This window comes from Phoenix dactylifera, unplaced genomic scaffold (genome assembly GCF_009389715.1).
Source record: "Phoenix dactylifera cultivar Barhee BC4 unplaced genomic scaffold, palm_55x_up_171113_PBpolish2nd_filt_p 001069F, whole genome shotgun sequence".
NCBI lineage: Eukaryota > Viridiplantae > Streptophyta > Magnoliopsida > Arecales > Arecaceae > Phoenix > Phoenix dactylifera.
Window position 1 is genome coordinate 1 of NW_024068417.1, and position 70,000 is coordinate 70,000.

At 41.4% G+C, this 70,000-nt stretch overlaps 3 protein-coding genes across 5 annotated transcripts; all 3 read left to right on the forward strand.

Moving 5' to 3' along the window:
- Positions 1-17,663: 17,663 nt before the first annotated feature.
- LOC120107896 (nodal modulator 1-like) lies at positions 17,664-48,072 on the forward strand. 3 transcript variants are annotated; one of them, XR_005509499.1, is made up of 28 exons: positions 17,664-17,948; positions 18,118-18,183; positions 19,740-19,826; positions 21,507-21,563; positions 21,679-21,743; positions 21,857-22,026; positions 22,837-22,898; positions 22,976-23,059; positions 23,551-23,710; positions 25,855-25,970; positions 29,333-29,461; positions 31,894-31,965; positions 32,090-32,185; positions 32,278-32,355; positions 34,524-34,652; positions 34,843-35,019; positions 35,260-35,463; positions 35,576-35,689; positions 35,810-36,060; positions 38,451-38,496; positions 38,584-38,832; positions 40,502-40,732; positions 42,483-42,574; positions 44,815-45,043; positions 46,082-46,438; positions 47,117-47,190; positions 47,269-47,469; positions 47,691-48,072. XR_005509499.1 is itself a non-coding variant. In XM_039121409.1 (27 exons), exons 1-27 carry the CDS (start codon positions 17,853-17,855, stop codon positions 47,375-47,377), a joined length of 3,600 nt encoding a protein of 1,199 aa, XP_038977337.1. In that variant the 5' UTR covers positions 17,664-17,852; the 3' UTR covers positions 47,378-47,555. The 3 variants fall into 3 exon arrangements, 1 of the variants encoding a protein (XP_038977337.1); XR_005509500.1 differs by having other exon boundaries at positions 35,576-35,686; XM_039121409.1 differs by lacking the exon at positions 47,691-48,072 and having other exon boundaries at positions 47,269-47,555.
- An 849-nt stretch (positions 48,073-48,921) lies between these two features.
- Positions 48,922-50,827, forward strand: LOC103700997 (dirigent protein 11-like). Its single transcript, XM_008782923.4, has one exon. The coding sequence runs from the start codon at positions 49,320-49,322 to the stop codon at positions 49,857-49,859; it is 540 nt and encodes a 179-aa protein (XP_008781145.2). The 5' UTR covers positions 48,922-49,319; the 3' UTR covers positions 49,860-50,827.
- Positions 50,828-55,418: 4,591 nt separating this feature from the next.
- LOC120107900 (ATP-citrate synthase beta chain protein 1-like) lies at positions 55,419-68,467 on the forward strand. Its single transcript, XM_039121416.1, has 17 exons — positions 55,419-55,586; positions 58,798-58,922; positions 59,044-59,146; positions 59,891-59,956; positions 60,053-60,176; positions 60,447-60,581; positions 62,320-62,380; positions 62,465-62,541; positions 63,202-63,357; positions 63,481-63,609; positions 63,764-63,896; positions 63,987-64,114; positions 64,425-64,530; positions 64,658-64,734; positions 64,822-64,892; positions 67,264-67,548; positions 68,047-68,467. The coding sequence occupies exons 2-17, from the start codon at positions 58,823-58,825 to the stop codon at positions 68,120-68,122; spliced, it is 1,827 nt and encodes a 608-aa protein (XP_038977344.1). The 5' UTR covers positions 55,419-55,586; positions 58,798-58,822; the 3' UTR covers positions 68,123-68,467.
- The last annotated feature ends 1,533 nt before the right edge of the window (positions 68,468-70,000 follow it).

The following is a 70,000-nucleotide window of genomic DNA, read 5'->3' on the forward strand; positions in this document are numbered from 1 at the left end:
TGGTATAAAATATACCGTATCAATTCCATAATGATATTTAATACAGAAGGCATACTAATATTCGATCTATCGAAAAAATTTTATACCATACCTACCGACATAATACTAATATATCATCGGTATGAAGTCCGATACCGAGAAGACGAATCTTGCATGGCCAAGCCCAACCAGCAAGCTTCATCTTATTCGGGTTAGATATTAAAAAAAAGTTCCAACCCGATTCTAAGTTAGGTTAGGTCAGGATTGGGTGTGAGCCCAACTTGAGTCTCCGCCAAAAGCTCAAGCTTAACTCGACCAAACTTGGTAATTAAATAATTTAGTTATAGGTTATCTACTGTTGCTGGTGGTCCAAACCGAGAACGATTGGCACTGCCGGTGTGAACGGGGTTCCGTCTGAGTTGTCTTGGTTGGTGTTGGTTGCGCTCCACCTTCCGCCAAGAAACCTGCAAACAAGCCTTGCACCCACCACCAGGGTGGTGATGGCCCTCCGACGGTCAAGTCAGAGGAGATTGGAGGAGGAGGAGAGGTGATAATCGCAAGTAAGAGAGTGCTCTGGGAGATATTGCTCACCCCCCCCTTTCTCCCCCCAGCCGCATATATACCTGGCTGGGGGGTCTCTCAGGGGGGGGGTGAGCAATATCTCCCAGAGCACTCTCTTACTTGCGATTATCACCTCTCCTCCTCCTCCAATCTCCTCTGACTTGACCGTCGGAGGGCCATCACCACCCTGGTGGTGGTGCAAGGCTTGTTTGCAGGTTTCTTGGCGGAAGGTGGAGCGCAACCAACACCAACCAAGACAACTCAGACGGAACCCTGTTCACACCGCAGTGCCAATCGTTCTCGGTTTGGACCACCAGCAACAGTTGGCACTAGAGGAAGGGCCGAATCTTAGAACGATCGTAATGGCACGGCGAGGTGGTCGTGGAGCTTCCAATGCTTCCGGTCGCGGAGCCTCTCGCGCCTCCGGCCGAGAGGCTGCTGCGTCCCCAACGCACTCTCAGCAGCACTCCACCGCCCCTTCTCCCATTCAGACGGTCGAAGCTGCTCAGTTCGACCAGCTAGCCCAGCAGGTTCGCACCCTCGCGGAGGCAGTGCAGAATCTGCAGGGTGTGATCTCTCGGGTGCCGCAACGGGCTCAGGAGCCGCTGCCCCCCGAGCACTCGCCTCTTCCTCACAACCCGCGCTCCTTCCTCTCCCATGGAGAGGAGCGCCGGCGCGAGGAGGATTCTCGAGTGCGGTCCATTCTGCCAGGACCTTCTCATCGGAGCTGTGCGGGGTACGAGAGGCGGACCCGGGCGCGTTCTCAGACACCCCAGTCCTCGAGGGGCCCGCACTCCAGTCGGTCCCCCTCGCGCCGCTCCTTGTCCCCCACCCACCGGTCGCGCTCCCTGGACCGGCGGGTGGACGATCTCCACAGACAACTCCAGGTCCTGAAGGGCCACTCCAAAGATCCCTTCGCTGACTTGGAGATCTCCTCCCAGCCGGCGCTTGCCTCGAGGATCCTGCGGACCCCGAACCCGCCGGGGTTCAAAATGCCGGCGATCGAACCCTACGACGGGGCGGCGGACCCGCGGGACCACGTGGAGAGTTTCAGGACTCTTATGCTCCTCCATGGAGCATCGGATCCGCTCCTCTGCAAGGCCTTCCCGGCGACCCTCCGTGGCCCGGCAAGGGCATGGTTCGCCGGCCTGGAGGCTAACTCCATCCAGTCCTTCGACCAGTTCACCCGCTTCTTCATCAGCCATTTCGCCGTCAGTAGCAGGCGGCGACTGGTCTCCGACTCCCTCTTTGATGTCCGGCAAAACGAGGGAGAAAGCCTGCGGGATTATCTCACCCGCTTCAACAAGGCTACACTGGAGGTCCGGAACCTGAGCCAGGAAGTGGCTCTCTCAGCCCTGAAGCGTGGCTTCCGGAAGGGCAGACTCACCTTCTCCCTGGACAAACGCCTGCCGCGGAGCTTCCCGGAGCTGTTATCTCGGGCAAACCAGTATGCAGACGCCGAGGAGGCAGCCTCCCACCGGAACAAGGAGGCCGCCGAGGCCCCTCTAAAGCCCGGGAAGAAAAGGCGAAAAGAGGCACCCCAGAGGAGGAGCCCGACGCCTCAACGCCGGCGCAGAAGCCCGTCACCAGCAAGGAACCACGGCGCCACACGCCCTCGTTCTCCGCACCGACGCTTCAACCGGTACACCCCACTCCTGGCCCCCCGGGCCCAGATCCTCATGGAGGTCAAGGGGCGGGAGGACCTCCCGGTCCCGAGGCAGATGAAGAAGATCCCTGGGAGGAGGCCTTCTCGGGCGTACTGTGAGTACCACCGAGACCACGGCCACGATACCGAAGACTGCTTCCAGCTTCGGGACGAGATCGAGGCTCTCATTCGCCGAGGGCGTCTCGGTCGATATGTAAACGACCGACGTCCCCCGGCAGACCCGCGTCCGGCCGACCCGGCCCCTCAGGAGCCTCGGGAGCAGAATCGACCCGTTGCGGGAGTGATCCACACCATCACTGGGGGCTGCTCTCGGCCCGTGAGGAACGCAGGGGGCTCGGCGGAAGCATCAGGAGTGGCCGTCGCGAAGAGGCAGCGGGTCGGAAATGTAATCGCTTTTTGTGATGAAGATGTAAAGGGGGTTCAGACTCCCCACGATGACGCCATGGTGATCTCTCTCACTATGGCGAACTATGATGTAAGGCGTGTTCTTGTGGATAGTGGAAGCTCAGCTGATATTTTGTATTACGAGGCCTTCCAAAAGATGAGCTTGTCCCGACAATTGTTGCACAAAACATCCACCCCCCTCATAGGATTCACTGGAGACGCTATCTCGGCCGAAGGTGTCATTGAGCTGCCTGTGACTGCGGGCGTTGCACCCGCAGAAGCCACGGTGCGACTCGGGTTCTTGGTCGTCCGTGTCCCCTCGGCCTACAACGCTATCCTCGGACGACCCGGACTGAACGCCCTTCGCGCGGTGGTTTCTACCTACCATTTGCTCATGCGGTTCCCCACGGCGGCCGGGATTGGAGAGGTCCGAGGTGACCAACCAACCGCACGGCAGTGTTTCCTAGCAACTCTCAAAGGGAAGAAGCCCATGGAGGCCCTAAGCGTCGAGTCCCTTGACGCCAGAGACGAAGTGGCCTTGCGGCACGGGGAGCCGGCCGAGGGCGTAATCGAAGTTCCCCTCGAAGAAGGCCGCCCGGACCGCACGGTCCGGGTCGGTGCCAACCTCGACTTGGAAGCTCGGCTCCGGTTAGTGGAATTCCTCCGAGCCAATGCTGATGTGTTTGCCTGGTCGGCGGCCGATGTACCTGGGATCGACCCGGAGGTCATTTCTCACGCCCTCAACGTCGACCCGACCCACCGACCAGTAAAGCAAAAGAAGAGACACTGTGCCCCGGATCGGATCCGGGTGGTCGACCAGGAGGTAGACAAACTCTTGGAGGCAGGTTTCATAAGGGAAGTGAGCTACCCCGAGTGGCTGGCAAACGTCGTACTTGTCCGGAAGGCGAGCGGGAAGTGGAGGATGTGCGTCGACTACACCGACCTGAACAAGGCGTGCCCCAAGGATAGCTTTCCGCTTCCGCGAATAGACCAACTGGTCGACGCGACTTCCGGATATCAGCTGCTGTCTTTCATGGACGCCTTCTCCGGCTACAACCAAATAATGATGGCTCCACAGGACGAGGAGAAAACGGCCTTCATAACAGACAGGGGGCTGTACTGTTACAAGGTAATGCCCTTCGGTCTGAAGAACGCTGGCGCTACTTACCAGCGCCTCGTCAATAAAATCTTCAAGGAGCAGATCGGCCGGAACATGGAGGTGTACGTGGACGATATGCTGGTAAAGAGCCGCCATGCGGATCAGCACATTGCGGATCTGGAGGAGACCTTCGCCACCTTGCGGAAGTTTCGTATGAAGCTAAACCCAGCGAAGTGCGCCTTTGGTGCTTCGGCCGGGAGGTTCCTCGGCTTCATTGTCAACCAGCGGGGGATCGAGGCCAACCCGGACAAAATCAAGGCCATCCAAGATATGTCCCCTCCGACCAAAGTGAAGGAGGTTCAGGAGCTCGCTGGGAGGGTCGCCGCGCTCGGACGATTTGTGGCAAAATCGGCCGAACGCTGCCAACCGTTCTTCAAGGTGTTGAAGCGCCCGAAAGACTTCCTCTGGACGGCTGAATGTCAAGTGGCGTTCGACCAGCTCAAGGAGTACATGGCGTCTCCTCCCCTGCTGTCCAAGCCGCAAGAGGGGGAGATGCTCTACCTTTACCTGGCGGTCTCCCCAACCGCAGTCAGCGCAGTACTGGTTCGGGAAGAGGCAAAACTTCAGAAGCCCGTGTACTACACCAGCCGAGTCCTCCGGGATGCCGAGACGCGGTACACGAAGGCTGAAAAGATCGCCTTCGCGCTGCTGACTGCGACCAGGAGGCTTCGCCCCTATTTCCAGGCTCATTCTGTCACCCTTTTGACCGATCAACCACTGCGGCAGATCCTCAGCAATCCTGAGAATGCGGGACGGCTGGTGAAGTGGGCAGTAGAACTTGGTGAGTTCGACATCCGCTACCAGCCCCGGCCCGCCATCAAGGCCCAGGTGCTCGCGGACTTTCTCGCTGAGTGCACTGTGCAGGAGGCGGAACCTAGGCCGCCGGAAACACCCAGCCTCGATCTCCCGATCTGGACGCTCCACATTGACGGGTCGTCGAACCCTGAAGGTGGAGGGGCTGGGCTGGTCCTTACCAATCCCGATGGAGTGATAGCCGAGTATGCCTTGAGGTTCGGATTTCCAGTGACCAACAATGAGGCGGAGTACGAGGCCCTAGTCACGGGACTCAAACTCGCCAAGGAGCTCGGCATCCGGCGTCTGAAGGTCTTCACCGACTCCCAGCTGGTGGTCGGGCAGGTTCGAGGGGAGTTCGAGGCACGGAGCCCGACCATGCAGAGCTACGTCCGGAAGGTGCAAGCACTCATTCCCGACCTCGGCAGTATTGACATTCAGCAGGTCCCAAGGAGCGAAAATGCTAGGGCCGACAGGTTGTCCCGCTTGGTGGGCGCTGAGGCACACAACTTGTCAAGGGCGATATACCTGGAGACCCTAGATGCCCCGAGCATCGGCGAGGCTGAAGCGGTAATGGCAATTGATCCGGAACCATCTTGGATGGACCCGCTTGTAGCTTACCTCGCCGAAGGGATCCTCCCCGAAGATGAAGATCAAGCTCGGCGACTTGTTATGAAGTCCGCCCACTACGTACTCTACGAAGGGAGGCTGTATCGGACCTCGTTCACCGCCCCCCTCTTAAGGTGCCTCCGCCCTTCGGAAGCGGCTTACGCCCTCAGCGAAGTCCACGAAGGCATCTGCGGATCGCACCTGGGGGCTAGGTCCCTGGCACATAAGATCATGAGGCAAGGCTACTATTGGCCGACCTTATTGGAAGACTCAAAGGATCACGTACGGAAATGCGACGCCTGCCAGCGCCACGCCAACATCCAGAGAGTCCCCTCTGTTCCCTTGGCGCCAATCACCGCCCCCTGGCCCTTTGCACAGTGGGGAATGGATATCCTCGGACCATTCCCCATCGCTTCGGCCCAGCGGAAATTTTTGATTGTCGCCATCGACTACTTCACCAAGTGGGTGGAGGCAGAGCCACTGGCCACCATCACGGAGGCGCAAGTCCGGAAGTTCGTAAAGAAGAACATCATTGTCCGATTTGGGGTACCTCGGGTCCTCATCTCGGATAACGGTCGACAGTTTGATAACAAGCATTTCCGAGACTTCTGCGAGGAGTTCGGGATCGAACATCGGTTCACGTCCGTGTCGCATCCCCAAACCAACGGCGAGGCCGAGGTCACAAATCGGACAATCCTCCAAGGTATCAAAGCGCGGATCGGACGGACGGGGCAAGCTTGGGTCGAGGAACTCGAGAATGTCCTTTGGGCGTATCGGACCACGCATCGGACTCCTACCGGGGAGACGCCTTTCAGCCTAACCTATGGCACGGAAGCCGTTGTCCCCGTAGAGCTCGGACTTCCCTCACCTCGGGTAGCCGCACACCGACCCGAGGCCAACTCGGAGCAACTCCGAGGGAACCTGGATCTCTTGGAAGAAGCAAGGGAAATGGCGCAGGTTCGGATGGCAATGTATCAGCGGAGGGTGGCCCGATATTACAACTCCAAAGTCCGACCGAAGCTTTTCAGAATTGGAGATCTGGTGCTGAGGCGAGCTAAGGCATCTCAACCTACGGAAGGTGGGAAGCTAGCGCCGAATTGGGAAGGCCCGTATAAAGTTCGTTGGGTAAACCGACCTGGCTCCTACCAGTTGGAAGCCCTAGATGGCCGAGAAATTCCAAGGGGCTGGAATTCCGCTAACCTGCGGATGTATTACCAGTAGAACAACAAGGCCAGAAAGACAATTTGAAAAGGTGCAACACTTTTCATTTCAATAATTTCTGGTTACAATGGCGTGCTCGTGTGATTACAAGGAATTCCCAGAGGGGAATTAGGGAGTAAAGAAAGCAAAGAAGAGGTGGAGAATCCGTGGAGCTGAGGACCGAGGATCCCAAACCCTCAACCCAAAGCAGCTGCAATCCCACCGGAAGTGGGTGCTTCTAACCGGAGGCGCCATCCAGCACCTCACCAAAAAGACGAGGAGCCGCCGCAGAAGAAGCTCCCGCTGCCCCCAGGGGAACGCCGCCTCCAAAGGATATTCCCATCCTCCCCAGTGGTAGGAAAGAGAAGGAATTCGAGGGGGAAGAGCATATGGAGGCGCGGTCCCGGACTGAGCGTCTGGTGCAGAGCTCAATCGGGAGGCTGAACTTCAAGGAGGGGAGATGTGATCCCGGATGAAACGCCTAGAGCGGAGTTCCGCCGGGAAGACCCTCCTTGTTGATCCCAGATGAAACGGCTAGTTGGCTGAAGTCGCAAGGGGAGCGCCTCCCCTTTCCTTCAACAGGAGTCTCTCAGTCATATGCCAAGGAGGAGGTCCGCGATCCATGGCAACCTGAACAGCTCCGGCTTGGCAAACTCCATCGTACCTGCACCTGTATTTATAGCCAAACTGCGGCCCCCTGGTCGTTCCGATGCGGGTGGCTCCAATAAATGCAGGCGCATTGAAACCGGAGCCGTTCCGGCTCCCGAGGCGTATCTCCCCGCGATTTCCTAAGCGTCATTCTCCTTAAACCGCATTCTTTGTGCAGGACAATCCGGGTGTCATGTACCCCTAGGTCCACATATCTCCGCTCGCGCCCAGGCCGTATCCTCCTCGAAGAACCCGCGTATCGCGGCCGCTCAACTAACACTCCTCGTAAGCAGCAGCTGGCGATCCGATTTTCCAGGTAACGCATTAATTAGCGTTTAATGCCCTTCTCGTGTTCCCCCAGGCAACGCTTAGAGAAAAGGAGAAACATGATCGCGGCTGGCCACGGAGAAACCCCGTCGGGCAGCGAGCGACAAGCGCACGACCAGCGAGCGAAATTTCCCGAGGCTCGGCCCTCGGATGCCTGGCTAGCCCGATGATCATCCCGGGAGCAGACTAGCCGGAAGCCCCGACCGGTCGCCTCGGCTTGCGCCAGCCTTGGCCGACCAACGAGTGGAATGTCCCGAGGCTCGGCCCTCGGATGCCAGGCTAACCCGATGATCATCCCGGGAGCAGACTAGCCTGAAGCCCCGACCGGTCGCCTCGGCTTGCGCCAGCCTTGGCCGACCAACGAGCGGAATGTCCGAGGCTCGGCCCTCGGATGCCAGGCTAACCCGATGATCATCCCGGGAGCAGACTAGCCTGAAGCCCCGACCGGTCGCCTCGGCTTGCGCCAGCCTTGGCCGACCAACGAGCGGAATGTCCCGAGGCTCGGCCCTCGGATGCCAGGCTAACCCGACGATCATCCCGGGAGCAGACTAGCCTGAAGCCCCGACCGGTCGCCTCGGCTCGCGCCAGCCTTGGCCGACCAACGAGTGGAATTTCCTGAGGCTTGACAACCCTCGGATGCCAGGCTAACCCGACGATCATCCCGGGAGCAGACTAGCCTAAAGCCCCGACCGGTCGCCTCGGCTCGCGCCAGCCTTGGCCGACCAACGAGTGGAATTTCCTGAGGCTTGACAACCCTCGGATGCCAGGCTAACCCGACGATCATCCCGGGAGCAGACTAGCCTGAAGCCCCGACCGGTCGCCTCGGCTTGCGCCAGCCTTGGCCGACCAACGAGCGGAATTTCCTGAGGCTTGACGGCCCTCGGATGCCTGGCTAGCCCGATGATCATCCCGGGAGCAGACTAGCCGGAAGCCCCGACCGGTCGCCTCGGCTTGCGCCAGCCTTGGCCGACCAACGAGTGGAAGGTCCCGAGGCTCGGCCCTCGGATGCCAGGCTAACCCGATGACCATCCCGGGAGCAGACTAGCCTGAAGCCCCGACCAGTTGCCTCGGCATGCGCCAGCCTTGGTCGACCAACGAGTGGAATTTCCTGAGGCCTAACCCTCGGATGCCCGGCTTAGCGCCGGAAGAATTTCCTGAGGCCTAACCCTCGGATGCCTGGCTTAGCGCCGGAAGAATTTCCTGAGGCCTAACCCTCGGATGCCTGGCTTAGCGCCGGAAGAATTTCCTGAGGCCTAACCCTCGGATGCCTGGCTTAGCGCCGGAAGAGTTTCCTGAGGCCTAACCCTCGGATGCCTGGCTTAGCGCCGGAAGAATTTCCTGAGGCCTAACCCTCGGATGCCTGGCTTAGCGCCGGAAGAATTTCCTGAGGCCTAACCCTCGGATGCCTGGCTTAGCGCCGGAAGAATTTCCTGAGGCCTAACCCTCGGATGCCTGGCTTAGCGCCGGAAGAATTTCCCGAGGCCTAACCCTCGGATGCCTGGCTTAGCGCCGGAAGAATTTCCTGAGGCCCAACCCTCGGATGCCTGGCTTAGCGCCGGAAGAGTTTCCTGAGGCCTAACCCTCGGATGCCTGGCCTAGCGCCGGAAGAATTTCGGGAGCCAGGAGTCAGCAAGACGCTACCGAGAGTTAAAAGAAAAAGAAGGACGAAGGCGAGATGAAGAAACATTCAACTTGCATTAATTTTCATTGTTTCAGGGCCGAGGCCCATACAATTTGGCAAAACGCCGGTATACAAAAAAAAAAGAAGACAACGAAAGGTACAAGAGGTCAGCTTGGAGGAACTCCCGGGTCGGGAACGTCGGGCTCGTCCGCAGGAGGTAGGGAAGCAGCAGGAGAACCAACAGGCAATGGCGCCGGAGAGGAGTCGAGAAGGGAGATCTCGCTCAGGTCAACTTCGGGGTACTTAGCCGACACCCTTGCCAGGCCCTCCTCGAAGCCTAAGACAAAGGCTTCGGCCCCCGCGTCCGACGCGTCACGGACAAACTCGTCGGACTGACGATAGGTCTGTACTGCCTCCGACATATCATGAGCGAACTCGGCGGACTGGCGATAAGCCTCTACCGCCTGACGCCCGATTTCCGCACTCCTCTCGGCCAGCGCCGCCTCTGCCCGCTCCATAATCTGGGCTTTCGCCTCCAAGACCTTCGCCACAATCCGGCCTTCCGCCTCGGTGGAGACCCTCAGCAGCTCAGCCCGAGCCTCCTTGTGCTTCGCTTCGGCAGCAATGCGAGCAGCCTCAGCCTCCGTCAGGCGCGAATGAAGCTCCTGATCGCTCGCACGGGACTTCTCTAAGGCCGACTCCAATTCGCCCAGCTTAGCTTCAAGAGACCGGGTTCGGTTGCGGGCGTTGTCGGCTGACCGCTGGGCCTTCTCCCACCTCTCCCGGTAGTCGGCAGCCTTCCGGGACTGCTTCTCGGCCCGCTCATCCGCCTTCTTGACCTCGCCCTCGAGACCCGAGGCAACCTTGAGCTGCTCCTGAGCCTCCAACAGTTGCTTCTCGAGGGCAGCAAAGCCGAGTGCCCGCTCTTCGGCCTCCCGGAGCCTCGCCTCGAAGTCCCCGGTCGTCCTGCCTGCCACAGCCTGGCCTCCCTTTTCCACTGCTTTCAGCCGGTCCTCGGCCTTCGCCAGAAGCCCCGCCTGTTCCTTGTAGCACTCCTCCAGACGGATCATATACTGGGCGAGCTAAGAAATAGGAAAAATAAGGGAGTCAGGCGGAGAACAACAGAGCCAATAAATGGTGAAAAGCGGCCAGAAGAACACTCACCGACATGAGACAGACACAGCTGGCAGCCCCAACGTCAGAGACCTCCAACTCTCGGACCCGCCGACGGTCCTTCTCCAGCAGTACTATTTCGATGAGATTTCGGGCGCCATCGGTAGTGAAGGCAGACCCCGATTTCTCCCCAGAGCCGGACGGTGGTTCTGCAGCCTTACCCCTATCCATTGCCTGGGGAAGAGTCCGGCCGATCGCGCTCGGGGCGGGGGTCACCCCAGGAATTGATAGGGTCCCGCTCGGTCGGGGCCTCGGCGCGTCCCTCCTCGAGTCATCAGGAGCCGACCGAGTCGAAGGCCGGGTCGGGGACCGATCACGTCCGACCCGTCCGTCTCGGGCAGGCTCGGATGATACCTCCGGAGTAGCGGCAATCTTACCACCGGAGGGCTGATACAGCGTCAGCTGCCGGTCCGTGCCCACGACGTCTCCCTGATCGGTGGGCCCGGACTCGTCGGTCGGCGTCGGAGGCACCTCCTTACGGGACTTCTTCGCCGGTGGGGCCCCGCTCGGAAGAGCTCGTTTCCTCCTCTGGGCTGCTTCCAGCAGGGACGCCCTACCAACAGCCTTTGTCTTCACCGACCGCATGACGTCGTCGATCTCTGCAAAAAGGACGGGATAGTCGGAGACGGAGAAACCAAAGGAAAGAACGGGACGAAAGAAGGAAAAAAGTCAAGAAAGAATCGGTGGCGGACTCACGGTCGGTGGGGACCGAGCTCAGACCGACATTCACCAAAGTATCCTCGGAAATAAGGCGGGCCACCGGGGGGAGCTGGCCCTCGGCAACCAACCCCTTCAAGGCGGCCAAGCCATCGGACTCCTCCCTTGACAGTCTCGATAGGCCGATCGGAGACTTCATCGGGGTCTCCCAGGTCGCCCTGATTTCCCAAGAGGGATCTGCATCAACAAAAAAGAAGCGCTCCTTCCATTTGTGAATGGAGGTAGGAGCCTCCTTGACAAGGCCGCATCCTCGCCGCGCTGCGAAGCACAACCACCCTTTGTCCTGGGGGTGGCCGCTCAGGCTGTAGAACTCCCAAAAAACATTCAGGGTGGCGGGGATCTCGTGCATACGGCAGAGAACCTGGAAGACCGTCAGGGCCCGCCACGAGTTCGGCACCAGTTGCGTCGGTGCCACTCTTAAACCCCGTAGCACCTGCATGACCAAGTCCGAAGGGGGAAAGCGGAACCCGGCCTGGAGAATGCCCTCATTGATGGCGATCTTCCCTGGAGGAGGATGGGACATCCTCTCCTCAGGCCCCGGGAGCGTGGCGTTGCAGGCCTCGGGAAGGTGGTACCGAGCCACGAGTCTGTCTAAGTCTGTGGCGACCAGCTCCGACTTAATTTGGTCTGCTCTCACTTCGCCCATTCCTAATGGCCAATAAACCTACGGTCAGGACGGGGACAGGAAGGGGGGAAAGACCGGAGCGACTGGAGTACACTAGTATAAGAGGGGAAAGTATGGAGAGCCCTAAGTAGAAGAATGGGGAAAACTCACCGGAAAAGAGGTAAGAACGGCTCCGAGAGCGCCAAAGGAGAAACAAGTGAACAGTCCGACGGCAGCAACAGCTGCGCAAAGGGGAAACTTGAAAATATCTGTAAAGAAGAAGACGGACGGGGAAAGGCCCCCGATTAAATAGGCGGAAAGGCAAGTGACGCCTCGATGACGCCAGAGGACGCCTGGCTGCCGAAGGGTCGCTCGCGCCCCAAAGGCGAATCGACACCATTAAGGAAGGATGTCCGCCGAAATCCTCAGACTGCCAGGTCAGCAATAACCGCCATACGCCATAAAAAGGGCGGGGAGCTCGAAGCGCGCGCGCCTCTCCGAGGAACGGCGGCAATCCCGAAACATCACTCCCTTCACCTGTTCCCCTTCTGGTTCCAGGCTCGGAAGTGGGGGGCTACTGTTACGGGGGAAATAAGCCGCCATGCCCCACGTGACCGGCACGCGCGCCCAGGAAGACTACGGCTGCCCTTTGATCCAGCAATCCGACCCCGAGTCGGACATCCTCGGCTCCGCAGCCCGACCCCGAGTCGGCTGCCCTTTGATCCAGCGCTCCGACCCCGAGTCGGACGTCCTCGGCTCCGCAGCCCGACCCCGAGTCGGCTGCCCTTTGATCCAGCAATCCGACCCCGAGTCGGATATCCTCGGCTTCGCAGCCCGACCCCGAGTCGGCTGCCCCTTGATCCAGCGCTCCGACCCCGAGTCGGAGATCTCTTGATAACGACAGGCTATTCCCCAGAGGCACGCCGCGGCCTCCTGCTCCACTACTCCCTGCAACGGCTGTATCCGATGCTGCTCCACGATCTCCTGCATCAGCCGTACAAAGCGGAGCCCCACTATGCCCTGACGTGGCCGTACCCGGTGCTGCTCCACGACGCCCTGTAACAGCCATGTCAGTGGCCACACCATCGTGCCCCACGATAACGAACCCCCCTGAGAGACCCCCCAGCCAGGTATATATGCGGCTGGGGGGAGAAAGGGGGGGTGAGCAATATCTCCCAGAGCACTCTCTTACTTGCGATTATCACCTCTCCTCCTCCTCCAATCTCCTCTGACTTGACCGTCGGAGGGCCATCACCACCCTGGTGGTGGTGCAAGGCTTGTTTGCAGGTTTCTTGGCGGAAGGTGGAGCGCAACCAACACCAACCAAGACAACTCAGACGGAACCCCGTTCACACCGCAGTGCCAATCGTTCTCGGTTTGGACCACCAGCAACAGGCCCCATATAGCATTAACTTTTTTTTTGCGCTAAAACGGATAATTCATTCAGTTCTAGTACGGACACATCCAACAAGTCAAAAAAAGTACATCACGGGCGCTCTAAGCAGCTCCCTCTCTCAAACCCATAAGGCACTATTAGAGTGATTGGCTACATATAAGACCATCAGCCTGCAATCCCATTAGCCTCTCCATAAGCATGAATGGCGTAAAATACCATACAACCATTAACTATGATCTGCATGTCTCGAAGCAAAGTATGGCATCTATACATATTGTTGATGTTTTTTTAATCTAGTCGGTCACTGTAGCTAAATTATTTTTAAGTATGATTGCTATGGCCTGCCGCCGAAGCATTCGCTCCTTTTTTCGCTCCTTCAATTGATCCTAGCCGATCCATTCTCAACGGCTCTACGGTCTACCCGCAGAGAAATCGACCTGTCATGTCGTACGCCCACCAAGCCGTGGGACCTCCACCTTTGCCCGTCCGTTCGCTCCACCCCCAGACCGAGGACCGGCGACTTCCACTGGACACAACTGGCCCCACCAATCCAACGGCCCCAAATCGAGATCACCGCCCCTCTATCCATCTCCATTTCGCCATTCTATCAGCCGAGCCATCGGCTCATCTCTGCTCGACTCGGCTTGGTTCTCTTTACTTCTTTTAGAAACCTTTGAACCGAATCTAGTACTTTGATTTTGCTATAAAGGACGCGGCCGCGACCTGACGGATTGACACCTGGATTTGACGGACGCTGGACGTCGTTGCCAGCGCCGGGGGGGTCAGAGGAGTACTTGGTGGCGGACGGAGTTGACGGACGACGGATTGATTGATATAAAGCCAGAAAGGGTGGGGAAGGAGGTGGTGTGGTGCTACCCCTGGTAGGTGTAACTCCGAGGGTGCACGCTCGCTGTCGAGAGGGGATTGGGGAGGAGGAGTTGTCACGTGGAACTTCCCTGAGAAAGTGATGGTTGAGTGATTGAAAGGACGCTGAGCAGTTGTAGGATTGGACAGTAGTTGGAAGCGTGGGGTGACATCGATGGAACGGGTTTGGTAACCACGGAATCTCGGGTTTTTTAACTATTTTGGTTACATAAAGTCTTGATTGGATAACCTGGAGAGAATTAAAACCAAAGAAAAAATATGACAGACCAAGCAAAAGCACAGCCTAAAACAGGTAATTCTAGTCCTCGTTGAAGCGCACCATTCAAGTGTAGGATGAAGAAGACCTTGATTTTATCCCAATAGGATGTTGTGGTGGGACAAATTTGATAAATTTTTTTTGTATGGATACTTTTCTAAATATCAAATTTTACATAAATATTTTTTTAAAATTGATATTTGTATATATATCCTCGTAAAATTCTGTTACTGTACAAATGCCCGTAATATAATGATAGTTCTAACAGTGTTAAAAAAATCATATTTATATTAATTAAAAATAAAATAAAAATTTAAAATTATGCTATTGTCCCTGTCTTTTTTTTTTTTGCTATTGGGATCGCGATCTATTTGCAAGCCTACCCATTAAAAATATTTTAGTCATTTTAATTTGAAATCGTTAATTTTTTAACGTCGTTAGATAGTATGGGTTCATATGCAAAAACAAAAATAAAAAAAGGATAAAATGGCAAAACAAGTGTTTTAAGAGGGTATATATGCAAATATCAATTTTGAAAGGGTATTCATGTAAAATCTGATATTTATAAGGGTATTCATGTAAAAAACTCATTAGATAAAAATGAAATGGCTGAGAATAGTGATGAAGATTTGAAGAGCAACTAATCAATAGCCTATGCAAATTAGATAAATTGCTTCAAAAGAATGATTAGTTATTGGAAACATAAAGCAGTCAAGCGGTAACCTAGGTTGCCTCTTTCATCGTCTACAGCATCACTAATGGATTTCAAATGAATATGGTGCCAAGGGCTATTACATATTTAGTTTTTAGGGATAGTATAATAATGCTCGGCTTAAAATGATAGAAGGATGAATCTATAAATACCTAAATACTATGAGGATCTTGGAACTTTGAGGCATTGAGGTATTGAAGGATAAAAGTAATCTTGGGTTTTAATTTCATAATGACCAATCAATGGATTAGAAAAACTTAAACTAATAAAGAAATAATAATATATATAGAGCTCGATTGTATCTTGTTTTTTCTTTTTCTTGATTTGCTTGAGTTGAAGTCCCACCTTATCCGAAAAAAATGTCTTACCACAAAAATTACCTGCGAGAATTTTATAGAACTAAAATGATCTTTCGGTATCCAAATACACCTTTCATTATGCATCTCGCTTGAATGGAGGTATGTCTTTGGTTTAAGGCAATGCATATGGCCAGACATTTGAACTTATGCCAAGGTCGGCCGAACCGGGGTCCACACTTGACCAGGATCAAATTATGAGGTGGACGATAATTTATGGGTTCGGATCCACGTTGGTGAAACCAACACATGGTCCATGCCCATGAGAACCCTTACCGATTGTATCCATTGGGAAACTCACCGGAAATAAGGTATTTTAAGTGGGCCAACGGTCGGCCCAGCATTGCGCCCCCGCGCCATAAGTGGAGCATGTCTTGGACTTGGAAAATGAGGGGAGAAAACATGCAAGAACAGCATGATTCTCCACGTGTTAGAAGAGTAGTGCATTTTGAGCTTGGGATTTAGTTCATGGTGTACACAAGGAATCATTTAAAAAATGGCACTTGGTTGGGGATCCATCCCAATCGATTTTAAATTATTTTCTTCTCATGAGAAAATCAAGTGGGAAAACAATAATTTCAACACTTGTTTGTGTGAAATCGAAGATTGCTTTTATCTGCATTCACTTAAACTCGTCTTTAAGCCACCACTAGTAGTTAGATATTTTGATGGTCGTAACTCAAATTGCGCCATTAACAAAAATAAAGTGAGGTATTTAGCACTCGATCTTCAAATGATGGTTGTATGAGAAACTATGGTTTACATATAAACTACTATGAATTATTTACACCGAGATTGTGTCATTTGTTCTCTTATTTATTTATATATACATGATGTGTATCTATAATTTAATTCCTCCTGAGAAAGTAGATTGGGGCATGTCCATTTAAACAACATATTGATGGAGTATAAGGATATTATTTAATTAAGAAAATGAAAATACTTTTAAATTCCCTTAACAGCGAATCCTAATCTAAGCATGGATTTAACTGAATTTTTTTCTTTATTTTTTTAAAAAAAGAATTATGAGGGTCTCGAGCAAGTCAAAGGTTTTGATAAAAAATCTAAAGAAGGAATATGCATTATTTCTATGCTTGATACGTATGTAATTTATTGATCCTTCACATAAAACTTGCACAAATTTTGGAGTTTTAGAAACTATTTTTATTCATCGACGATTTATTTAAAGTATACTATTCTCTTTTTACCAAGAAATATCAAAGTTGTTTTCAATATTAATATCATTATATTAGATATGCCGGACCATATTAGCCGAGAGCATCAGTAATGGTTCAAATGGTACAATCTCTCGCCACATTAAAATCCCTAGTTATATCAAGCCATAGTTATGCAAGTAGTGGCTAGGTTTGCCCATGGCTTGGGCTTCAATTTGGATGGTATCATGGTATGGTGCGAGTAGTTGACGGAGCATGGCCCTTTTTCATTACTCACATGTGTGCGCAAAAAAAATCAAAATATTTTGAAGTGTAAAGAGAGACTTTAACCCTTGATAGCCAAACCAACATCACCATTCTTATGCGGGACTACAACACATACTGCTTTTAACCTGAATTCAATTGCCAAAACTACTTATGAGGTAGAGTTGGATTAAGGTTTTATAAATCTAAGTTGGCATTGGATTCAAAAATTTCTACATGACCTCAAGTAGTGTTGGGTAAAGTTGACCTTTTAATCAATCCAAACTTGACCAATCCAACCTAATTTAACCCAATTGATTATACACACATGCATACATACACACACCAATAAACACATACACACATACACATATACACACATACATGCACATATATATATATATATATATATATATATATATATATATATATATATATATATATATATATATATATATTAATTATATTGCTTATATGTTTATATAATTATATCTTTAATATTGTCAATTTGCGTATGCCATTCGAAATTGTAAAAAGATGCTTCAATTCAATAATATTAATTCAGTAAAAATGTTTCAAACCTTCTTCCTGTCTTAAAAGTTCTATTCAACCGGATTTAATTTAATTGACATGACATATTCTAACTCAACCAAATTGACCCTATCTGACCCAACCAATCTAATGCAACTCAAATTTAGTACAAGGTGTGTTAGGTTGGATTGAAAAATTGAAGAGATTCCTACCCGGTTGAGTTGGTCAGGATTGAGAGAATTTTTTTTTTGGGTAAACCAGGATTGGGAGATCTAAAAGTTGGATTAGGTTAGGATTTGTCTTGGATCGTTCTCGACTGGCCCGATCGCCATGTCAAAAGAACCATTTCGGATTCTTCATTCAAATTTTCACCGACTCAACGAGGTAAATTTCCGTGCGAACAACTGATCCACGGTCCGTGTCACCACCCATCGGGCCAAACCCGCTTCATCCGTGCCGTTCGTAGCCTTTACGTGTTGCTCGAGCCGGCGGTTCGTGCAAGCGGACCGGATGGTCTCGGTCTGTTAAACATGGACGGCAGATGATGCGCTCTCATATAAATATTTATGCGCCCGTGTCCGATGACTCGAGTAACCATAGCTCAAGATCGCCGCAGATGCTTTAGCTCTCATATAAATATTTAATCTCCTCGTCTGGTCTTTAGCCGGGATCTCGGGCTCTATATAAGCGCACGGGGACCCGCCGTCGGAAAGCCTTGTTCTAAACGCCTGCGAGAGGGTTAGGGTTTTACGAGGGGAGGAATTCGTACACGTGAGAGAGAGAAGAACAGATCCTTCCTAACTCCCTCGACTTCTCAATCTCATGGAGATCTGATCGCCAACAGCCAGATCGATAGCAATGGCGATCTCGGATCTCTTTTTCTTCCTTCTGATCGCGCTTTTCGCCTCCTCAACAGCCGCGGATGGGATCCATGGCTGTGGTGGGTTCGTCGAGGTGAGATTCCACACTTATATCGCCCAAGAACCCTAGTTTTTGTGAATTAGACCCGCTATCACTATTTATTTACTTGGTTCCGTGTTCTTGAGCTGTTGAATTGCTTTCTTGTTTCGATGTGTGCTGTTGTTTCTTTTAGTTTTTTCTGAAATCCGAGTGGTTTTGTCAGGCGAGCTCGTCTTTGATCAAATCAAGAAAGGCTTCTGATACGAAATTGGATTACTCACATATCACGGTAAGTTCCCCCTCCACATGTGTAGGTTTTGTTTGAATAACTGACCGTTGAGTAGATGAATAGCAAAACTGCGAAAATTTTGATTGACCTCGTGGCGGTATAATGTTGTTGAATTGAAAAGAATAATCAACTTAGCAGAAACTTTTCTCCCCCGGAAGGTAGTGAATTCAGAAAACAAGAAGCAATTTATTGATTGAATTATCACTTTAAGTAGAAAATTGCCCTAATGTTCGTCTTTCAAATCAAGGAGTTAGAGTTTGATAAGGCTTGTACACCAGATTACAAGTTGTCATTTTGGAAAATTCTGATGGAGGTTAGAAATTGAGCATAAGAAAGAGGTTGGAGAATTTGCTAAAAGTTTGGAGAGATTTTTTTGGTATTGTAAAGTTAGAAATTTATAAAACTTAGGGGTTTAAGATTTCTCGGACGGTTGCAATGACTTCACCGATTAGCTTACAACTGATATTGAAATTCTCTTCAAGGTCAGGGAGGTAAATCCTTTGAGGAGAAGAGGCAGAGAGGAATTCTGGTGATGTATCCATTAGCTGTAACTGGTAATGGATGGTTGGATCACACACAATATTGGTTAGCATTGATACTGGTTAGAATTCCATGCTTTGTCAAGTCCGGCACGGGATCAAGTAGCTATAGACAGCAGCTTTCATAGCATGATGGTCTAACACAGAATACATATAGACGTGATGCAGCTTCATGTATTAGACTTGTTAGTTCAATGGTCACTCGCTAGGCATCAAAACTCATATATCTGTAAAATTTTGGATGCTTGACATATAAGGTGCCAAATGTCATGGTAGTGCAACAAGTGGAGCATGGTGGCGCTGTTATCAACCATAATCTTCAGGTCTTGTACCAGCTACTGGGGACCAGCCTTTTTGTCCTCATTCACCAAACATTCCTATATAGGGCTACCTTTAACATTACGATTTTTTTTTTTTTTTTGTAACTTACTTTCTTACAACTTCCATCCATGCTACCTCAAGTCTCCTCCCTTTATCTTCCTAAGTGGGTGGAACACTCATTTGCTCATTGTCATAGATATTGATATCTTTGTTGTCTCTTTTTGTTTGCATATGGGTTTGTTTGCAAAACGGGCATGTGCTTAGTTTATTTGAGACTGCTGGAAAGCTTCTATGCTTAGACATTTTGGATCCATGTACAAATTGTTGTGGTAGGATAGGAAACATGATGGTCTAAGGGGTATTTGCCAATTGCAACAGAGTACAAAAGCTGCATGCTTATGGCCATGTGAAAATTTTCAACTTCAAAGCAGCATGCATGCATGTGCTTGTGATGCGATGACCCTTAGAGCCTTAAAGTACAAAAGCTAAACCTGGTATCAATATTAGAATCTTGTCACCCAACTATTGTCGCAATTAACCTGTCTATCTACTGCTTGTGTTTGTATAACTTATTGTTATAGCTGACTTACTGTTAAGAAAATTCTTATTATCAGTACATATAATTCTTTCTTAAACCATTTTATGAGTTTCCTACTTCCTTTTTGTTTCTAAATGATGTGGCACATATTTATTCAGGTTGAGCTTTGCACAGTTGATGGGTTGGTCAAGGACAGGACACTGTGTGCTCCAAATGGTTACTACTTTATCCCAGTTTATGACAAGGTACTGTCTTCTTCTATGATAAAATAATCTCTCCTCTTACTAATGACTGTTTACATTTTCAAAAGATATGGTTGATTAATTTCTAAATGTATTTGTAAACGATTAATATAGATTTAGCACTGCTGGGGTACTGCTGCCCGCCTATATGTCAATGATGTTTTGATGTCTAAATTGCATGCTTCTGCCATTTTGGAATATGAGGAAGAAGAATACTTCACTCTTCTTTCGGTTTATTCACTGATCTGAAATGAAACTTAGCACTTGTTTTTTATTGATACCTGGGGCTAGGTTGGAGATGTACAAGATCATCTCAATACGACTGAAAGGGAAAAATTACCAGGTTTTTTGGAACTATCATCCAACTAGCACATGTAGAACTGTAGAACTGATAGAAGTTTCTTTGTAATGGTAGGATGTGTGGAATGGGATGATGCGAGGAAAAAATTCATCATGTCATGTCGCGATATGTATGAAGAAGAAGATAAGGACCCATGGTTGTTAGGAAAATGAAAAAAAAAGGAAGGCTTCATTTTAGTGAGTCACTGTAGGTTTCTGGTAACAACGAAGAGAAGGAGCCATATATTAATATATATGCTGATTCTGTTATATGCATGGAATAATGGAAATGGAAGTTGGGTTTTTCAAGAGATGGAATGTGTACAGCATCTCAAGCATGATGAGATGTGCCGACTAAGTATTGTACCATTAAATCTGATTCCAAAGAGTAATGTCAAGCATAGCCAAGTTATATAAGGAGGATATCTGGACTGGGGTCACCTTGCTTAGGACTTTTGATGGACTTGGTCTAGGCTTGGTAGTAGGAAGACCAAGTTTAATTAGTGTATTTAATGATTGAGTGGGAATGCTTTATGGCATCAATAGACTTTTAGATATTTTCAGACCATAATGTCATAATCAGTATTCAGTAACATGACTATTGATTGTGGTGGTGGAACGTGTGTTCCCCACTTTTCAAGAAAAATCTGTAGTTGGGTGGTAAAATATGTTCCTTATATTCTTGTCTTTTTTTTTTCCTCAAAAAAAGATTATTATATCTGACTAATGTTTATACTTTCTGTTGATTATGGAGAAATGGTGATTTATACATTATAACTATACATTTATTACTTCTGACATTCAAGTGATTTAGTTGGTGTCTCCATCTTTTTTATTCTGAACTTGCAAATTTAATAGAGTTTGATTTACACCTCATACTTTCAAGTAATCTGTTTTTGTCCTTCATCTTCTTAATGGATGTGATGCCTTACATGGATGTGTGGTTGGAGACTCCAACTAACTCTACAAGCTGCTTATCCAGTAAACCGATTTCAAGTGTTGTGGGATAGGCAATGGATAACATAGTTGCCCATCATCCTAAGAGAATGTTTAAACATGATATTTTTGAACTCAGAATTGATTGTAAAGGAGAAATAGAAAAGGACTTTGCTCCTTGAGTTTTTCAAAATAAACTCAACCCTTGTGTTGGATGGGAAGTGAATGAGATACTATGAGGGACAGCATGGTTGGCAGATCTAGTCATCTGCTGTTTCTTCACTCACCTTCTCATCCGTATGTGCCCATGCTGATAAGATAAATAAGTATTTTCACCTGTGTCATGATTATGGTCGATCATTTGAAGCCTCTGATTCTGATATTGGTTACTGCTATCTGATATCACAGGGTTCATTTATTGTCAGAGTGAAGGGGCCTGATGGGTGGTCATTTGAACCTGATACTGTGAGTTGATGGCTGGACCAGTATCCCAAGCACTTTTCATTAACATATACAGGAAATTGCCTTGTCTACTTGATTTCTTTTTTAAAAAAATTATGCGGTTTGGCAAACTTTTCAGGTTCCTGTTATTATTGACCAAAACGGCTGTAATGCAAATGCAGATATCAATTTTCGGTTTACAGGGTCTGTGACCTTTGGACATTTTTTTGTTATCCATTATTTGTTTAAACAGATGATTTTTGTTGGAGTTATAACTTCTGGATGTATCTTACTTACTGGGGATTTTATTTCTGTAGATTCATGATATCAGGAAGGGTTAAGGGTGCTGTTGGTGGTGAGAGCTGTTCCTTAAAGGATGGAGGACCTTCTGGTGTAGCAGTTGAGCTATTGTCACTGTCAGATGATGTCATTGCATCTGTTCTGACATCGGCAACAGGGGATTATTCTTTCACAAACATCATTCCAGGTTTGACTTGCTTTCTTTTCTTTCCCCTTGTTTACCTTAAAGTAATATCTATGCATTCCAGGGTTAGATTGAGATGCGAGTTTGCCTTCTTTTATTATCATTTGAGATATTTTAAAAAGTCATTTATTATTTTTAAAAAAATTGCTAAATTTATATTCTATCCTCACCTTCCGAACCATTCTGAAATTTTGATAATATCGGGTTTCTCATCGGATTATTGTAGTTTATTTTTAAGTCTTCCAGTAATTTGCAGAGACCTAAAATTTTGCTGGATCTTTAGCTTGAACCTTTGAATGTCAAGTGCAGTTTCAGTCTTTCTTAAATTGTGGAAACATACTCTCTCTCTCTCTCTCTCTCTCTCTCTCTCTCTCTCTCTCTCTCTCTTCCATGGTAGGCACTAAACTTGCCTGGGCCAAGAATTTAGCACCATACTTAAAGGGTTGATAACTTGATGTCGGTGTGGCCGCGGTTATAAGAACTTATGCAATCTGTTTGTGGAGTCTTCATTTAGATTTCTCCTTCACTGACCATGTCTATCGAAAAAAAGTTTGGGCGATGATTACAATACTGTATGTGTGAAGTTATTTGCTTTGAGACTTGATATTTCAATAAACGTTTTAATATGTCAAATGCACTAGCAATATTTTATTTATTTGTACATTGGAGGATTAAAGGCTAATGTTACTGGTGTGTCTTTTTATATCCTACTCTAACTTCTTGTTTCAATCTTGTAAAGATTGTTTTTCCCCTCTGCTATAATGAATGGTTTACGAGTCTTCCAAGTTATTTGTTCCTTTTTTTCTGATACAGGAAAATACAAGTTACATGCTTCGCACCCAAATTTAGAAATTGAAGTTAGAGGTTCACCAGAGGTTTGAAATCTATTATGCCTTTTTAGTCTTGGAAAAACATGAAGTGTTACTTTAGCTCTTGTTATTTATTGTGGTAGGTCAATTTGGGCTTCGGCAATATTGTGGTGGATGATATCTTCTTTGTATTGGGATACGATCTTGATGGATTTGTAGTTGCACAGGTACTGTAGCTACTGCACATTTATGAAGTTGCATTTGACAATTTCTTCTCATGGAGATTGATTGATGATTTTGATAATTAGACTTGTAGTTGATGCTAATGCATGGTTATTAAGATTATGAACACATAAGGTGAACATAATAAACAAAAGGTTTTATTAATATTTTTATAAAAGCATCTGGACTCCCATTTCCATGGTCAAGCTATTTGAATTTGCTTTAAAATTACTTTAAACTACAAAGGAGAGTATTCTTAATCTTTAAATACAATTACTGCAATTTGGTACAACAATTGTATTTTTGGAGAGTTGCAATCTTTTCTTTTTCATTAATGTTTAAATGCAATTTACAACAGCTTGATGTCAGGAATGATGATCATAACTTAAATGCTAATTCTGCTTATTCCTAGAACAAATCAATATGATGCTTGTTTATATACCTAATGGATTCACCTGTATTTTTAAACGCTGGAATCACTTCACTGTTGTGGCAGGGTAATCCAATTTTAGGAGTTCATTTATACTTATATTCAGATGATGTGTTAACGGTGCATTGTCCCCAAGGAGTTGGTACTGCCCCAAGGGAAAAAAATGCCCTTTGCCATGCCATTTCTGATGCGGATGGGAAGTTTACATTTAGATCGATACCTTGTGGTAACTTTTTTTTGCATTTCGAAGTGGTCATAATTTTGTTTCTTTATATTGTTATTATTGTTGTTGTTGTTATTTGTAGGGTTTGCTCGAATATATATTCTTATCTTTTTCTACATTGCAAATGGCTGTTCTAAAATTTCACCATTTGTTCTTTTTATTAATCAGTTGAGTACTGTTATACGCCTATGCTTAGCGGTATGCTATGATCAATATTATATCCTTTCTGATGCTTGGAATTCCCTGCCATGCTTCACAACTCAGTAAACCAGTGCGACTAATCTGTGTCTATGTGAAAATTATTGCATGAGCCCAATTTAGGTGCATTTTGGTTTAACCTTCTGTGCTAGCTCTCAGGGTTCAGTTTTTTTTTGGAATATTTTTTTTAGCTACATGTTGTAAGATTAGAAGTTATCTTATTTTCATATTTCTTAGATAGCCTTATTTTGCTAGTCACTAACTTGCGTTCCATATAATGCATGAAGGTATCTTGTGTTACGTTAGATTGGATACGTGTTTCATGTATTTAAGGAATGCATACAGTCCATAATTACATCTATATAAATATCATCTTAGAGGCTTTTGTTTGCTGATGCCTGCTTTACACTTTGTCTTTTGAAAGCTGTAGTTAAAATGTTATTGTCTTTTGATTAGGGCACTTTGAGAATTCACTATCTGCCAATGTTTCATAATATATTGTTAAGTTGAGAAATAGGGATAACTTAAAATTTAATATTGTCTGACCAAATGTCTTATTAAGATTTATATGATCAAATTTTATGCAACTTGGTCTTCTAAAACATTTTAATTTTTATCAAATTCTGTTTATCCAATTATTTTAGTGGATAATGATGATGAGGCATTATCCACTAAATTAATTGGGTATAAACAGAATATGATCAAAATTAAAATATTTTAGAAGATCGTGATGCATACAACGATGTGGGTTTTGAGTCCTAGGGCGACCACTTTGTATAAAAAATGCCAAGGATTAGGTCTATCCATAGTTGGCCCCTCCAAGGACCTCGGATTACTGGAAGCATAAATGGGCAATGGTGATAATGATGATGATAATGTAAGATATATGATAATGATGATGTGAAAAATATTGAGTTTATGATAGATTGCAAAAACTGCTACTTTTGTTCATTGAAAGTGGCTAGTTTGCCTGGTTAAGAGCTAACTCTTCAGTTCATTTGCCTCCTTAAGATCTGACACCTGTTCAATTTGCTTGCTCAATTTAAGAGCAAACGCTGATCCAGTTCAAACTTCCATTACAGGTGCAGGTGGGTTAGGTAGATCGAGATTTAAACCAGGCCCATTCAATTTAGAATGAGAGAACTGTGTTTTACCTAAACCAGCAAGTTGGGTTCCCCTTTGAAAGCACGATATCAAGCCTAGCACCAAAAGCCACCCAATCCAGCTAAAACCAACATGAAGTTGTTTAATTGTTTGGGTTTCTCGTAAATCAAATAAATTTTAAGCTGACCAAAATCTAACTAAAATCAAGATAGCATGTAGGCCGAGAATTTAGAGCTGACGATGTGTGCCTAATTCATTGGAGGCAAGGTCCAGCTCAAGCTTGACCTAAACTTGACTGCATCCACTTGTGCTATTATTTCCATGTGTCTTACCAAAAATTGCTAATGGAATGTCTTTGCTAAATGCAGAGCAAGTCAAAAGTTGCTCTTTTTTTTTTCCTCCTGTTCTTCGTGAAGCACTTCCTTGTAACAGCTTTACAGAAAGGCCTTCTACAGTAGCATATTAAACACAAAGCATGCTATACATGAACTTGTCCTGAAACTGCTACTGATTCTACACTGTCTTTATAGGGAGAAGTGGTTGTAGCTCTTAATCGGCAAGACAATCTTACTATGCTTCAATAATAGTTATAGATAACTTTGTGATTGTGATGTTGAGTCTAATGATCTGCTAGTTGGTGAATGTTTTTTCTGACCTATATTTTATTTTAAACTAAATTTTATAGTTATTTTTAATAATCAGAGTTCCTGAATTCAGATGTTTCTAAACTTGATCATGATCAAGAGTTTGTAATTGTTTTTTCTATTGGTGCCTTTTCTGTTATAGCAGAGAAAGCCTATTCACTGTGGCTGTCGTTTTCTATTTTCTCTCTGATTTGTCTATAGGGATATACGAGCTTCTACCTTACTACAAGGGGGAGAACACAACTTTTGATGTTTCACCACCTTCAATGAGTGTATCTATTGAGCATCATCACGTAACAATCCCCCAAAAATTTCAGGTATGGCTAATTCTCGGTGTAGGTGAGATCTATTTAGAGAATTTTGGATAAATGTTATATTCATGCTAAGACTCATTCTTCCTAGTACATAGTTGTTAGGATAAGAATAGCTTTCTGCCGTCTATGTTAGGCTTTTGAAAATTTTAATACTTGGCACTTTGATCCATTTGTTATTTTCTTCTGGTGTACCCGTAGCTTTTATTGAATAACAAGAATTGGAAGGAATGCATGTCCAAGAGATAACGTGCGGAAGTTTTGTGTTTATCAGATTTGTTTTTTTGTAGGAAAGCATCTTTATGGAATTCAGTTCTGACAAAGTGAGATTTGATTTTTTTTTCTAACAAAAGTTATGGCAAACATTTCTTTTTGAGTGGCTACAATCAATGGTGCACATACTCGAACATATTGACAAAGTCCCCATAAATCTTTCACCTAATTGTAACCATAACCATCCTTCATCGTACCAAATACTAGAAAATTACACATGTACTTACACTCAACTTGATTTCTTGGGCTACTTATTGCCCAACATTTTAAGCTATGCAACATTGTACGCATTATTGCTGTTCTATAAATTTTCCTTTAAAAATTAAGATGCTAAGATATGCATCAATTGCATATCTCAGAAACACCTCTCCACTTCATCCAACCAATTCTATTACATTTATCTTCATTATTTCTCCATTATTTGTATAATAGATCCTGGTTAACAAAAGTGATCGCTCTGTGGAATCTTTTGGCCATCAATCTTAATTGGAATCTCGTCTTTATTTCTATTTGCACTAAATTTCATTTCATATTACTCTCTTGTCTGCTAATCAGTAGGCCCTTATCCTCTAGAACGTCCATAAATCCAATTTAGCATTTAATGTTGTTTTGTTTCTCCTCATCAATTAGCACCATACTATCTGCCAATAACAGACATCTAGGTGTATCTTCCGAAATATTAGTGGCATGGTCATCCATAAGTGTGTAAAAACATTGGGGCTAATTGCAAATTATTGGCTCAATCTTATTGTGACTGAATGGCACATAAATCTGCATATAGATTAAAGCGGAATTGGATATGAAGGTAATATAACTCTCTTATACTTCCACCAGTGACCATCATAGTCCCCTTTCTCTTCATGTTGCTTACTCCATGAACATCTTGATAACTGCTAAAGCCAATTGGTCAGAACCTCTTGTTTTTTGGAGAAGAAAGCTAATGTAATCTTTAAGTGGAAGAAGTTGTTGCCAGAATATTGGCAGTTGTTAGGTTGATTATATCATGAACCAAGCAATGATGCAGATTCAGCTTGCATCCTCTGATAATGCAAGATCAGAATTGATGATGGGCGAAGACTGATCTCATAAAAAAAGGCCATTTACATGAATGTTTTGTATTCTATCTAGTGCTTTTTATTAGCCACAGAATTAACTAGTTTGAGCAAGGAGAGGGTGTTGAAGTTGGTCATAATAGCCTATTATGGCTGTTGGATAAATATAATTTCATGAGATAGATACTTTTAGTGTTGCAAGAAATGAACTGTTACCATTTTTATGTTCTTAAGTGCTTGGTTTCACCATGGATTTTATTCAAATAAAAGTCAAATCCAAGACAGCCTGGAAAAAAGTCTGTATAGTTGCATCCAGCCTTTGATGGGTAAACAGGAAGGGGTGGAACCCTAGAAACAACAGTCCATCAGAATTCGAAGAAACGAATGTAGTCAGACCATCTTCATGCTACTAGGTATCCTTGAGCAGGTACAAGGTCTGCTTGCTGTGCAATAGGGAGTCGCCCTACTGTATCAAGCTCTTCAACTGGCTAGAAAATAATCCAATTCCTTGGTCAAAGTGCAGTATCTTGGCAATCCTTAACAATCTGCCATTTTCTCAAGGGCTTGCTGATCACTTTCGAGCTTAACATACTAGGAAGCATCCTTTGGTTTCATCATGTGGCCATATTTGTGCGGATATTTTCCAAGAGTGGTAGTAGGAGCCTAGTAGTCTAGAAGTTCTGGTGTATTTCATGATATTTTGTGATCTTTCAGGAACTAGTGATCAATTGCTTGATTTTTCCACTTTGCTATGGTGCAATTGAACACCTAGGTAGGATTTGGTTTCATGACCAGGAGGAGGAAGGTGTCAACCACTTCCTCTTAAAATCAGATTAATTTCTTGCAATTAACCATTGCTTGGTCCTTGGGTGCTTTATAGTATAAGTGACTATTACTTAAAAAGTTAAAACACATATATCAAATAAAGAATGAAAACTTTTTTCTGTTCTAATCATGTGGGTCGTAACTTGTAATATGATAACTACAATAGTCCAATCTCATAATTCATCTGTTGGGTATTTAAAAACTTATAAATATACTAATAAATAATGAGTTTATAATTTTAAATTTCTCACCTAATTACTAGTGACTTGAAAGGGTCACATAAAGAGTTTGCTAATGGCCCAAATAGCCTTGCTACTGTGGTTGACATGCAGTTACACTTGCTACCCAGACATTACCACCATTCTAATGAAAATAAGAGTAAAATTTTCTGCGTCAGGATCTCATGGCGATTTACATTCCATCAGTCTGAACTCAAAAATTCTGATGAATCTTGAAGACATCCTTACTGAGTTTGTTTGAAAACAGCAGGTGCTGTTTGTATGAATATGTAGGTTAAACTAAAGGTGCACCATTTTGATTTATTATATTGATGATGTTTGGCATGTGGCTGAAATAGATAAAATCATTTTTTTTCGTACATTCACTCTGAAGATATATCTATTTCTCTGTATAATTTTGCGAAGGAAAAACCAAATAATCTATGAACATAAATATGGTGTCCTGGTTTGTTAAATTGTCCTGTTTTTGAGCTTCAGGAGTTCTGAACCTGTATAGCAAGAAGAATGGCAAGCATTCATTTGTTGGTTTAAGTCTAGCATTGTTGTTGAAGCAGTTAGAAATGTGCAAATTGAGTTATACTTCTGATAGTTTGATTTGTGCTCTAAACTTCTGAGGAATATCTAAAACATAGATAGATAATTTGATGTGCATCTAGAGCTTTGTGGAATTGAGTTTATCCAGATACAGACACTACTCTTCATTTGCTTCAATTTTGTTAAACAGTAAATGCATTTGCTATTGAAATACTTTTGTGGATATGATTGTGCCTATGTTGTTTAACTTGGAGCTACTACCAATGCGAGTTAAAATATCACAATATGGACTATACAGTTATTTTTAGACTATTGAATAGTTTGTAGCTGGTAAAATCTTTGATGATGTTTAAATTTCTGTTTTCTTTTGACTTACTTGACAAATGCCCTACTGTTTTATGTTTCCTTTACAGCAGTTAACATTGTTTCACATAATTTTGATAAGGTCACTGGATTTTCTGTTGGAGGCCATGTTGTTGATGGTTATGGTGCTGGAGTGGATAATGCGACAGTCATAGTGGACGGGAAGTTGAGGGCTATTACAGATAGTCAAGGATACTACATGCTTGATCAAGTATGCTTCTAGTCAAATTATTCCAATCCATTTGTGCTCTTTGTTTATACATGATTATTCCATATTATTTTTCTCTACTTTGAATCAAGGTTTGCATATCCGGTATTAGGAACTGTACCAGTATGTTACCGATTCGGTATGATATGGTCGATATGTTATGATTCCCATATAGGTGCAGGCTTCCAACACTTTTTTCTCACTCTTGACCATTGTACCGCCCAAAATCGAGCGATAGAGATTGGTACGAAGTAAGGTTCGCTATCTCAATACCGGATACTATACCATATCATGCCGGCACAATGTCGGTATGCCCGGTATGGGGTATGGTTGGTATACAAGGCTCGGTATGCCCCCCGTACCAAGTCTCAGTTCGGTACCAGTACGGTATGCCTAGTATAGGATGGTATGTGCCGGTATGGCGAACCTTGGTACTAGGCGGTACGAGGTGGTTCAACTCGGTTCATATCAGTGTGGATAGGTTTTGGCTTACATAGTGAATTGAATCTCGGTACGGTTGGTATGTTTGGTGCAACAGACTTTTTTTTGAATTGCTGGAATGCATATAAAAGTTTCTTGTTAACCCAAGCACTTTTGAACCTGCTGCTCTAACATATTGCAAATAAACAAGAATTCACCTTTAAGCAAATCTTCTCCTATTCATTTTTGTAATTTTTAGAACCATGTTTTGCTGTTTGTTTCTACCTTGAGGCTGCAATCTTCATCAATTCATGCCTTTAAATTCTTCTTCACTTGATATAGGATCTTCGAGATTTCTTCCCTTCTGTTCTAGAGCCCTATACTTGAGGTACTTTTGTGCCAAGGCCTTTTTTGTTATCTGACGTACGTATTTACGTCGTCCGTATAAGTTCTCTTTGATTCTGTCCTTATTCCTGCAGCCTCGAGAATTGATTTATTATACCCAATAACCTTCTTGTCCTTTTAGTTTTACCATCCACCTACCTTGAAAGTCTCATTCTATTTATGCCGGCCTTATAGGCTTACCCTTTATTTATGGCATAACAGTTGTTATAAGTTACATCTCTATTGTCCCAAGAAGATCACACACTGTGGTAAATTTCTTATGCAACTGATGGAAAAGGCCCAAAGAAATGAGGAAGAGGCCCCAAAAGGTTTATGTTTTGAACTGTATGAATTATTTTTGGAGAGAGCCGGTGATTTTGATAGTTTTTGTTCTTCTAAACTAACTTTAGGTGACTACAATTTTCTTCCCGTTCATATGCTTGACTCATATTGTCCAGGAAAAGGCTCCTTGCCACACATTATTTATATAAAATACAGTGTTTCGTGATCAAACAATGTTAATGCTGATTGTTTATCATGATAAAATTTTTAACGGACTAAATATTTAAAATTTGTTTAGACTGTTGTGCATTTCAGCTTTAGTGGGAGTTTGGGCAGTGTAAATTTACAGATGAAGTTTTCCTGAATGACTTTCTACCTTGAAATGGTTGTACAATAGGTTCAAAGTAGGCTAGTTGAAGCATCTCGACTGTAATGCAGCAACTGGATGCTATTTGGACTTATGGATAGATTTGACAAATTATTATGTGATGATGTTTTGGTAGCAATTTCATCATGTAGACTAGAATGTTGGGCATTGAGGATGCTACATTGCTAAAGGATAGAGTGTAGCGAAGGTGCTCATGCTAAGGAAAAAATGTATTGTAATATTGGAATGGTAGAGTTGGAAATGAGTACAAATCATAGGAAAGTTAGGAGTGGTACCAGTAGAAAGCAATGAAGTAAAATTTAAAAGCATTAACAACCCTGATGAGGAGAGGATCTAAAAATGGGGGTTGAAGGGTTGGGAGGAAATAGGGATGAACTATGATGCTTAGATGGATGCCGTGTGTAGTTTTCTTTAAAGAAATGCTCTACTTTAAAAGTTCTGGCTGGGAACAACTTCTGGTAAGACTGCCTTAACCAACCTTAGTTATTACTATTAATGATTATTTTATTTGTCTAATTATTAGTATATCTAGTTATCTCTTCATATTAGCTTGTCTTACAGAGGTATTGGTACTTCACTAAATTGGTAGAATCTGTTTCAAGCCCTAAATGGGCTTTTTCTGCTGGTATAGACTAAAGAATATAATATTACGATTTATTTGATTGATTTATCATATTCATCCAGGATGGAACAGCTCTTCTTACTTTAGCCTTTCTGGGTTTTGCCCACCAAAAGAACCCCTTCTGCTTTTCTTTTTAGTTGACTTCTAATGTATCACATTTTAGTTTTTCAGTAAGAAATGTGTTGATTCCTAATGAAATGATCGGAGGGACATTTGTTCCCATTCCTTTCTTTTTTTATAAATTTAAATCTAAATGGGACATTGGTGTTGAAAAGGATGCAAGTATGGTTTTATTTATTTATTTTAATGTTTTTGTTGAAGCAAGAGCCTTTTTTCCAGGTTACATCAAAGCATTACTCCATAGGGGCAGAGAAGGCCCACTACAAGTTTAACACACTGGAGAATTTCTTGGTAAGTTAGTATTCTGATATATTTTTCATGCGAAACCATTTAATTTCTTTGGTTTATGTACCTTTACTCTTCTACTATTTTATTAATAACAATAAGCAATTAACATCGTTAATATTGATATCAGGTTATGCCAAACATGGTTTCCATTGATGACATAAAAGCTGTCCGCTATGATATCTGTGGTGCTGTTCAAATGATCACTGCAAATTCAAAGGCTATGGTATTCTATTATTGGATAAATTTTTGGGCAATGTAGATGATTGTACAATTTTTAGTTTCCTTAACCACTACATAATTGATTGCTATGACTAGGTGACACTGACACATGGGCCTGATAATGGCAAGCCTCAAAAGAAACTCATAGACGAGAATGGAAATTTCTGTTTTGAGGTATGTTTGACTTTTTAGTGGTACTAATTTTCTTTTTCTTTCCTTGGTGCTTCTCTGTTTCTCAAATGGCTTGGTTTCATGGTGATTCTCCTTGTTGCTACATGCTTAATAAGAACATGATGTGTCTATACTTAGTAAGAACATGATGCATCTATACTTAGTATGATCATGATGCGTCTAAACTTGGTGTGAACATGATGCGTCTAAACTTAGTATGAACATGATGCGTCTAAACTTAGTATGAACATGATGCGTCTATACTTAGTATGAACATGATGCGTCTATCCTTAGTATGAACATGATGCGTCTATACTTAATATGAACATGATGTATCCGACTTGCATTGTTCATTATCCATTGAGCAAATTAAAATATCCAGGCATTGTACACAACTATGTGTATTGTCATGTTGTTTGAGAGGTATCATTAGTTTTTTGTAAAATATGAAAACAATTCGTCTTATTTGGATGCTAAATCCTTTTTGAGAATGTAATTATAAATTTAGGGCTGTCTTAGAATTAATATATATAGCATGTAGCTTATGCTCATCCATTTTTGGTAATTTTTATTGGTCTCAGAGTTTGGGTTATTTATTACTTGGTTATTTGTCATGATCAAGGTCTGCTAAATCGGAACCAACGACCATACTGGCCGGCGTCCGATTCGGTATGGTAGGGGTCCACCGTAATATTCTGGGGCGAACCACAAAAGAGAAGAGGGAGGGGGTGAGGAAGGAGAGAGGAATATAGAGAGAGAGATGGAGGGAGAGGGAGAAGGAGAGAGAGGGAAACCCTAATCAGGATGGCTGAACCCTTCGAGAGGGAGGGGTAGAGAGGGAGGGAGGGAAGGAGGAGAAGGGAGTGGGAGAGAGTGAGGGGAGGAGATGGGGGAACTTACCTCTTGGAAGTGATGGGGCGGTTGGCAAGGGAGAGACGAGTGAAGGAATGGGTGAGTGAAGAGCGAAAAAGTTGGGAGCATTTTGAAGATGAATAGAGGGATGAGGGAGGGTTTTTAATTAAACTGGGCCTGAACTGACCCGAGAGGCTGAATAGTCTCGGGCCAGCTTCGGTATGGTCATTCCTTGACTCGCTAGACTGCAAAGCTTGACCTCCCTACTCACTGGCTTGACTGCATTGACTTACTGGATTGCCTCTTTTTTTACAGAAAGCTTCAGCAAAAACCCTCCTGTTCGGATCTGTTCGGCAATCCATAGTCATGTTATAGTTGTAGATTTGGATCCTAGATGATGAGTCAGCATAATGCTTGCTTCTTTTATTCTATAAGCATCTATTTTCAGCATCAACTCAAACTTGGTTCAAATTTCTATGATGTAGGCCTTAACTAGATTGAGCTAGATATGATCATGACTTTCTGTGGCCCAACCTCCCCTTGCAAAGAAAAACCACACACACACATGCATGCGTGCGTACATGCTAATCAAAACTTCTCCCTTATCCTAAATCCTCTGTTCCTCTCCTCCACTGCTCCTTTTCCAACTTCTTCCTTCTCTCATCCTCCTGGCTTTACCATCTATAGGTCCCAACAAAACCCTGTATTGCCTTGTCCCTTGCATCTCGCAACTTAATGTCTTGCATGATTGCAGATCTTTTCTAACCACTCCTGACTTAAGTAAATTAGAAAATTAGCTTGCTCCCTGGGATGGTCTCATTTTCTTTGAAAATTCCATTTTACTGTATAAAGTTTTGCTTATATGCTGACATAAATAATGAGATCATATGCATATATGTTGTATGTCGATAAAGCAATTATTAAGGGAGCTTATGATAAAATAATACAACGGAAATTATGTATAGCTGTTTGAATCTTCTTTCTATATGCTATTGGTTATGAACCATGCACCAAGTTTTGGGATTAGTTATCACACATTCTCTTTGCACTTGTCATTATTTTTATACATTGATGTCATTATTTTTATACATTATTCTGAGATCTGTACAGTGGTGGGTATGACTTCTTTTTTATTTGAGCTCCTGTTTTCTCTGTTTAAACTTTCTTGATTATTAGTGTTATTTGGTTTTACTATGTGCGTTCACTCTGTTGATCAATTCATTGGTGCTATTTTCCTTATTATTAACATTTATGTCAATATTATATTCATTCTGCTTTTCTCTGTGTTTAGGTATCTTTATTAATTATGTTGTTTATAGGTTCCAGCTGGTGATTACCGGTTATCTGCTTTTGGAGTAGATTCTGCTAGTTCTTCTGGCCTAATGTTTTCACCACCATATGTTGATGTCAAGGTTAACCGCCCATTGCTTAATGTAGAATTTGTTCAGGTAAATAAGTTAGAAGATAGAATTTTTTAACCTTGCTATATTCAAGGCTAGAACCTATGATGATTTAGCTTCATTTACTCATATAGCGATTTAGCTTCCTTTACTCGTGTAGCTACATGGCTCTCTTTGCAATGTAGGAGTTCATAAAGTAAGTTACCTTTCTGAAACTATTATGTTTTTTAATATCCAGGCACTAGTTGATATTCATGGTACCGTACTCTGCAAGGAGAACTGCAACCAGAATGTATCCATTTCTCTTGTAAGATTAGTGGATGCAGGCATGCAGGAAAGAAGGACAATTGCCTTAACTCACGAGAGTGGTGATTTTATGTTTCAAAAAGTCTTTCCTGGAAGATATCAACTTGAGGTACCACTTTTGTCATCTAAATTCATTTTTTAAATCTTTCGATGTCAGGCAATCATGAGTTAGCACTCCAAAAATCTGGAATAATAAAATCATGCAGCTTATCTATTAATTTTTTTGGATGAACTATCTATTATTTTTCATTGGTGTAAATATTGACTCTTGTGCTTAGCCTCATATATTCATCTTAGGCTGCTGTTTGTAATGCTTGATGATTGATCATGTTACCTAATCTTTGTTTAGGTCAAACATATTTCATCATCATCAATGCCTGAAGAGGATAATTGGTGCTGGGATCGAAGTGCTATTGATTTGGATGTGGGTACTGAGGATGTAACTGGAATTGTCTTTGTCCAGAAAGGTTACTGGATCAGCATAATTTCAACTCATGATACAGATGCGTACATCCAGCGATCTGATTCTTCTCGTGTTGATTTGTCGATAAGGGTAGCTTGTTTGCTATAAAAGTTCCATAATGGAAATATATATGATTTATTGCGAGTTTTCAAATATATAGAACCGATTTAGGCAGCTTAATGTCTTCATTCGTGATATGCAGAGAGGGTCACAAAAAATATGCGTAGAGTCTCCCGGGCAGCATGAACTTCATTTTGTTAACTCATGCATATTCTTTGGGAGCTCATCATTGACATTTGATACCTTGAATCCTGTGGTGATGTCCTCTTTTTAGTGCTTCTAGTCTTTTTTTTTGTGTTTCCAATTTGTGTTTAGATGCCCTTTTATTTTGGTGAGTTGTTTACTCATTTACTGCCTCAAACTCTCCCTCTGTCAGCGTATATATCTTACTGGAAAGAAGTACCTCCTTAAAGGTGAAATTCACATGGACCTGGCCTTGAATCCAGATGCAGTTGACTTATCTGAGCACATAGTTGTTGACATACTTAATAGAGATGGAGTTTTTCTTGATACCATCTCTACTAAATTTGCTTCTGATATAAATGACCAAAGGACCGTTGCTGTATATGAATACTCAATCTGGTCAGATCTTGGAGAGGAATTCATCTTTGTTTCTCGGGACTCAAGGTATATGGTATAATTATACCGTAATATTTTTGCAAGTACATCTTTTCTTGCCACACAAGTCTATTTTTTTTTAAAAAAATTCTTAACACTGGTATATGGGACAATTTGAATTAATAGAAAAATTGCATCTTTAATCAAATACATTAAAGCATTCGGAAGAAGTGCCTGGTCTCTATGTGCATTTGATTTTAGTGAGCTTGAGTGGGCCTGATAAGATCAAATAGCAAGATGATATCATGATCCTTAGGTATTATGAAACTTGTGCCATGCATGGTATATAGTTTATACACAATAGTCAGATATGATGGCTTAGGGCTTTTTGTTAGCCATATCTCTGGCACAAGATATAACACACTGTTTACAGCTGAATCCCCCAGGCATGAAACCATGTTGGTTCATTGATATTCTTGTCACCTATTTTACCTATTGCTCTACCACCACCTATGGCAATCACATCGTATGGCCTCCAGTTTTGTTTCCTGATATTTTTGTGCAACTTGTTCATTAACCTTATCCTTACAATCGAAATGCCTTTACTAGGAACATTCCTTGTTTCCATTATCTTTCTGGAAAAATTGTTAGGAAATCTAGTGCTATTTTTTCTCTAAATTATTTCACATTTCTAACTGAATGCTATAAAATCCTATTGCTTTACACGTTGCATCATTTCTGCAACTTTCACTTTGCTAATATTTACCTGCCTATGTTTCCCAGAACCACCTACCACTCATTTTCTCATTTAGAAAATTCAAGAAAGTATTCTTTATGCCTTTTTTTATGTGATTATAATTAACCAGATCAAGTTTATGTTACTCTTAACACGCCTTGTAGGTTTTTTCTTTTAGCACAGCTCATAATCAACTTTATAAATTGTGATTCACTGCTAATTTAGCCTTTCATTTCTTGTGTATCTTAAAGCAGTTTTTACAGTTTATCACCGAGATTTCGCACTATTAGTTGTCTTGCTAGCACTTGAAGCATGTTTATTTGCCATTGTTACATATGCTTCCTCAACATTCCACCTTGATGTTTCCTTTAAAGTTGCCATGTTCCTTTTAAATTCCATGCACGTAATTCTACCTTTCCAAGAAAAGTTATCATATGATGTGTCATCTTGTTTCATGTAGTGTATACACTTGACCTCCTTCATAGAAGTTTGCTTTGTAAGATTTCTCAGTATCCCATAACAAGTTCCAATAAAGGGCTTCTTTGGGTCATCACCTTCTTAATTGTACACAATTCATGGATTAATTGCTGGCCATGCTGTTCTCATATCCTTTAATAAGTAACATTTTCGACGATGTATGATGGCTTTCAGAATTGAGAGAGACTAGTTTATGGGAGAAAACATGGAATCTGTGGCTATATAAATGAGATTTTTCAATGTTAACATAGATCTGAGAGTGGACATGCTGACCTGTTTTCGTGGATCTGATGTGATATAAGGCCAATTTAGGCTAATTCTTGCCAATATGGTTGTGCATGGTTTACACCTATTGTATCATAACAGTAGTTACTCAGCATGATGATATGTTGACTGGCACCTGACTTCGAGCTTTTTAATGCATTAATTTCTGATTATATCTCTATTTTATTGTCGCCAATGCTCCAAGTTGGTACTTGATTTCCTTTTCCCCCTTTGAGCCTGACTTTCCATGAAGCTTCTCATTAGCGATGAACTTGGCTTTGCAAGCTATTTTTGCTTTCACAGATTCTTTTAGCCATTTCTTTGCCTTTACATTTCCTCCTTGGTCTTTTAAACTTTCTATGCTATTCCTGCTTTATTGTTTGTTGATTCTTCCATGCAACTCATGATCGCTAGACATATGTTGGAAATGTGAAGAATATTTCAACAATGATGCAACTGCAACTTGTCATTTTGAAAATCATGAGCGCAGATGCACATTGAAATTTGGGTCAAAAGGCTATGTTACTCTTGGCATTAAAATGAATCTTCAAGGTTGATGAGATGACATTTGGATGATAGAGCTTGAAACCAATATTGAAAATAACATTCCTGGATTGGGTTTAATTAGCACAATGCTCGTGAAATTCTCTATTTTGGATCTTTGTCCTGATCAGCTGTACGCAGCATGGTTTTGAGTATTAGACTGTATAGGTCCCTACCAGACTCACTGTACTGCAACAGTAGGGATCCAACACCCAGTACACCCCCCCCCTCCCCCCCCCTTCCCCCCCACACAATATATTAAGCATTGGAATCAAAAATTGTACTGTACTTACAGTGTGTTGGTCGGTTACCAGTATGGGTACCAAAACTGGTACATGAAACCTTGACATTATAATCCTTGTACTTCATTTGATGGCTACAACGTTCAGTTGTGGTGACCTTTGGTTGCTCTGACCTGAATCTTCTCTACTGTATGCAGAACTAGCATAGACAAGAAGATCCTTTTCTACCCAAGACAGCGCCCGGTAAGTGGTTTGCTATATCTTAATTCATCTCTACATTCTGGTATTAAATTTTGCATATTAGTCATATTTACCAGTTAAAATTAACAGGTGTCAGTTGCCATTGATGGATGCCAAGCTCCTATTCCTCCAGTTGTTGGTCAGGTTGGGCTATACCTTGTAGGATCGGTGTCTCCAGCTCTATCTGGTGTTAATGTACGAATTCTAGCAGCAGGTGAGAGCAGCTATGCTCCTTTACAGAAAGGGGATTTGGCTTTTGAAACAGAGACAGGACCGGATGGTTCTTTTACTGCTGGCCCCTTATACAATGATACAACTTACAACATTGAAGCCTCGAAGGTTAGCAACAAATCCATTTAAATCTCTAACCTGCCGTTGATTGATCAGTTATCAATGTTTATAAAACTGGGTGGGTTCTTGAGTCCTAATTAACCCAGGTTTGTATTGAACTTTTGACCTGAATATATGGCCAAGTATTTGGGTTAAGCCAGTTTTTGGTCAACCTTATCCGATTATAAGCTAACCTAACTCGGTTTGTGAATATAATAAACATATATTCTTGAAATATGGTATAAATTGTAGGGATTACTTTTAAAGCAAGTTATCCCCAAATTCCTTATTTCTTCTACTTTCGGTGATGGTCCCATCCCATTCCCCATCCTCTCTCTGAAACAGTCGACAATGGCGACCATTAACCCAGCTGAACACCCCCCCCCCCCCAACTTTTCCTTCTCCCTTTTCTTTTCTTTAACTCACTCCCTTCATATCACTCTCTTCATTTCATCTGTATCCCTTTGTAACCCTGCCCTGGTCGCTGTTGCTGCACATATGCCCTTGGAACCACCACATCGTAGTCGCTCCCTACCTCCACGACTGCTTCACGTCCACCGCCCCCAAGCTGCCACCCACCCCTTCCCCCCCTTAATCCAACCCTTACCCTTGTCATCCCACCTCCTCGTAGTTTTGTAGCCCATCTGCTGCCACTGCTCTCTTTCACTAGCTCACCTCCTCCCTGTGGCTCACCCTCTAACTTTCCATCCTATATACACGACCAATTAGTGTTTGGACAAAAATTTTTTCCGTCATCCCATTTCGAGGACTCACGGAAATACCTCGGATAGTACCACAATCCGTTCTACGTACAATAATGTGTTGAACTACTTCAACAAGTCTACGCGTGAGGTATCCGGCATCTGATGTTCATACAACAGTATCTACAACTCTTTTGCGGGCTCCGTTGAGTTGGCAACCCGAAAATAAAATAAATAGGATATATATGTAAATATGGTCAAAATAAAAAAATCAATTGATTTACACTGCACGACCCCGTCAAAACATTGAACTAGAACAAATCAGAAAGAAATATTTGTTTTTGTTGATAAATTAAAAACACCAAAACAAAATACCAACCATTGTCCACTGACCGAACCCTGAAATAAAGCTGAATATCTTTCTCCAGAAAGGAAAAATAAATGCTTAACCCAACTAAGCTGGGCCAGATCAGGCACCCAAATGTTGTCCGATATGGGTTCAGGGCATGGTTTTGCTGACTTGGTGGTTACTTGGATTGATTCTAGTCTACTATTTAAATATTTGTTGGATGGGGGAGCCCTAACCTGAGCTGATCTGAACTTGACTCATTCATAGGCCTACTTGTGCATCAGAAAAAGTAATATCTTCAGTAGCAGGATCCTTACATATTCTAGATTAGGGTATGGCCATATAAGGCAGCTCATCACCTTCTTTTTCAGAACTGTTGCATTTAACTCTTGACAAGAATTTAGTTGAATATTGGACTTAGTTGGAAGAGTATTTTTCTTACATCTGTGAATAACTGTTAATTACCTTATTTCTGGACTTCTCTATAGGTGATAGATTAACTTCTTTAAAAATTCTTTGTTCTGATGTTGCAGAAAAAATTGAAATATGTTTACACAAGATGTGTTCATGTCTCAGATGGTCTATATTGTCTACTTTCTGATATGTGTTTCCTTTGACCTTGATACAGCCTGGTTATCATGTTAGAAAAGTGGGAAGCAATTCTTTTACCTGTCAGAAACTTGGTCAGATTGTTGTTAATATTTATGATGGAGCAGGAGCTGGAGAGTTGCTTCCTTCAGTTCTGTTATCATTAAGTGGTGAGGATGGTTACAGGAACAACTCGGTTAGCGGTGCTGGTGGAACTTTTGTCTTTGATAACTTATTTCCTGGAAGTTTCTATCTGCGTCCACTGCTGAAGGTGCTTTAACAAATTCTTATTCATCAACTATCCATCATATGTCTGCTTATGTTTTAGGATTTTGCAATTGCTTTTGACCTCTGTATTTTACAGATTCTTTGCGGCATGTTGATTTTTATATTATATATCTTTTAGCTGGGTACCATTTTTTCTTTTTCATAGACCTGCACAAGAATCCTTTTATGTGTTGAACTTAAATTAAGACATTAGCTGATTCGATATAATATTTTCCTAAATATACGTCTTCTGAACAACATCATAAATTGGGATTCTCAGAAGTGTTCTGCATAAAAATCTTGATTCAAAAAAGTTTGAGATTTATCGTGCTTCTGCTATCCATGATAAATATCCGCATTCCTTTTGTAGAAAGGTGAGCCATCCTCAGGCACTTCTGGAGATTTCTCCTTTTCAGGATCTTATTCTCTCTTTCTTTCGTAGCTGCAAGTTTGATTAGGGCACTGCTAGAGGCTCATCCCCTTTGCATTAGCCATCCCTCAACCTGAGAATTGGCACACCTAGAATCTCTACCATTCTATGAAGGTCCTTTTTAGATTTTTTACACATGCCATCTCACATTGGATGCCGAGGTGAAGATGTGCTTTGTATTAGTTGCCAGCTTATTATTTCTTTGTTGCACACAAATACTAAAAGGAAGCTTGTGGAACTCCTAAATTTAATTTAATGCCAATTAAAACATAAGAATAAATTATCTGAAATAACATGAAGAAAAAAGATTAAAAAGGACTCTAGAGGGACCCTTATCACTCTGGGTGATGAGACCATTGGACCATTAAGGGATGCCTTTGGGAGCCCAAAAGAGGTTGCCTAACTTGACCCTGTTTACTCTAAAAATCACAAACAAAAGAAATCTCCCATGATGTGTTTGACTAGCAAGCAAACATACTTGCACTGCGTGGATTTCGTGGCAAGAAGGATTTTTGTGCCATATTTAATACTCCCAAGTACATGAGTCTGTTTGTTGAAACCCATGCTTTAAATCGGTTCTTTTAACCATACAAAAGGTCCTTCCTTTTGATCTTCTTTCCATAATTTAATTTTTAAAGCATCCTTACATGGTTTGAATTCTTGAAACATCTTCTTTGAAGGACTTGGTTGAGCGACCAAATTTCTATAGTCAGCTAAATTATTCCTTGGTTTCTTGTCTTTAAAATATTTTATAAATGGTGTGATATAGGCACTTATTCAGCATTTGTGAACAATTTGGAGGGACAGGATTCAGAATTCTGAAAAAAATGCAGATGCTTTGGCATTAAATTTTTTAACGCATATTACTAAGCAGATTTTTTAGGTTTTGTCGCTGATTAATTCATTCATTTTTCTCTGTGTCGCCCTTGCTTTGTAGTTAGATTTGTGGCAGTTCATTTAATAAGGATTCATTTTTGTGTAATGCTTAGTATTTATATGCCACCTCAATGTAAAAAAGTTGTTATTGTTGATGAAAATTTTTAACTGCCTAGGCATGATTGCAACCTCAATAAGGGTCATCTAAAGTTGCTAGTTGAAGCATAATACCTCCATGGTCACTCCAGTTTATATCATACATAATCATGTATAACTTCTGAATGATTTATCAACATTACATGTTTGCCAAGGACAAATTATGATCTTTAGTTCTTTAAATTCCAAATTTTGATTTGACTAAAGGTACACTACTTCTTTGAATAGTATTATTGTTTAGCGTATGCCTTAAATTCTTGATTGCTCAGTTGTATCCATTTCCCTTCCCTAGGAGTATGCCTTTTCTCCTGCTGCAGTGGCAATAGAATTGGATTCTGGAGAGTCTAAAGTGATCAAGTTTTATGCAACACGTGTTGCTTACAGGTTTGTGGATTTGATCTTGTATTATAGTTGCATTCTCAGAGTCTCATAATCTATGTTATTCATATTGTTGTTTCAGTTACATATATTTAGAATACCGAATTCTAAAATAGTTTGTCATAGATGTAACAATATTAAGAAAATGTGATAAAAATTATAGGTGGTCTGACGAGAATTATGCCCAGACTAGTCTGTCCTTGAACAAACCTTCAACCTATTTGTGTTCATCATTGATCACTAACAGCTACTTCTAAGAGCATATGCCTCGGGTTTTATTTAATGAGACATTAATTCTGGTGAATGTTTAATCGACATTATGATGTAAAATATTGGAGGATAAGAGCTATAACAACATTGATTCTTGTCAGACATGTTGAAAGTAAGATATGGAAAATCTCAAAAAAAATCTGTTCCTAGATAGTCGACTGATTTCGTGCTAAAAATTATTTAGGATGAGTCAAGGAGCTTTACTACTGAATTTTTTTTGCTTGGACAAGGAGAGAATCCTAGTTGACCAAAGCAACTTGTATTAGCTCAAAATTTAAGAGAAAGCCAGCTTGTCTTTCAATTAATTAATAAATCTAAGTATTCTGATTCATGTAGACAGTCTGGTTGACATGTGTCTCTCAGTTTGCTGTGAATGAGTTGTTGATTATGAGGTACGTCATGCAGAGAGCTTATTGTTGGCTTCAACTAAGAATTTTCTCTTGCTGTTCTTAGTAAATGTTAGGAGGTCATGCTAAATGATGCGCATGCAAGGTTCTAGATTGTTTGCTTCCAATGACATGTTATAGGGCAAGTCCCTCTTAATGGTGATACCTTTTTGCAAGTTGCCTTCCCTAGTGTATCCTTTAAATCTTGTGGTATTTTCACAAGTTGCCTCCCTTTCAGTCCCACTTTTTGATTTTCAAGTTTGAGCTCTTGCCTGTGTTGTTCGCCCTTGACGTCTAGAACATGATCAAGATCTCTTGGGAAGAAGCTTCAACAAGTTCCTCCAGCTGTTTGAGTTTGCCACATCCCTAGCCTCTTTCATTTCTTTTGTGTGGTCTAAGGTTCCTCTGCTCTCTTTCTTTGGCTTCTGATGTAGATTTAGGGCTGCAGGAGCTCCTTAGTTGACAATGAGATAAAATGGATATTTAGTAGGTAGATATGATGATTTCCCATAAATAAGCCAATCACCATTGATGTGGTTTTCTGGTTAGGCATGTTGAGTGGCCACTCTAGCTGTTTCCAAAATGATATGCACACATTCTTTCCTACATTACAGGATCTAGAATGAATCTCTAACATGTAGGATTTCCTGGATATTTATACATCCACTTCTTTTCAGTCTTATGCTGCAAATGTCGTATACATTTTACGCACTTAAAACAGTGAAACTAATATACAACTGCGAACCCTGATAATATTGCCATATATTCTAGGCTACAATTTATCACAGAAATCTGCTGCTTCTTCATTATGATACATATCAATAGCGTGTATAACAACAGCTGGTGAAATGAGTTATAGTATGTAAAGAGATGACTAGATTGTTTCCTAATAGCATTTGTTGGTGCAAAGTAGTCCTCAAAATTTTAGGACTTCTTGATTTTTTGTATTTGCTCATTTTGCTCTGTGAATGACAAGCCTTTTTTTTTAAAGGAACAAAAGAACTGGAAGGAAAAAGTTTCATATTGGGAAGGATATAAACTTGCATATGTTTTGGACTATTCCTATGAATGATATGTTGAGAGTAAGTAGTGAAACTAGGAATACCTGAAAATTTATTTGATCAAGCACTTCCTGTGTAGGTGATACTATCGAATGATCGGTATTTTTACTGATATACCATGTATTTTAGACAACAGCCAATTTGCACATAGAATTTATGCGGATGCTTTTCAACTATATTCCAGTTTCCAATGCTAAGGTTGCAGGTCCAATTCCTAGTCATTGGTCAACTTTTTCATTATACCGAGTCCAGTTTTTATAATCATGTGTAGATTAGAATATTAAGTTTAATTAATAACTACCTTGATTTGTAACTTTGATGTTGTTTCAAATCTTGTGTATGTTGTGCTTCTTTGTGATTGTTCTTCAATATGATATTAGAACTAGTTTAACTATATCTTTAAAAATTTTTAGATTGTTCTTTTAATGTGCCATGAAATAATCCATATCTTTATCATTTTTCTGAGGCAATGTCAAAAGCTTATTGCGAATGTGCAATTCTCTAATCTTAACCAGCTTTTTCCTTATAGTGCTATGGGCAGTGTATCATTACTTTCTGGTCAGCCGAAGGAAGGTGTTTATGTTGAAGCACGATCAGAATCCAAAGGCTACTATGAGGAAGCAACAACTGATAGTCTGGGAAATTTTCGCCTTAGGGGACTCCTCCCTGATACAACTTATTTAGTAAAAGTAGTGGCGAAGGATTACCTTGGAGTCACGGCAGTTGAACGAGCTTCTCCTGATTCTGTTGTTATAAAGGTAAGCTTTGTGGAAGTGACTGATCACTTTTTTTGCTGTTTGCATTTTTTTGCATCTGATGATAGGCTCAAGAGAGCGCGTAAATTTCTTGATCATCAAGGTCAAATAACAGTTTCATTGAAAATGTGTGACTCAAGAATGCACAGTGGGTAATGAATATACAAGTGAAACTAGTCCTAGTGATCCATCCTAGAAAGGAGTAATTGATCAGTAAGGGGCATACTTAATTTTTTGGCAGTAGTTTGGAGGAAAATAGAAGACCATCAGTGAATACTCATAGTGAGGTAGATGAAAGAAAGAAAATACTTACAATGAATATTCTGATATCGGTGGTTAATAAATAATTGCCAGTTTAAAGTTGAAGTTAATACGGAAATAAGGAATCCAGATGAAAGATTTATGGATGTTAGATGTTAGTTATACCATGGTGATGGCCACTTCAATGCAAAGTGTTCACTTTTATTTTTTTGTGAGCTTGCGCCATAGTAAGTAATGCTCAACATATTCACCTTTGCTTCTCAGTCTCATGTTACTGGATGCTGTATTGCTTTGCAAGAGATTAAGATAAGTTATTCTAGTCATTTTATTTATTTTTCTTTTTCCTTTTCTTTATAGAAAGGGCCTGTAGGGTCCTCCCCCCCCCAACAACAACACACACACCAAAAGATCTTTAACTCCCAAATCCTGCTGAGGGTGAGATTGGATCCCAGGTCATAGGTATAACTGCCAATAGCTTTACCAGCTTGGTAAGTTGGCATCTTCAATCCCTTGTTAGCCTTGTTTATCCATAGAACAGAAGTATCTGTCAATTAGGTGTTTTGGGAAATTCATGGATTCTTTTTTTCTTGTAGGCAAATGCTGAGTTATCATATCGTTAAGCTTTGTGCCTCTAAAAGTCAGTTACTGCTTTGTACAAACAGTTATTTGCATTATTGTAATTTATATTTTATTCATCTGGGGTTCATTGAACCTACTAACATAAAGTGTTATGCTTTTGAAAATAACAATTTTGTGCTATAATGCCCTTCTCATTGTCAGGTGGCATCTGAGGACATCAGAGGCTTGGATTTTGTGGTGTTTGAACAACCGGAGATAACCATTTTAAGTGGTCATGTGGAAGGAAGTGACCTTGAAGTATTACAGCCCCATCTCTCTGTGGAAGTCAGATTGGCTGCTGATCCATCAATAATTGAGACGGTCTTTCCTCTGCCACTCTCATACTTCTTCCAAATACGTGATTTGCCCAAGGGCAAGCACCTTGTGCAGCTTCGGTCAGGGCTTCCATCAAGCACTCACAAATTTGAATCTGATGTATTTGAAGTTGATTTGGAAAAGCAACCTCAAATTCATGTGGGTCCTCTCAGATTTAAAGTTGAGGAATATCATCACAAACAGGTAGTTCCCATCTGATTTATATGATTTCCCTGCAAAAGTTGCTTGCTGAAATATTTTATTTTTCATTTTTATTTCTATTTTGTTTGCCTTCAAGGTTTTAAAACCGGTACTGGAGGGCATGCCCATTTTTTTGAAAAAACCGATGCAGTATCGGGTAATGACACGGTACAAGAATGTATCCCATGCTGACATTGCCTACTGGTGCCTGTTTTCTAGTCGAATGGTGCGGTACTGTTTGTAGCATCCCATTTGGCAATGTTTAAAGCCTTGATGGACAATAAATTATTGATTTCTTTTTTACTTCCTTTGTTCTTGATAGATCTCTCCCATGGGTGCATGCCTGCATGCATGTGCTTTTGTGCGGATTTACTTTGAGCTTAGTCGTATATATTCATTATTCAATTGTAGCAGCTGTCATCTACTGAGTTGCACACCAGATCATTTGCCTACTTGATTTTTACCTTCTCACTTCAAAGAAAAAGAAGTTTCCATGCAATAATGCACGTGTCATGGTTCAAAACTAACAAATAAAAATATGAAAATTAGAATTTCTGCAATCACAAATGCAAACATACTGATGTTTCCATAGCACATGTTTTTGTGTCTATCTGGATGGAACCAAAAAAAGGGATGTTTTTTTTTGTCTTAGAGAAACTGAAACTTTCGTATATTGCACAGGAACTAACTCCAGCTCCGGTCTTTCCACTTATAGTTGGATTATCTGTCATTGCCCTCTTTATCAGTATGCCAAGGTGATTGAATTTTGAAGTTAATTTTTATTTTTCTATAAATTAATAAATTAAGACGTAATTCTTATCATTTTTCCACAGGTTGAAGGATTTATACCAGATGGCTGTAGGAACGACTCCAACAGGATCTGGTACGGTATCCAGTAAGAAGGAAGCCCGAAAGCCACTTTTGAGAAAGAGAGTGTATTAGTGGAAAGCAACGGCCAGATAATTTTGAGTTACAAGTGACTATTAGAAACTTAGTTGATCATTAGTTATTTTGACGTTTCATTGTTGATCAAGGTTGGTCTGAATTCAACTTGTAAATTTTTCTTTAAAAAAAATCAGGAAAATATACAATCTAATGATATAGTTCAGTTAAACATTTATTGTTTTCTGGTTTTGATGAAGGCAACGGTTTAGAAAATTCCCATGCAACCCATCATCTGCACAACAATGTTTGCAGTTAAGAGAATTATCATAGGTTTAAGATGCTCTAACCATCCGTTTCTCTTTGCCCGTAGGTGGGACCGGGTACGTGTGGCTCCGGCTTGGCCAAATCTAACATGAATCTGGCCTCAGGTCTATGATGCAGAGCCTAGTCTATCTGCAATTCATGGATTAGGCTTGAAAGTTGGACCACTTTCAGACGTGTAGCTGGTCCCTTAGGTGGAACTCAACGTGCAGATTTGATCTGTTCGGAGTTTCTTATATATGTATATAATTTCTTAGTTTGGAACCCATGATTGACTTGTGGGATTCAACTCACACGGTTCGTTTTAGCAGATATCACTGCAATCTGCTTTTTCATCTGTGCATTAGGAATAATTCATGGATTAGCAGCATTTTCCATTTGTAAGTTAAATTGACTTGTTCAAAATAAGCCGGTATTTACTTTGATTCTCACTTGAGTAGAGGATGCCAACTAGTATGGTTAATAATTATGGGGGTTTGGTCCGGTGAAATAGATTGAAGTCAGCCATTTTGGACCATTTTCTGCATCTTAAAGAAAAATAGTTCACCAGTAATTCAATCCTCAAGTTATGCCGTTTTCCATTGGCATTTATGATTAACAATGCGCCAGATTTTACTTTTCACGCATCTCAAAAAAGTAGACTACTTTTCGTGGCTTGACAGCATTGCTCATCAACCCAAAAAAACATAACCTAGCCGGAAATCATAAATGCTAAGATCTTCAAACGCAATACCCAAAAGCTCTTTATTTGTCTTTTTCTAAATCTCTTAAGACCGTCTTCGTTCGGGACTTCATTTTGTAGTTTATCGTAGCTGATGAAAGATCGTTGAGGCACAAGTGCCCAGAGTCTTGAGGTAGTTTTTGTTTTCTAATTTTTTTTGGATATATTAATTGTGAGTCGCCTGCCAAAGCAATAAGAAGAAAAAAATAAAATAAAAATTGTTGAGTGAATGTGCCCGCTACAGCTTTTTTTTTTTTTCCTTAGGAAAAGAAAAGAGGAGGAGGGTGAGGAGGATCTCACCCGTGTAGCAACCTACACTGGATCTTCTTTTCACTGAAGAATGTTTGATATGGGTAGATAAATTTTACTTATATCCTTTCCATCGGCGGGGCAGCTCTACTAATGCGGCAGTCTCTTCTACGTGTGAGTACGTCACACCAGCACCATCTAAATACCGGCAAACTAGATGGCAACTCCACCGGACAAATCAGATGGGGAGCATTCTGTCCTTGCATTTAATCGACGTCTGCGAATTTTGAACTTAGGCCACTTTGGTAGAATCTTAGCTCTGTTTCAACTGTGTTACCATCTCGATGGTTGCTACCCAGCTTTGTTTGTATAGAAATGCCACCAAGAGTAAAAGAAACGGCTCACCAGGGAATCAAAAGGAAACGCCAAAAAGGCATCCCAATAAACCACCTGATCTCGAATGGCCAACACGATTCTTTCGCGGTAGTCTGTCCATTCATAGTATAAAAGAATCAAAAGGAAACGCCAAAAAGGCATCCCAATAAACCACCTGATCTCCAATGGCCAACACGATTCTTTCACACTAGAGTCCGCGATATAAGTCTCCATTCATGATATAAAACTCCAGTGCACAACCATCGACAACCCAACAAGCGAACACACAAAACATCTCCATCTTCCTCTCCTCCCAAAACAATAGCAGAAACCATGCCCAACTCCTCAAACATGCCCATCCTCTTCTTCCTTCTACCCACTGCCACGCTCCTCTTTGTGGCCTATGCCTTTCACAGGCGAAAGCCCAAGCAAACCAACCTCGTCCTCTACGTCCACGACTACTTCAGCGGCGACGACGCCTCCGCCGTCACGGTCGCAGGCAAACTCGGTGCAGCCTCCAACATCCTGCAGTTCGGCACCGTTGCGGTGGTCGACGATGTGGTCACCGAGAGGCCTGAAGTGGACTCCAAGGTAATAGGCCGAGCTCAGGGCTTGTATATAAACTCGGCTTTGGATGGGATGGCATTGTACATGGTCTTCTCGGTGACGTTCACCGAGGGGCAGTTCAAGGGAAGCACGCTGGAGATCCAAGGAGCCGATCCGTTTAAGCTCAAGGAGCGCGAGTTTGGTGTTGTATCTGGGACTGGGTTCTTTCGGTTTGCCAAGGGATATGGTATCATGGAGACGCAGCACTTGGACGTGGCTACCTTGAGAGCAATAATCAAACTCAACTTGACCATCAGGCATGAATAGTGTTTCTGACGCTGTTTTAGTTTCTATATTATAATTCTCGATAATGCCATGCCTCCGATCCGAGTTAGTGAGCTCGCGTGTCAACCACCGTATACTTGTTAAAATTTAAATTCTCACAATTTCAACAATATTTACGATATTGCATCAATTTTAATAAACTCTAATCTACAATAATATTTGTTAAAATTTTCTAGTGGTTCTTCTATCACGAAATTCCGGAGCAAGCTAGTTTTTCGAATCTGTAATATATATAACTTATTATATATATATAATAAGTTAAACAACCCAATAAGCAACAAACTCTTTAATTAAATAAATCAAGTATATAAATAAATAATTTTTTTACAGAAAGTAGGCAGAGAAAATTCTATCAGCTTCAAACTAAATTCAGATATGCAGTATATTTTTACGAATTAAATTTTTCTTTAAATTTTCTTTACGAATTTCATTTCTTTCAATATATTCAATTTATTTTGTCAACAACTAGCTCCGGCCATGGCCACGCCGACGGCTTCGGCTACAAGTGCAGTGAAGTGGTCGGAAGAGGTAGAATAAAGCTGATAAATCCAAAACAAGAAAAAGCAGGGCACCTCTTTCTTAGGCAAAAATCCGGCGGTCACCGGCTGGAATTAAGGCTCTAAAAACTCTGAAGAAGGGAAGGATCAACTAAGGGATGCCGGGTTCTTACCTAGCTTCCAACGATGTTTAGCCATGGCCACGGTGCTGGTGGCAGCCGACGTTCGAGGAGGAGACCGAGAACTGGCGAATCTCCAACTCAAAGCCTTGATCTTCTATGGAAGGTTGAGGAAAGCTTCATCCCTCTAATTAGAGCCGGAGGGAAGCACCTGAGTCCCTATCGGCATCGGACCACCGGAGAAAATGTAAAGAAGATTACTCCTGATGGGAGTCCAGTTCCACCCCTTAGAAACTAACTGCAAGGATACTAAGTGCAAATAACGGAATATCCGGCCTTAGTGAACTGGTAGACAAAACAAGACAGCAGACGGATACCCAATTGGAGATTGGTCCTTGCGCAAATATTTCACAGTCCGAAGTGAGGTTTAACACTTTCTTTTTTTTCTTCTTCTTTTTAAAGGTGTGATAGAGCCTGCTATCCTTCTTCTTAAAAAAAAAAAGAAAAAAAAAAGAGAAGAAGACAGAGCTTGCTATCCTGTTGATCTACAAACAATTGCATACTTTGGCTTCAAACCTCCATCAAATGTTTTCTTAAAATTTAAGAGGCGGACAGACAGTTCTTTCTCAGCTACAGCAACAGAATGTAGTTCTTTACCTGCAAGAGCCTGCAAACTTTCTAGGGGAAGGGGCTTTCCTTCTTTTGCCAGGAATAGACAACGACTTCTTGTAGAGGATTTGTGAAAGCATGGCGGCCAAATCTCGATCTACGCTTTCCTAGTGATATGCTACATGTAACCGGTTACGTGCACGTAGTCATTTCGTGTTTTAATTCGATTTTGATGGATAGCGATGCGTTTCTACAACTACTAATGAAGCTAACTACCGGCAAACATCTAAGAAAAGTATTCTCCATTAGGTCAAATGGTGCAGCTTTCAGGCTGCAAGTCCATTTAATAGTTCCCCAAAGTTCTGACTAATCGGTTAATGCTTTTTTGCCTCGATTAATTGAACAAGCACTAACTGCCAGAGGTTTAAGGCACCTCACCTTACTAGATTGCTGTCTTCTAGTGTTCATTGAAGTCATATCTTTCTACCATTGGAATAAAAAAAAACAGCATATTGATTGCATATTAGATTTTGAAAAGGGTTTTGAAATGGTGTAATCGATCAAATATGGGGACCGAATGCCCCTCGCCTGATTTATCCGGTGAAATCGCTATCAGGTCTGCCGGTACTAAGATGGTGCTGGGGTGACTTATTCACACACGGGTTCATCCGTGCTGGTAGAGAGGGTATGAGTCTTTCTACTCGCGTCGGACATTCTCTGGTGGAAGGAGGCTCAGTGGGGGCTGCTATACAGGTGGAGTTAATTCTCCTCCTCCCCCTCTTTGTTAAACAAAAAAAAAAAACTATTCTGTTAAAATCTAATCTTTCAATTCATCCTCTTGGGTTTTTAACTCCAGTCTAAAGTTTATTTTTCTAAAAGCACGACTGTCAGCATCTGGCTTGATAGCAATAAAGGAACCAAACTTGTGGGAATTAATTCTCAACCATACGGCCAACTCTCAAACCGTCTCCAGCAGATTGGCAACCACCCTCTTAATTATGCTATCCTCTTCTTTGCCGCTTTATTATTTTGTCCATCTCTCCTCCCTCCATCTTGACCGATTGCAGGAAATATTAAGATCAAAATGAACTTTCTTTAGCCTCCACTTTCTTTGCATTGGTTAATTATAAGACAATCTATAAGGTAAATAAAAAACGGTAGCTTTAATGGTTGCTTTAAGTCGTTGAAGCTTAAGGCATCTGAACTCATGCTATCATCTTTTATCATTTTTGGATTTTTAACATTGATAGCATGCTTGTGTAGTTACACATCCAGCTAAGGATGTTTATACCTTTCACCCGACAGAAAAGAATGCCTGTAATAGATATCAGGCCTTGATATAGGGGCTTAGACCCTTTTGAAAAATTGCTCTAAAAATATGACCCTCTCTTGTTAAGTTTGGATTTCACCTTTTTGCTTCATCAGATTTTTTTTTTTTTTTTTTTTTTTCACATTCTCATCCCAACATATGTGGGCTTACTTTTGAAAGATGAAGTATGAAAAGGTAAAATTCATCGTTCTAAAAAAAAAGAATTTAATGGTACGACATTTGGCTTGGGACAAAGCTAGTGACCCTACCACTATCTTAACTTCTTGACTACGTCAATCAATTGCGACAAAGCATAAAAGCGAACATTCTTGCCAGAAGTATTGAGTAGGAGGGCAAGTTAGGCGTGGCGGGGTTTGTTTCGAAGAAAAGCGATCGTGTTGTGTTGCTTCTGCTCTAGAACCTGTCATGACATATAAACAACTCATGCAAAGCTCCTAAAATTTCTTAAATTAGGCACAAGTCAAGTTGGCCCATGATTTGTTGCATGCGCATTATGTAGGCATAGTATCAAAGTAACAATTTAATATTTCTATTAAAGCCTTTGAACAATTAAACTTCATCAGCAAAACCTAAACAATACATGTTTTACATCCTCGTCAAATTCATGCGGACATAATTCACTTTGGAAGCAACACATAACTTTGATAACATTGGCAAAAAGCAACTTGCATGTATTTTTTTAATAAATGGCTCGCACCCATCTAGCATGAATATATCTAACAAAATCAGAAAATAAAATTTTTCTAAACTGAATAGAATACTTGCATGGGTCGTCCATAAAGTACAACCAGTATAATCTGCGAGGCTACCCAGTTTACAATTTCATTTGTTTACCTATAGACATTTTCATGTCCAATTATGCCTTATTTGGTTTTGACAAAGCTTGAACTAACCAAAAGGTGCCTTCTCCTATTTTAATTAAAAACCAATGGAATGTAAAATGGACCCATCATGTGGCTTTAGACTTAGCATAAGTCATAATCAAACCTTGCTTTCAGTGGAAAATCTTCACCGAACACTGAACAGTGTACGTTTTAACGGATAAAGGGCGCCAACCCGTGGTCCCGCCCAACTACTGTAGGTCCCACCCCGAATCAGCAGTAAATCACGGCCGTCCAAGTTAGGGTACTCTTCGTCCCCTGTAAGAGAGCCCCTACTGCAAGAAGGGTTATCCGTTAATACCACAAAATAGTAGGGGTAATAATGGAAATAAACTTATAATTTCAACCAACCGCAGCCAGGCTCTAAGATGGGTAATGGACCTTAAGGAAGGAGGCTCAGAGGATTTCAAATGCCACTTCTTCATCACTCCTATTATTAGAGCAAAGCTATGAGCAGCATGGGAGAGCATCTTCCATGCGAGGCACATTCTAGATGCAGAGTACATTCATCTGGAGGGCGATTCTGTCTCTGTGATCGAGAAGATCTACAGACGACTCTCCGAGTTGGATGGACAGTCCTTGCTTCTTGACATACGACGGATAGCAGAGGACTATAGCTCTTTCAGGATCATGCATATGTATCAAAAGGCTAACACAACTGCTGACTGGGTGGCCTTATATGCGGCGCACCACTTGAAAATTTTTTTTTTGAAAAAATTAGGCGGATATTTACTAAACGCTTAGCTAGCTTTTTTTATTTTATTTTTTTACTGTACTCACATACATTTGCTACGTGAGCAGCCAGTGTACAAAAAAAAAAAAAAAAGCCAATCCTTCCCCACTAAACAAGGAGAATGCCATCATCTTAAGTTGACGGCAGCGTCAATAAGCTCCCAACCAAATTTGCTCGCCAAACCATTGGAAAACCAAAGGAATCTCAAACGGCGAGCGTATCTTTCTTAAAGCGCATCAAGATTTGTATCTCAATATTTTTTCTTTTTCTCTTTTGTCTTCCACGTCTGCAACGTTACATCCCTCGTCTCGGATACCCAAAGATTCCGTTATGCAAGTCACGTGATGTTGTCGCATTGTTTGTCCGATTCGAGACATCTGCAGCGGTGGTGCAACGTGGGGATCGCTGCTGCTAGATTTTCCGGTCCACGAAATATTATAAACCGATGGACCCACTTACATTCATTCGTGGCAGTTGATGACTCGCCCATCTGGATGTTTCATGTTCCAACGGACACGGAAATTACCAGAACAACCCGCCCTTGTCCTTCTCGCAATAAGTACCACGAAATGCTGGTATGCCGTCGGGTCCAACTCCAGCCAAACCTACCACGCAGAGCCAGAAGTGCTTCGGAGCCCAACCCAGGTACCAAAGCGGTTCTCATTGTAGCTGGAATTCCTCGTGGCCCTAGGCTATTAAGTGGAAGCGCTTGAGTGCAGATATGTTAGGTGAAATGGTAACGCTTAGAGGGCACTTTTGGTGCATATGAAACATTGACCTGCAGAACATTAATAATAAATAAGAGAATATGGAGTGACTTGTGTAGTTGATAAAATTATACGAAATTCTTAAAAAAGTGAATCTTTTGATAAAAACTATCACAACTTGCATCCTATTTACCATTAGTCTCATGTGAAAATTGATGATTAGTTATATGATTCATGAAATCTTGACCTCTATATGTAATAAATTTTTTTGATTTTATCAAATCGATCAGCTCAGCGATAAATTAACATGCACGCCTGTATTGAATTTTTTTTTTTCTCCGTCTTTGAGCTGGGGGATATGATAATTTCATGTGTGTAACAGAGAATAGAGAGGATAATATAGCTGGAGTGGGGGATGGAGTGGCGCCCCAAACAATGAGATAAAACTTTTGTAGGTTATTTTTCCTGGATTTAGGCAGTCTTCCATTGCGGCCATGAGACGCTCCCCACCTACTCGCCACCGAGACCGAACCTCCCGTTTGACATCTGGTCACTCGCCGGTAACATAACCCCCCGACTCCTGTTCGGAAGCGCGCCCGCCTCAGGCCGCGTCCATGATCTGACAGTCGTGAGCTAACTAACCCAACACGTGCTTGCGATTCGGAGCTGCACCCCCCGCTTCTCTCTGGCTGGGGGTAGATGGAGTGCTTCCTCTATATATAGCCCGACACCGCTTCTCCCGAGATCGCCGTATCTCCCCCACCCTCGCCGGCTCTCTCGATCCGTTCCTTCTAGCTCCACAAGGGGGAGAAGCTCTTGATCCCTTTTTTTAGGTACGTCTCGTTCTCTTTGGCCGTCGGTTCGTGCTTTTCTTGCTGGAATTTTGTCGAATGGTTGTCGGATTTTGCTCTGGAGTTTGAATTTTGGGCTCTGCTTGAATCTGGTAGTGAGATCTGTGATTCTTTTTGTTGGATCGACGCGGTTGTAGTGGAAACCGAGGGGTCTTGATTTATGTCTGCTCCGTGGATTGCGTGGATCTGATTGGATGTCTTGTGCTTGATAGTGGTTTCTCCCCTCTTGCAGTGCTTCGTGGGATCTATGATTCAGTCCCATTTTTGGCACTGGGAAGGTTTTTCGGTTTCCAAGTCTGAGAATTTATTCTCTTTTCTGGCGACAATCGATAGATCTGACGCTTTTTCCCTAAAGTTTTCTTGGGTTGTCATTGTTCAACCTTTTTTTTTTTGGGAAAAATCGATTTTTTAGGGACTAGGTTGTCATGCGGTGGCTGAATGTTCTGCTATCACAAGTTGTTGGAATTTTTAGACGCCAAGAATCTTCAGTGAGCTATTTTTATTCTGTTTTGATAATCGAGCGTAGCTTGTTATTGTTGCAAGTGTGCAACATTGCTTCCAGTCTATGTTGTTAGGATCCCGTCAGTTCTGATGACAGATATTTCTATCTGAATATTAAGTTACAAGGGTGATTATGATAAGTTACAGATCTGCTGGTCTCACTTACAGTGGTTATGTCGTAGGTCTTTTTAGGTGGCTTCTCAGTGGCATTATTGTATTGTAAATCTGGTAACCGATTGCCTTCAAACTACTAAAGAATTTTCTTCCATGTGGAACCTATTCTATCTGTATTATGATAAAAATAGCCCCTACCATTTGGGATTGGCACTATGAATGCTTACTTGCCCTTATTCCTACTAAGAGAAGTCTTATTCCATTACCATAATTGATTAGTCTTGTCTCAATCATATGAGCAGTTGAAATGGTGATTTTCCTCCTGGAGGAAAAAGATTTGCCCAATAATGGAGGAGCAAGATAGGAGAAAAAAACAGCAATAAAGAACTATAAAGAATGATAGAGAATAGAACTAGAAATTTTGTTCAATTCAAGATGCTCTTTGTAATGTATGGACACTCCTATTTATTGCTGTATGACTCTTAAACCTACCCCCCACAAATATGTCTATATTCGTTTTTTGTTGAAAAGGTAAAAGGTTTTACATATAAGAGAAAAAAGAATGTTCTCTATAATATACCTCTTGATTAGATAAGTTCTCTGATTCATCTTGACGTAGTTTAGTTAGAAAAAAAATATTTGACTCATCTTGACATTAGGTGCTTCTAAATTTGTCTAGGTTTTATTGATACCAGTCTTATTTAATTAGATCTCCAGGATTATTTCTTAATCTATAGTAGCCTTTTAGAACTGACTTAGATCCGAACCCAATGCCGAATCCCTTTATTCCTTTGATCAGTTTTTGACATATATTGCTTCAACTACATGTCAGCTAAGTCAATGACATGTGCATTATGAGTTATTTGCTCTTTATTCCTATCAAGAGGCAAAATTCTCAACTATATTTTATTAATATCAACAGTTGTTATCCCAACCATTGGGTGTTGGCCTCATGTACATCTTTGATTTATTAATTCCCGTTAAAAGTTATGTACTGACTCAATAATCTTTTTTTCCAAATTACTTTTCTTAACCTCCACTTATATGAGGTTGCCCTTTGACATTTTGGCCAGCCATTTTGTATCGATTTTCCCTTAAGGCTTAAAGTACATGCTTTTACCATCAAAGTCAGGTCAAAATTTTATCCACACCTAGTACAATTTCTAAATTTGTCTTTAATGTACCCTAAATCCATCTTGACATTATTCTTTTGATGTTGCTCCTTATTTTCTTGTGCCATTTTTATTTATTGATTTATTATCTTTTGGAGCAAAATGGTGGCAAGGCCACCACTCAACTTAAGCCAATTTTTTTTGCCAAACCTGAGTTCCATATAAATCTGCAGGCATTACTTCTATCTTACGAACTTTTTCTCGTAAGCATTAATTGTATGTGTCAATCTGACGATCACATTAAGGGCATGCTATAACTTTCTGCCTGTTGATAACTATTCTCCTCTCTTTATATTGTACATAATAGATCTAGATGGCAAAAATATTGTTGTTGTATTTCTTGATGACAAGTTTTAGTGGAGCTTCCTCTTTTTGCTCTCACCATTTTGGGCATTTTACTTGGACCTTTTTCGTCTGCCATTAAAATTGATGTTTATCCTTCTACTTTTTATTTGTAATAGTGTACTCCAATGTTTTGTTTGTAAGATTGTGCTCCAATGTTAAGACACCAAAATCCATGAAGTAGCTGGAGATTAGATCTGCATCTTGATGGGAACAGAAAACTATCTGGAAATTAAGCAGAGGAAGAAAGATGGGCAGATAGATTATAGAGTCAAATTATCTAGAATTAAGTCAATGAGTTGCTTGAGACTGACACCGTAATAATTTCACTAATAATATCCGAATTCTGGAGTTCATTACTTCTTGTAATGGCACGAAATCAAGCCCAAAATAGTAGTTTAATGTTATATCTCATTTTGTCTTGCAGCTAAATAGAACTTCTTCGAAAGGAGATGCATGTCACTATCTTAGGGAGCATCGATGTAACTGATTCTCGATTGCTATGACTATTTATATGTGTGATAGTGATCAAAAGTTTTGATTAGTAGGTTCTTTCCTAACATCGAGCTACTTTCATTGATAATGTCAGCTTGTGACATTTTCCCGAATTCTGGTGGCATTTGAAAACAGCAAACACTTTCTCTCTGCATCTTAAATGGTTTTTGAGAAAGCAAGTGCCACGTATGTTTATATGTACTTGTCCCATCATTCTTGGTTTGTTAGATAGAGCCATACCACACAATAAAGCCATTATTTCGTCAATTTATTAGTATCGTCAAGACATCAACCTTGTGGTATTGAAGAAAAGAACTAAAGTTACAGAAGAAGTTCATTTCCTTTGATCCGACAAGTCATATATCATCACACCCATCTTCTTCATTTTTGTTTCTACCTTTAAAAGCAAAGCAACAATCTTTGCTAAAACTTAATGTTAATTTTTTGTAGTTGGATAACAGTCTCCACTCTGCACTCTTAATTCTTTTGCTTGTTTCTAATTTTATCTTACACTATGAAATCAAGGTTTATATCTTCCATTAATGGAGACTATTCACATTTTTTTGCAGGTTGCCTTGATTTCCTTGTTACATCATGGCCACAGGACAACTTTTCTCGCGGCAAACCCAAGCATTATTCTACAATTATAAGCAACTTCCCATCCAAAGGATGCTTGATTTTGACTTCCTTTGTGGTTTGTACAGTTTTTTTTTTTAATGTTTTAACTTATATGGAGTAAATGTAGGATGTAATTACTATATTGATGGGTGTATGATTCATTAGACTAAAATTGGCTGTGATTTTCATCTACACAGGGAGGGAGACACCTTCTGTTGCTGGAATTATTAATCCTGGTTCTGAAGGGTTTCAGAAACTATTTTTTGGTCAGGAGGAAATTGCCATTCCAGTTCATTCAAGGTGAAAACAACTTTTTACATTAATCATCCTAAACTGAATTTAAAATCTATTGCTACAAGTAGCTTAGAAGTCAAGCCCCTTAGGCTTAATGTTGTGAATTTTGGCTGGGAAAATTGATCTGATTCCTATAAATGCCAATTTGTATATTACCTTATTCTAATTTATGTGCGATTCCCCACCTTGATGACAGACTTTGCATCTTTATCATAAGCTTTGATGCAGATTAAGGTCTAGCATCACCAAGTTAGGATGGTTCACATTTTTATACTGAACTGCATTCTTCTGTGGTGCATTTAATATGAAGGATCTACTGGCTGTACTCACACTAGAGCTGTTTGAGCTGCCGTTGTATCAAAAATAAATAAATAATAAAAAAATGAAGGATGCAATCCTGGTCTTGGAGCCATGCCGAGAGCATGCCTCACAACCACATCTCCAACCAGAGTAACAATTTCCTTTAAGGATAGTGATTGGACATAAACAAATAAACTTGAACAGATACTATGAATACCTATAGGATAACTGCTAATCGTAATACTCAATTGTAAATGTTTTAACTGTAAAGTTTGTTTGGAGATTTACCCAACAAGACAGGTGTGCATATGTTAAATGTCTGTAATTTGGATATTCATCATATGTGTTAAGTTACCACATGATCTGTACCATTGCGCAGTCACATAAATTATTTGCTTATGTTTTCAAATAAATGTTGGCATAATGTTACCGTTTCTGTTTTTATTGTAGCATTGAAGCAGCTTGTAGAGCTCATCCAACAGCTGATGTTTTTATCAACTTTGCATCATTTAGAAGGTCAGTGATCTTTTTTGTTCTTTTGCACCCTTCAAAGTAGTACTCTGCATTTTCACCTGCGCCTTGTTTTGGTTATTCTGTTTTTAAAATCTGCAGTGCAGCTGCCTCTTCAATGTCTGCTTTGAAACAACCAACAATCAAAGTTGTAGCTATTATAGCTGAAGGCGTTCCAGAATCAGACACAAAGCAGTTAATTGCTTATGCGCAGGCGAATAACAAGGTGAAAAGAGAGCTTGGGACAACTTTGTGAGATTTAATGGTTAACATAACTAGAACTGGATTTGAAAAAGATTTAACTCATTTATTTACAAGTAAGAACTTCTGTTGTAGAAAAATTTACACTGATAATACTTAAAGAACATTATATGAAAGATGATTAGTTTGAGATGGATTAGTTTGAGACTCACTACTGCACAGATCCTTTATCAGAATTTTGTCCTCTCTGCTGGTTGCACTAGATTACAAGTCTCTGTGCCAATATTAATTGCAGGTTGTTATTGGTCCTGCCACTGTTGGAGGAATCCAAGCTGGAGCTTTTAAGATTGGCGACACTGCTGGGACAATTGACAATATAATTCACTGCAAGCTTTACAGACCTGGATCTGTTGGATTTGTATCCAAATCAGTATGTTCTCACTGATGACAGCATTCTCTAAGAAATTCTATTTCATATACTGTATTTTTTACCTTATTGGTTATGTTTTTGATAATGGTAAATGAACTTTGTAAAATTTTTAAAATCTAACTGCACTTTAGGAAGTTGTAGAATATGTTTTAAATGGTATTAAGTACCCGCATAAGTATTTAACTATCTGGGTAATGAATTTATTGATTCTTTCTATTTGTTCTTTTGCCCCAACCATGGTCTGCCAAACCATCTTGAACCGCCGGTATCAAAGCGCACTGTATCGTACCGATGCGGAACTAGGACAGATCCTAGGTTTGGATTGATGGATGAACTGAATTGGTCCATACCAGGCAGAACCGCCCTGCACCGTCCAGTTCGGCAGTACCATGTCTGGGAGTAAGAAAATTTTTTTGGGAGACTGTGTTGATGTAGGGTGCGTACCATACCATATTGAATTGGTAACATGTTGATACGGTTACTAGGTTTTGAGGGCATTATCTTCAACTAACCAGTCAGTTGTGTCGGAAAATATGTATCATACTGGGGATGCATATGTTATTGGTGGATCTGTTGTCAGAATGGGAAGATGGTTTTCGCTTCAACAAAAAGGTGGCATCTAGTCAGCTAGGGGTCACCTTCATCATTTTTAAGTCAAAAGATTGTGGAGAAGAGCAAGACAAGAATTCATGATGGGAAAGATACACTCTTCAACTAGAAAGTGCTATAATAAGATTTATAAAGCTGAACCTTGAAAAATTGTGAAAGTATCAGTAATTGTGTTATTTATGGAAGTGTCCCTGGACATGAATGCATGCATGTGTGCAAACACAATTTTCACTAAGAACATAAAAAAGTTACATAGTTGATTATGTGCTTGCATGTGCATTGGTATGTGATTGTGTGATATTACATGCTAATGTTTTGTAAGCTCACAGACTGAAAAATTAAATCTAATTTGCAAAATCTTCAAACCCTAATTTTGTTTATTGTATGTGACATCTAATGACTATTCATATTTTAAAACCAACGCATCTATGGCAATGGAACATAAAGTCATGCATGTATTCACATGCAGTGCACACTCAAAAAAAAAAAAAAACACCATATTGTTTTTAGTTCTTTCCTGTGCTAGTGCCTTGAGATGATTGTAGTGTCACTCATAAACACACTTGCCTGTTGATTTATGCAAAAAAAGAACAAAGTGCAAGAGTGTACTAAATTGCTCATTTCACTGTTACAAGCTTGCTTAGAGTTTATGCCACAATGGTTGGGCTTAGCAGTTTGCTTCCTATATAACAGAATAATCACAAATATATAAGAATTTTGTTGGCTTCCTAATGAGTCAAAACTGAAGTGTGCTATGGTGGCCGACCTACAAAATATTCTTTCTTTGATGCATATCTCAACCGAGCTGTACTATAAGTAATTACATCATGTTAACTGAACTGTACTGTAAGTAATTACATCATGTTTACAAGTATGGATGCTTCTTAGATTGACACTAGCTACAAGAAAACTTGGAAAACAACCAACTTCTTATATTACTAACACCCTACTTCTTCTTGTGATCTGTTTTAAGGATAAATCTTTCCGGGTCCACGCTGTTCTTTGTCAATCTGATTTTTTTGCCATTTGGAGAAAATAATTACAAGAAGCAATATATTGTTTTTAGTTTTATAATAATGCATACGCTATTCAGGTCTGAGTTTCTGAGAACATGATTTTGTGGTCACAGGGAGGCATGTCAAATGAGCTTTACAACACAATTGCACGTGTGACTGATGGAATTTATGAAGGTACAGTATATTGTGACTAGGGTTAATGTTCCCTATTCGCTGAGGAGTGGATTTAAACTCTCGAAACCTGTTAAACTTTTCCAGGCATTGCAATTGGAGGAGATGTTTTTCCAGGGTCAACTCTTTCTGATCATGTCCTGCGGTTTAACAACATCCCACAGGTGATTAATTATTCATGTCAATTTGGTTGTTTAATGAGTTCATTATGGAGCTTTAGTCAGTTTGTTGTCTGTATCCATTACGAAGGGAAATTAATATTTGCTCTTTGCTGGTCATGTTCATACCAGCGATGACATGCTAAAAGTGTAGCCTAGTTTGTTAACAACTGAACATCCATTTTCAAGGATGCCTGAAAAATAACAAATTTGTCTGGGAAGGCTTGATGCTACGAATCATTAACTGGTTTTAGTTGGCAATGTGCAACTTTCCTTTCTTTTCTAACATCATATGAAAGCTCCCTACTGTTTGTATGGTTTCGCACTACCCCTGTAAAATGAATGTGAAACTGAAGCAGGCACTCATGCTTTGCAGCCTGAATGTGAAACCTGACGGCAAATATATTTGTATAAGACTTGACAGTCATTTAAGTTGCTTGCTTAGATGTGCCAGATCTCTTTCATTCTCTTGTGTTGGAAAAAAGTCTGCTGAATCTAGGTCAATTTTAAGAACAATATCAAGTACTATAATGCAAAAAAAGGGGAGATTCAGCCATAACAATCTACTTTATGGAAGATGAATATTTGATACAAATTTTAATGGTACTTTTCCTCTGACAGCTTTTCGTTTCTTTTTTGTGAAAATTGTGGCTGGACCTAACTTAGGTAAAAATGATGGTTGTGCTGGGGGAACTGGGTGGGAGAGATGAGTACTCCCTAGTTGAGGCCCTAAAAGAAGGAAGGGTTCATAAACCAGTTGTTGCTTGGGTTAGTGGAACCTGTGCACGGCTCTTCAAGTCAGAAGTGCAGTTTGGTCATGCTGTGAGTTATAATTGAGCATCTTAATTCTAATATTTTTCACTAGCTTTATACTTCTTGTTGCAATCATAATCATCACATTTTTTAGATTCTCATTTCCAATCTTGTGCTGTATTATTAAAACAGGGTGCTAAAAGTGGTGGTGAATTGGAATCAGCGCAGGCAAAAAATCAGGCACTAAGGGAAGCTGGAGCAGTTGTTCCCACTTCATATGAAGCACTGGAGGGTGCAATCAAAGAAACATTTCAGAAACTGGTATGTTCATATTTTCCTCAAATGCATCAAGGTGGCAGATAAATGACCTCTTTGGTTGGACAAGCATATGCGTTCCATAGTGATATGAGTTATTCCTTTACGAAGAACAGTTCATCTAAAATGAATCCTCAACGGCTAACTATTTCTATGTTAGGTTGAAGAAGGAAAGATTACCCCTGTATCTGAAGTTAAAACTCCTCAAATACCTGAGGACCTTAACATTGCAATTAAAAGTGGAAGGGTCCGCGCTCCAACACATATTATCTCAACTATCTCAGATGACAGAGGTTTGATTGGCAGTTTTTCTTTCCTTTTTGTGTGCACTATGGAGTATCTTCTGTTCATTAATGTTGAAGTGTGCATATGTCCATTTATAGGTGACGAGCCATGTTATGCTGGTGTGCCAATGTCTACCATTGTTGAACAGGGTTACGGTGTGGGTGATGTTATCTCTCTTTTGTGGTTCAAGCGTAGTCTTCCGCGCTATTGCACAAAATTTATTGAGGTTGGTAAAAATGTGATTCCTCTGCTATCTTTTGAAAGCCATCTATAATTTTCTGCTGCTGTGTTTTACCTTGGCACAGTTGTATCTATTTACAAGCTCAAATTATAACCAACATCAAATGGACTGTAGACACAAATATACTATTCTGTATCTGTAGTTTTCTTGTTCCTAGCCCAGCAGCGACACAGTTATATCTGTCCATAAGCTCAAATTATAACCCACATCAAATGGATTGTAGAGACAAATTTACTGCTTTCCGTATCTGTAATTTTCATGTTCCTAACTCAGCAGCACTTGCTGTAATTGTCAGATTTGCATCATGTTGTGTGCCGATCATGGTCCTTGTGTCTCTGGTGCTCATAACACTATAGTAACAGCAAGAGCTGGAAAGGATTTAGTCTCCAGTCTGGTCTCAGGTAATTTCTGCAAGTTAATGGCATGTTGAAGCTGTTACTTTATTCTTTTTCTCTAGTTCTTGAATGACAGAGCCGAAGAAGTACCCAAATAGATATAAAATGTTACATGACTAAGTTTGTGAAACAGGGTTGCTGACAATTGGTCCTCGATTTGGTGGTGCAATTGATGATGCTGCTCGATACTTCAAGGATGCATATGACAGGGTAACTTGGCTAATATAGTTAGCATCTGCACTTGCTACATTATTGCTAAATACAAGAATAAATATGTCTGCAATACATTTCTTTCAGGGTCTTACTCCTTATGAGTTTGTTGAAGGCATGAAAAAGAAGGGCATTCGTGTACCGGGGATAGGGCACAGGTATATGTGCTTTACTACTGTATATGACATGATGTGTGCACTTGCAATGGTTATGTGCCATCTGTCTTATTGGCATCGACATGCACTAGTCATTTGATTTCAATTTTCCTATACTATAATGATGTTGTCTAATGCATGCATTCATGGACATGCTATGATTTATTCCTAAGTTTACTTATCATTAAGCTTCTGAGGATAAGTATATAGGTATTTGTTAAGCCATCAGCCTAACTGATTAATAGCAATTATTTTATTTAATTCCAAAATGATAAGTAAAAAGTAGATGGTTCATCTGTCTCTTTGTTTTAGCAACCATAATCACCACTTTTGCATCTCCGACCAGTGTGATCGAAGCCCTGAGATGGTACACAGCCATCTTTGCTCTTATTGCATAGAAATATGCTCAATCAGACTATGGCATTTACTGTAGATCTTACTCTTGATTCCTTAGAATATTCACATTGAAGTTCTATTTGAATCCTTCATTATGTGCTTTAGAATAGGGGTGCAAACAAACCAATCTGTTTATGAGCAACTTAGGCTTAGCTCAGCCAGGAAATGAGCCAAGCTCAAATATATTTCAGATCTTGGCTCACAAACGAGCCATGCCTGAAAACTTGTGCTGTTCAAATATGACGGGAAAGCTCAGCTTGGCTTTGCTCAACTAAAGCTAGGCCCAAAGCTTAGCAGAGCTGAACTTGAGCAGGTTATTTTGTGCTCGGGTCAAGTTCGAGCCAAGGTCAAGCAGCTTGTTTAGATGCTGAGTTGATCCTGAGACGCTTGGTACTCTGCTCGGTTCACCTCATTTGCACCCCCTCCTATAGGATAGAAAATTTGGCTTGAGGGCACACCTCATTCAGTCTCAGGCTGCATGTTTTCATCATTTTATTTGGTACATAGATTTGCTATTAATGTAGGTCAAAATGTGAAATAAATAATCAAAGAATAAAAATCCATGTTTGAGTTAGGTCAAAGGACAGTACTAGAAAAATACTCTGAAAATTCACAAGACAGGTTATACAGAGAAAAACCAAAAAATACAAGCAACTGTGTTAAAATTGATTGTTTGGCACAAAAACTTAGCTAAATAATCCTTGTTGGAATGGATCTAGATGAAATGGGTTTTAGGGCTCAAAACGAAGAACAAAGAGATTTGAGAAGATAGAGAGAAGAAAAACACAATACACAAAGATTTACGTGGTTCAGCCTTGAGCCACTAGTCTACATCCAAGGGCGAGGATGGAGCAGAGATTCCATTATAATTTACAATAATTAAAAAGGATAGAGTACAAGAACAGAGCTGCCTCTCATCAAACCCTAACCCCCAATACACCTCGTCTCACCTACGTATCTAAAACGAGGCAAAGGTAGATGTATCTCAAAAATTCCCCATTAGTTTTTTTTCGCTCTCCAAATTTGTCGAACTAAATCATGGAGTGGGGCGGATCAAGGAATTCAAGGCACACTAAACCTTTCTGTGGAAAGGCTTAAAAATTGCAAGTTATTCATTGCTTCATGTTGTAAGACTGAAAATAAAATTTGTCCGAGTTATTTATATGTTGGCTGTTTGCTGTATTCAAAATTAGTATCTTACATGAAACTATTATGGCAAAAATGCTGAAAAACAGAAAACATTTGGAGAAAAGCAACATTTAAATATCTAATGATGTAGTGATCTGTAAGTATGGACAACAAAAACTACTTTTGACTGTCACATTCTAGCAGCAGAAACCTTTTACATAGGGGAACATACCTAGTTCACAAACTCTCCAGAAACTTGAAACCGCAGCTTCCAGAGCATTTCCTTATATCAGATGTTCTGAAAATATCCACTTCCTTGCACCTGCTCTTGACTTTGGCAACTCAAGTTCAATACTGATCAGAATTAACCATTTCTAATGAATTTGCCAATGTTGATCCCATCATCACACAATGTGACATGTGCACTTACATGAGCAAAAAATGAGCATGAATGCTGAGGAAGAATTTCTGTTTCTCTCCTTGTCTGTGCTGTGACTGAAGCAGAACTTTCTCATGAACAGAACCTTCTGAAAGTATTGCAGAACCTTCTGGAAGTATTGCAAATCTTAGAAATTCTGTAGCATAGCTATTGCTATATGCATTTGAATATGTACACTTGTGTTTTTGTTCATGCTTATGGGAATGGATATATTTCCCATACAGCCAGATGCTTTCATATACTTTGATCATGTTGCACTTGTGTGGGTTTGTCCGTTGTATATCAAGAAACTTAATATTTACGTGCACCCCATCCCTTTATAACTTGAAAATACTTTTTTTTTCCTATTCTTAGAAATCTCAAAATTAAAATGTGAACTGATGGTTAAATTACTCTGCTTTATGCTGGTAGGATCAAGAGTAGAGACAATAGGGACAAGAGAGTGCAACTTTTGCAACAATATGCTCACACTTATTTCCCTTCCATAAAGTATATGGAGTATGCTGTTCAAGTTGAAACATACACTCTCTCAAAGGCGAATAACTTAGTTCTGAATGTCGATGGTGCAATTGGATCTCTTTTCTTGGATCTTCTTTCTGGCAGTGGAATGTTCAGCAAGCAAGAGATTGATGAGATAGTTGAGATTGGATATTTGAATGGACTCTTCGTACTGGCACGGTCAATTGGTTTGATTGGGTAAGTTCGATCTTCAGTTATCAACACATGTATTCATTTGTTAAGTTGTATTTATTCTGTTTCATTTTAAATTAAAGCAGTATGCTGATTTTCTCCATCTCCACTGTTTCTTCAATATGCGGTAAATTTATATGTTGTTCTTCATGCATCACATGACATTCATGCTGAAAAAGTGAAACAAAAGTGTGGTTCTTCTTTGTATGTACGCATAGTAAGCAAATGATCTTTTGCATCAAAAATTCAATGTTAGATGTTACAACAGAATGATAAAAGATAGAACGGGTTTCAATGAAGTGAAATCCACTATTACCACATGTCTGCTTGCTCAAATTATAATACTCTTTATTTCCCTTGTTCTGTGTTTGTTGCTCGTCACCTGATTGTTCTTGTTGATGAAGAGTGTATTTATTAGTTTGTGTATTTTTTTAATTATATACGAAGCTTGTGTAGATTCCGTGCTTATTGTCTCACTTGTCTTATTTCATTTGGAACCAACAGGCATACTTTCGACCAGAAGAGATTAAAGCAGCCGCTCTACCGTCATCCATGGGAAGATGTTCTTTACACAAAATAATCAGTTTTGGGTACCATTTAATGGTTGTCAGCTGTCGGTTTTTCCTAGCATGTTGTCATTCTTATAGGGGTCTCTCTGGTATGTACGCTGCCTTTTTGAATTTCGAGGACTGGCAAATCAAAGTGCTCGTTGCCCCTGATTTACACGGTTTATTTTTCATGTGATCTTTATCACATGTTCAACATATATTGCCAAGAAAGTTCCAAAAATATTGGGACCTAATTGCTGAATCTGGATGCATTGTTGTAGCAGATTGTGTTCCTCTTAGTGTTAGAGCAATAAAACGCTGATGAGTTGGTTATCTTCATGAAATTTGGACATGAGTAATTCTGTTCACATTTTGCTTCTGCATCTTGCAAGATAAAATCAGGACCCGGTTAATTTCACTGTTGTATGTGTGTGTGTCAAATTTGTTTGTTATATACCATCATGTTTGATATATTTGTCTTGGATTGGGAACCATGATAGAGATGGTGTTGGCGATGGCAAGATCCCCCCTCTCTCCTTCCCCCGCCCTCCTCCTCCCTCTCTCCATCTTCTCTCCCTTCAGGTTGCCTCGAACCCATTCTCAGCCAATCCTGTGCCCCACCGTCGGCGACCACCATCACTCTTGTTGCTGGGCTTCCCAAATCCAGTCATCCTTGCCTAAAAGTGACCTTCTTAAAAGACCTAACTCTCTACTATACCCACCACCACATCTCCGCCGCCAACACCTCCACACAGAAGAAAGCTGAGTACTTTGAAGAAGAAAAAAAAGGGGAGGTTCTGTCATTCCCCCCGCCCCTCCTTAAATCAGATATTTTTATACACTAATTCTGGACATGCAATAGCCCTTGTCCCTCTTTTTTGTATACAACACTTTGTATTTGTAACTCAACAGGAAAATGGTTGCTGGTTGCAGTCTGTGTGATGTGGTCATACTGTGCTGTGATCAATGTTTTACGGAGTAGTTTACACGAACACAATCTTTTACATTGCATGAGAGAAGCAGAAGAGAAGATGGTTTAGATCTAAAAGACAATACTGCACAGTGTCTGCACACACCAACCACTAAATACCCAGTTGTCAGCTTATCCTTCAGTTCTGGATCCTTGCAGTTTGTAAAATAGATTGCGCGAATCTTCTTGGGGCTGTGTGAATGTCCAGGTGCTCCGTCGATACGGAAGGGCTGAATTGTGTAGAAGTCGGTTGAAGAGAGTAGGTAGCAAACTGAGAGAGAGGGAATGAGGTGGCTGTAGACCATGCAATCCTTCAGAATTTAGGATAACGCGAATCACCTTCTGGATGGAACGCAGTGTCCCAGAAGATCTAGGATTGTAGGGTCGATAACCTTGTCTTTATCTAAACTCAATACTTCGTTACTTGGCTCCCTTCACGCTTGTTCCCCACCCCATCTGGGACACCGCACGGATATGCTATACGAGCAATATGCTGCATGCAAAGGGGGGAGAGAGAGAGAGAGAGAGCTGGAAAGATGCATTGGAAGGCGAACCAGTGTAGTATGTGGATTAGGGGATTGAGACTCTCAAACTGCATTTTTATAAATTATACTCTTCAACAGCGGGATTTGCCACTTTTGTTTGTGCCACACTCTGAGGCTTTGATCATAACCACAGGACTCATTTTTTATCCTGGAATTTTGTTCAATTAATGAACATTTTAAAATAACATCATGGGAGCCAAGCGATGTCTTAGCTTAGTTGCTTAATTTCGTATATTAAACACTCTGTTCGCTTCAGTGTGAGGTATGCAATATGTCTAGCTTTACTGATGTTGCATGTGGATTTCCATAGTTTTTCGTTTTCTACCAAACAAGCTAAAGACAAGCAATTTCATGTTACCTTTATGGTGTCATGGATGCCAAGGTCGAGTTATTGT

Coding starts and splice junctions, on each gene's coding strand:
- LOC120107896 (XM_039121409.1), top strand. CDS start 17,853: ATGGCGATCTCGGATCTCTTTTTCTTCCTTCTGATCGCGCTTTTCGCC. Junction 18,184..19,739: donor TGGATTACTCACATATCACG/GTAAGTTCCCCC, acceptor ATATTTATTCAG/GTTGAGCTTTGCACAGTTGA. Junction 46,439..47,116: donor AGGAATATCATCACAAACAG/GTAGTTCCCATC, acceptor TATATTGCACAG/GAACTAACTCCAGCTCCGGT.
- LOC120107900 (XM_039121416.1), top strand. CDS start 58,823: ATGGCCACAGGACAACTTTTCTCGCGGCAAACCCAAGCATTATTCTAC. Junction 58,923..59,043: donor TGATTTTGACTTCCTTTGTG/GTTTGTACAGTT, acceptor TCATCTACACAG/GGAGGGAGACACCTTCTGTT. Junction 60,582..62,319: donor TTGGATTTGTATCCAAATCA/GTATGTTCTCAC, acceptor TTGTGGTCACAG/GGAGGCATGTCAAATGAGCT.
- LOC103700997 (XM_008782923.4), top strand. CDS start 49,320: ATGCCCAACTCCTCAAACATGCCCATCCTCTTCTTCCTTCTACCCACT.